Genomic DNA, 72,089 nt, shown 5'->3' with positions numbered 1-72,089 from the left:
TTGACTTTTTCAAATTGGTTTTAAGTTTTTTTTAAAAGTCATAACTCTTCTAAATGGTTCTCTTGACCAGACATGAAGAGTCTATAAAAGCAAGACTTTGTTTTGCATTTAGAAAAGAATCTTTCTATCAATCCAATCAATCTATTACAATCCTTTACAAGCCTTGAATCTCTTTGAACTTCTTCTTCTTCTTTGTGCCAAAAGCTTTCCAAAGTATTCTGGTTTTCTAAACCTTGAAAACTTGTGCTATTCATTCTTTTCATCTCTTCTCCCTTTGCCAAAAAGAATTCGCCAAGGACTAACCGTCTGAATTCTTTTTGTGTCTCTCTTCTCCCTTTTCCAAATGAACAAAGGACTAACCGCCTGAATTCTTTTGTGTCTCCCTTCTCCCTTGTCAAAGAATTCAAAATGACACAGTTTGAGAATTCTTTTGATTCTTCACTTTCCCTTATACAAAAGTTTTCAAAGGACTAACTGCCTGAGAATTCTTTTGTATCCTTATTCACAAAGTATCAAAGGTTTAACCACCTGAGATCTTTGTCTTAACACATTGGAGGGTACATCCTTGGTGGTACAAGTAGATGGTACATCTACTTGGGTTGTTGACTGAGAACAAGAGAGGGTACATCTCTTGTGGATCAGTTCTAGTGGAGGGTACATCCACTAGGTTCAAAGAGAACAAGGGAGGGTACATCCCTTGTGGATCTTTGCTTGTAAAAGGATTTTTACAAGGTTGAAAGAAATCTCAAGGACCGCAGGTCGCTTGGGGACTGGATGTAGGCACGGGTTGTTGCTGAACCAGTATAAAAACTCTTGTGTGTTTGTCTTCTTCTTCCCTACTCTTTTACTTTTCGCTGTGCATTTTAATTTCCGCTTTTACTTTTGGTTAAATTTCTCTTCTACTCCTTATTCTCTTAACAACATAGTTAAAGCCTTAGAAGAATAAATTTTTAATTAGTAAAGGTTTAGGAATAATTAATTCAACCCCCCCTTCTTAATTATTCTGAGGCCACTCGATCCAACAGTTGTTGGACAAGTGGTCTCCGAAATTTTAAGAAGGGGGGGTTGAATTAAGATTTCATTGACTATTCCTAATTGAAAATTTTCCCTTACTTAGATATTCCCTAGATTCAATTATTTCTTTAATTGTAAGTTACTCGAATAACAAATAAGGAGAAGTAACCTTAAAGAAATATAAACACAACAGAAAGTAAAAGAGATTAAGGAAAGAGAGAATGCAAAATTGGATTTATACTGGTTCGGCCACAACCCGTGCTTACGTCCAGTCCTCAAGCAAATTCCACTTGAGCGTTTCCACTAACCTTGTAATATCCCTTTACAAGCAATGAACAACAAAAAACTTCCCTCCTTTGTGTTCAGTGTTTAGACCAAGAGACAATCCCACCTCTTGCAATGAATCCTAAAGGACCTTCCTCCTTTGTGTTCAGTGATTACACCAAGAGACAATCCCACCTCTTGCAATGAACCCCAAAGGACGTTACTCCTTTGTGTCCAGTGATTACACCAAGAAGCAAATTCCATTTCTTGCAATGAACCCCAAAGGACGTTACTCCTATGTGTCCAGTGATTCAACCAAGTAGACCGTCTCTTGAAAACTTTTACAACCAAGAGTCGGTCTCTTGAAAAGCTTTTTGTAAGAATGGAGGAGAGGAAGAAAATAGAATAACACAAGTTTTTGCCCAATTAATTTTTCTTGACAAAGCAAATGTTGAACAAAAACTCGTTGAAAGATGTTGAGAAATTGGTTCTTTGAAATTCGTGCCATGATCACATATTTATAGCCATTTGATAGCTTTTGAAGAAATCATGTTAAAAGTTGTGACTCTTGGCAATTTCTTCAAAACCAATCACTTTAAAAATTGTGACTCTTGACAATTTCTTCAAAACCAGTCACTGGTAATCGATTATCATAATGGTGTAATCGATTACACAATTTATTTTATCAAAATTTGTAACTCTTCATGTTGAGGTTTGAAATCCAACGTTCAAAAACCATTGGTAATCGATTACAAATATTGTGTAATCAATTACACTATTTTGAAAATATTTTTGAACTTTACAAGACAATGGTAATCGATTACATGCCCATGGTAATCGATTACTACTTTGTAAATCAGTTATAACATGTTTTGGGCTTCTGGTAATCGATTAATACCTTATGGTAATCGATTACCAGAGAGTAAAAACTATGGTAAAAGATATTTCTTGAAAATTCTCTTGGACAATTTTGTATTGTTCAATCTTTTTTTTGAAAAATTCTTTTTAACTTACCTTGATGTTTTTCTTGAGGTTTTGGATATCTTGAGTCTTCTCTTGATTCTTCACTTGAATCTTCTTGATTCTTTAATCTTGTTTGAATGGATCTTTAATAATCTTTGGCATCATCAAAATACTCTTGGAAGCTTTGCTTCTACAGAGGCTCCTCCGGTGCAACCGCATTTATCTGGTGCCTACTTGATGGTGGCCCAAGTTATGTTGAGGGATGGGTATGAGCCTGGATTGGGTTTAGGCTGGAATGGTAATGACACGACAAGCTTGATGAGGTTCGTTGAAAACCATGGAAGGTTCGATCTGGGTTATGAGCCTACACATGCCGACAAGAGAAGGATCACCTTAGAAAGGAAAGAAAGAAGCCTAGCCCATTTACAAGGGTGGGGACCACAGATGGAAAGAGTCCCTATCTACCACATTAGCAAAAGCTTTGTCAGCGAGGGATGGATGCATGAGAATCAGGTTGCTGTGCTAGACAAAGAAACCAACCAAGAGCAGCCAAGTTGGGTGCAGCCATGCTCCCCGGGTTTCGATTTGAAGAATTGGCGGATCATGGAGCGACCCGAGATTTTGGTGTCAAATCCAATGTAATCCATTAGTTTGAACCCTATTGTTGGGCCTAGGCTTTATGGTCTACTTCTTTTGTTGGGCATATCTCTTTCTTTAATGTTCCCGCAATTATAAATATACAACCTTTTGTTGTTTGATACGTTCCCACTCGCACTTTCGTCCATTTTCATTTTTTTGCATATTTATTTTCGTTGCGATTAAATGATTTGACATAGATCCAACGATGAGTCCTGTGGAAGTAGTGATACCGAGGACCCGAATGTTGACTTTGAGAAACTAGTAAATCAATCCAAGGAGGAAGAAAATGAGGATTGGGGACTTCCCCCGGATTTGAGAAGAATGTTGGAGCAAGAAGAAAAGGAGGTGAAGTTGCACCAAGAAGAGACATAGGTTGTGAACTTAGGCATTGGCGGAGAGAAAAAATAGGTCAAGGTCGACACTTGTATGTCCATGAAGGTCCGAGATGAGTTGGTGACTTTGTTACGAGACTACCAAGACATCTTCAATTGGTCTTACCAAGATATGCTTAATTTGAGTTCATAAATCATGCAACACAAGCTACCTCTGAATCCCGAGTGCTCCCCGGTAAAGCAAAAATTGAGAAGAATGAAACCTGAGATGTCCCTAAAGATAAAGGAAGAGGTGAAGAAGCAATTTGATGTCGGTTTCTTGGCCATTACTCGGTACGCATAATGGGTTGCCAATATCGTGCTAGTCCCTAAAAAAGATGGGAAGGTGCGAATGTGCATGGACTATTGGGATCTAAACTGAGCCAGTCCAAAGGATAACTTTCCTTTACCGCACATCGATGTTCTCATAGACAACACAACCAATTTTGCCCTGTTCTCTTTTATGGATGGTTTTTTGGGTTACAATTAGATAAAAATGGCACCAGAGGATATGGAAAAGACGACCTTCATCACTCTATGGGGAACCTTCTGCAGCAAGGTGATGTCATTTGGGCTGAAGAATGTTGGGGCAACATACCAGCGGGCCATGGTGGCGTTATTCCACGACATGATGCATAAAGAGATCGAGGTTTACGTGGATGACATGATCGCCAAATCAAGGACAGAGGAGGAACACCTAGTCAATTTGCGGAAGTTGTTCGGGCGACTGCGTAAATACAGGTTAAGGCTGAATCCTGCAAAGTGTAAGTTCGGGGTAAAATTGGAAAAATTGCTCGGCTTTTTCGTTAGCCAGAAAGGAATAGAGGTGGATTTAGACAAGGTAAAAACAATTCTCGAAATGCCCGAGCCACGTACTGAGAAGCAGGTCCGAGGTTTCTTGGGAAGGTTAAACTACATAGCGAAATTCATATCACTGTTAACCACCACTTGCAAGCCTCTTTTCAAATTATTACATAAAAATTAGTTTGTCCAATGGGACGATGATTTTCAAGTGGAATTTGAAAGGATTAAATGGTGTTTGATGAATCCTCATGTGCTTGTGCCACCAATGCCTGAAAGACCTCTTATCCTATACATGACAGTATTAGATGAGTCAATGGGGTGTGTGCTGTGATAGCACGTCGAATCCAAAAAAAGGGAACGAGCCATCTATTACTTGAGCAAGAAGTTCACAGCGTGCATGATGAACTACTCTTTGCTAGAGAGGATGTGTTGTGCCTTGGTGTGGGTAGCTCACCGTTTGAGGCAGTATATGCTGAGTTACACTACTTGGTTGGTGTCCAAAATAGATCTCGTCAAGTACATCTTCGAAAAGCTCACTCTCACTGGAAGGATAGCTTGGTGGCAGGTTCTATTGTCAGAATTCGATATTGTCTATGTCACTTAGAAGACAATAAAGGGAAGCACCTTGGCGGATTATCTAGCTCAACAACCCATCAATGATTATCAGCCTATGCATCCAAAATTCGCTGATGAGGATATCATGACCTTGTTTGAGGAGGAGGTCAAAGATGAGGACAAAGATAAGTGGATTGTGTGGTTTGATGGTGCGTATAATACACTAGGCCATGGGATTGGGGCAGCATTGGTTTCCTCGAATAAACAATATATACTTTTCACTGCTAGGTTGTGTTTCGACTGCACAAACAACATAGCGGAGTACGAGGCATGTGCCCTTGGGATCTGAGCAGCGATCGACTTTAGGGTCAAGTTACTCAAGGTATACGGGGACTCCGCATTGGTGATTCATCAGTTGAAAGGTGAATGAGAGACCAGGGACCACAAATTGGTGCATTACCAGGCTTACATTAGGAAATTGATGGAACTCTTTGATGACATATCATTTCATCACATTCCTAGAGAGGAAAACCAGATGGCCGACGCCCTTGCCACTTTATCGTCCATGTTCAAGGGAAGCCCTTGCCACTTTGTCATCCATGTTCAACAACAATGGGTATTTTATGCACCTCAGAGAAAATGAAACCATCCCAAATTTGCAAATTATTATAAAAGACTCGAACTAATTCAAGATAGAACGACAATTTTAGAGACATAAACTCAATTGACTCAGAATTTTGAAAAACTTGATAACAATCAAAGGTTTCCCCATCAAAGAATTCTATGTCTAGATATTTAGGATCGAGAATGACACGATTTGAGAATAGGGAATAGTACCTTTGACATTGTTCATCTGAAGAAAATAGAGTCAATGACCGTGGAGAAGAAAAAGAAGGATTAGGTGGTATTGGTGGGTCACCGGATGTGTCGTGGCGACGTTGTCCTGCAGCAGTGGTTGTGGAGGATGAGTCCTTTCTCTGCTTTGATGGTTCTGCCTTGTATTTGGCTTTGGATATTTTAGCACTTGGTTCCTTTGTGCTTGCTTTAGATACTTAGCACTTGGTTATTTCGTGTTTGCTTTGGATATTTTGCACTTGGTTATTTTATGTTGCTATGGATGATTAGCTTTTTGTTATTTTGTGATGATTGCTTTGGATTTTGTGGCTTCTTTATTTTGTCCGATATTTTTGACCTTTTGATGTTGCCAAAGGGGGAGAGAAACTCAAGAAACGGGTAGACTATCAAAGAAGAGAAAGGGCTCATCCTCCACAACTATTGTTTTTTTCTACGAAACCCTCAATGCACAAAAAATTATTGATTTTTTATATTGGAAAATATTACTTCAGTTTTAAATTGAAACTTTATAAGATTGAAGGCAGTAAGGTTCAATCTTCAAACCAAAGTCACTGTAGCTCTAGTACCATGCTGGAAAATAAACCTATCCTAAAATTGTTAGCTGGAAAGGAAAATAGTTGTTTAACTTTTAACCAAGATGTTGATGCCTTATCATTAGTTATATAACCAAATTCTTCTCATTCATATATTAGAACCATGTAGTAATTTTCTTAAAAAATATGGAGCCCTCCCCAATTACCAACTAAAGAAACTAACATGAAAAGAAAACTTTTGGCAATTTTACCGTCATGTCTCCTTGTTTTTGTATTTGGTAATGACTATTTTTTTTTTGTAGACCTTCTGAATTTGATTATTCTAGTGTGTTATATTTCTTAGGAAGGCTTAACTAGCATACACTTGTTTAATTTAGGAATGTTAGCCTGCTATACCTTTTGTGTATTTTAAGGAAACAAAAATTATAGCTTCTGTATGTCTTTTCATGTAAATAAATGTTTGCCCCTTTTTGACTGTGATTAAGTTATGGGTTTCTTGTATGTGGTTTCATGTTATTTTATTGAGACGACCACATATTCATTTACTTCTAATGTAGCACCTATTGCCCTTAGTGTGCATCACTTTTTGCTTTTTTGACGAGCCTTCGTAGCTGAAATTTGCTCTCAATGAATGGTTCAGGATCTTCCTAATTATGCTTGTAACATCTCATTTTTTGTAAACTAATTTAATAATGATTATTATTTGTAAATAAATATATTTTTAGAAAAATAATAAGTTTTTTCTATAATAAAAAATAAGAAGAAATAACTTTATTAATTAAAATAATGGTTTGAAGAAAAAAAATATTTGATTTATTCATTTGATAGAAAATAAAATAAAGTTCCTTTTTATAAAATAGTAAAAATAAATAAATAGAGTAAATAATAAGTTGTAAGTACCCTAGCTATAAATAGAGACATGTTAGGTCAGTTTTCATACTGACGATGCTTCCTCTTTCTTTCAATTTCGTTTTCCCTTCTCCTCCTCTCAAATCAAAACCCTCTCTTTTCCCGTATACCACCAAACCTATCTTAGAAAAACGACAATCTCGCACTTGGGGTTAGAATGAACATGTGTAGGAATCCTTAGAGGATTAAATTGGAGTTTATTTTGAGATGTTTATTGAATTATAATTTTTCCTTTAAGATTATAAATACAATATTGTTATATTTTACGTATCAATTGATGTTCTTATGAGAATTGATTGATAAATTTGAGTGTTCTTGATGTTTTTATGTTTTGACCTATGATTTTGATATAATTGTGTGAAATTATTTGAGGGGTTTTACTCCCCATGTTGTGATAAACCTTTTTTATGAATTGTTATATTGAGATTATGAAATTGTGATTCAAATTGTGAGTATGTGATAAATTGAACCTGTGATTAAAGGTAAAATACATGTGTATTGAGTTGTGAGCTATGAACTGTGCAATCACACAATTGTAAAACCTTTTAAGGGAGACGAGTATTGTGATAGGATCCACTGTGGGAACCCGACGAGTTAAAATGATTTTGAAAACAATTGAGTAGTTGTGTGTATTGCATAGTTCATAGGTAAAGTGTATATGATTCATGAGGTATGATAACGTGTTAAATTGAGATTATACCATTGCGATTGAGATCGAGTGTATGTGATAAATTGAGTATGTATGTGATTGAGATGTTGTGTGCATTTAGTTATTAACTATGAATTGTATAATCGCACGACTATAAGACCCTTTAAGGGCAACGAGTTAATGCTAAGACCCTTTAGGGGCGATGAGTTAATGCTAAAACCCTTTAAGGGCAACGAGTTAATGCTACGACCCTTAAAGGGCGACGAGTTAAAACTATTTTGAGAACAATTGAGGAGTTGTGTGTTTTGTACAATTCATAGATAGAGTCTATATGCAAAAATGTTTTTTAGGTTGGACCTGAATCAGGAGGGAGAGACCCTAACTGACTCTTCGGAGTATAGGCCTTGGGGGTAAATACACCCGATTTGAGTGCTCCTTTAAGCCTATGTTGATCCCATATGGTTGGAGCATTCTCGCAAAATAGCATGACCTTGACTGGTCTCCCTATGATTTTACCTAGTGAGAGTGATCTGACTTGCTAGTGTATGTTTTGTCTTGTCATGTACTCCTAGGCGCTCGACGAGGTTTTTCACTGATATGGTACCACATTGCATATAAGATTGAGTCTTAGTGTAGATGTTGCATAACGCTTGTGTATTGATCGATGTTGATTGACTTGGTGATATTGTGTTTTGACCCTTGAGTACGTGAATGTTGTGAAAATGAATGAGATGTGATGTTGGGCGACAAAATGGTGAAACGACGTGAACTATATTTAAGTAAGTTTTATTTTGTTTATATGATATTTATACCTACATGCTATCTTGTTTCTCTCCATTAGTTAAGAATGTGATAACTCATTCCCTGTGTGTTGTTTGTGTTTGGATCCTGTGATTATCTTGAACTTTGTGTTAGAGGGAGCAAATGACTAGGTGAATTGTTTTAAGGAACCTTGTGTTGAAGGACGTCAGGACACAATGCTCTGATAGGATGTGACATTGGGGTATAGGTTTCTATATTAATTGTATGAAGTCTTAGGCGGTTTTGTTTGAGCCGAGATGACTTTATTATTTATTTGGACAAGTTTGAATATGATGTAAAAGAAAGTGAATGTGAGTCTTTTACCCTGTTGAAAAGATTTTATTTAAATGTGTTTTAAAAACTTTTAATTAATTATGATTTCTTTTCCTTTTATTAGTACATATATGTATGGGATAGAGGGTGTCACAATGCTCAGCATATTGTGCCCATTTTCTCTCTGCCACAAGAATGGCTTTGGTGTGAGTCATGGTGTGGTAATGCTACAAAATCAAAGGCGAAAACAATTGATCTGTGAAACAATCCCATGACAAAAGAACCCAAACTTCAGGTGAAAAGTCTCAGTACTTGTAAACTCACATCATATTACCGCTGGCATGTTTTGCAGCTACTTGACTTCACACATATTTTTAACTTGCCTCCACTTTAATCTTTAGGGTGCAAGACGAATAGTATCCGAGTGGCCAGACCTTGATTTGGAGGCGAGTAAATTCACTGCATGAATCTTAGGTGATGATCTAGAACCTTTGTAACCCCCTAACCAATCAAAGGATTTGAGTAGTGATGAAGCATTGAAAGAGGACTTGGAATCCAAGGCAGAGTTGTGAACATGATAGACAGATGTTTTGTGCAAGCCAAAGTTGTTCCTGAAAAAAAAATGCGTTCCTTGGTGCACTTTGGCACCATATAGCATCATGATATCTTTCTGATCAAGGACTGTCTGGCTGATATATTTGCATTCCCACCAAACACAATTAACAACAGTGGAGTGCAATGAAGATTTGCTTTCTCTGTTGTTCAGTTCAAGGATCATAAAGAAAATTTTGATTAGATAGAAATGTTAGTGAATTTTAATCTTGACGTAAATGCAATTAACACCGACATGGTTGGCTATCCATGCCACCTAATCTCATTAAGCCTATATACGAGTAACCAATGCCTCCAACCCCCTGCCCCATTCCCTTTGTTTTATGTTCTTTTCAAGAATAAATCTTTTCTATACAGTAGGGAAAAGCTGGGTTTTAGCAATGACAAATATAAGACTATTATAATGTAACATTATTCTCTTTATTTGTTGTTTATTAATCTCTCTCTAACTCTCTTGCAATGGGTGCATTGCAACAACATCCACCTATCGCCCCTATTTTTCCGCTTTATAAATTATTGTAATTGTCCTTATAATAAATTTCGAGAACTAAATCTTGTCTGAATGATTTATTGTATGTTTGGATTAACTTCATGATGAGAAATAATTAATTATTTTTTTATGGTGAAGATAAAGTAACAAAGTTACTTCTACTTTTTCATGGTATCACCATGATTTTGTAGTGGTAGAATTATTTCTTGCCTGTTATCCAAACATACTATTAGATTAAGTATTAAGATTGAAGTGAAATTATTTATTCATATTTAAAAAAAAATATTTTTCACTTTTGTAAAACCTTGAGAGGAGATAATTTGGTGTTTTGTTTTGAATCAGTCATTCACTTATAAAGATTGCTATGTTAGTTGTTGAATTGCAAAAGATCTACGTTTTTGGTTCAGGTTTCATGATTTTTTCCAGATGGCAAAAAGAGATTGTCGTTCACTTGAATTCAGTGACGTCAAACTATACGTAGATGAAGTATTAAAATCCATGTTATCCTGGACAATGTCTTGAGTTAGTGTTGTAATGCGAACCAAATGAACAACAACATTTAACCAAATTACAAAGGATTTTCTTTGGCAGTTGCATATTTCATCATGAATGAGGGTTATTGCAAAATGTTTTACTGAATACTATCGGTATTATAGACATTAGTCTTGAGGGAAGATGATAACAAAAGCATAATATTACTAGTATTAATTATTACTCCCACTGGTTCTTGTGGTTGTTGTTATAAGACACTTTGGACACAAATCATGCAAACTAATAAAAGAGTTAATGTAGTTAATTTTATTTTTATTTTTTTAAAAATGTTATTAGTGTACCAATTTTATCTTTATTAACGGGTTAAGATATGTTTTTTCTTAAAAATCTAAAGTTAATTTTTAGTTCCTTGTAAAAAAATTTATCCTCACAAATTTAAGATGTATGACTTTTTGACCTAAAGTTAGGTTTGGATAAGTCCAAATCTATTGATATTTGTTTGCCCATAGAAAACTTGACACGTGTAATATTGCTTCTCCAACGACCAAGATTCACAATACTCCCAAGCAACGATGCTCGTGTGTTTCTGATTTCTACTATTCACGTCACAACAAGTAGCTGGAGGGAGGGGTATGGATGATATAAGGGTGATGCTAGGTGCACCGGCATTATTGCTTGTGCACCCAACAATTTTTTATAATTCCGTAAATGCCCCTACACCTTCTTCTTCGTTTTTAAGTTTATGTTTAAGCCTTTTTTCATTTATGGTTCGCTTGGTTCTTTCTTCTTTACTTTCTCCTTTTGGTGTTGGTTTTTCATTGTTGAGAGAGGTGCCGCTTTGGTGGAGGTGAAAGTGTTACGGGTCGATGGTGATTGTTGCGGTGGTTGATTCGTCGTCCGAGGTACACCTAGTATGCGTTGTTGCTGGGTGAATGAGTTGATCCGTATAAACCATACGGATCCACTTGGTCCGTATGTTTTACAGATTTTGAATTTTGTAAAAATTGTTTAAAGTTTATTTTTTTAATTATTAATATGTTTGTATGTAAATTTGTAAAAAGAAGTTATTTGTTTATATGTGTATTTGAAATAATTCGTATGTAAATTGATATAGCGTTTTTGGTTTTTAATATATATGATTATGAATTGTAGTGTTTATAAAATGGTGTGCAATAAAAGATTATGTAGAGTTTTGTATGATATTATATGTATAGTGCGGTTAGGTGTTGTATGTTTGTCATTTGGAAATTTTTGATTTGTTGTTAAGATGGACGAATATCAATGGATGTATGACAGTATAATGTCTGAAGAAGTTGATATGGATGATCAAAATGAACAAGAATGTGGTGTGAATGAGAAACATGTTGATTGTTCGGATGCATTAAATACTTCTCAGGTAATAATGTTCATTATTGTTATTAAATTGATAAAATGAATGTTCCTTTGAAGACTAAAATTTTCTGGTTTGCGTTGTAGGTGTTTGCTACCTGAGATGATGTTTTGCAGTGAGCTCGATCAATTGCTCATGAAAACGGATTTGTTGCGGTGATTATGAGGTCTGCACAAACACTGGTATTAGAGGAAGGACTTCATTTGTGTTAATTGGTTGTGAAAGGAGTGGTCAGTATAGGTCTAGGAAGAAAGATTTTGTTAGAAGAGATATTGGGAGTAGGAAATGTGGGTGTCCCTTCAAGTTTCGTGGGAAACCAGTGGTTGGAGGGCAAGGTTGGATGGTGAAGTTGATGTATGGGAGTCATAATCATGAATTGGCCAAGTCATTAGTTGGACATCCATACGTTGGGCGATTCACTAAGGATGAAAAGATAATTATTGCTGATATGACAAAGTCAATGGTCAAACCAAGAAACATTCTGCTAATGTTGAAGGAGCACAATGTCAATATTTGTACAACAATCAAACAAATATATAATGCAAGAAGTGCATACCATTCTTCCATTAGAGGAAGTGATACTAAAATGCAACATCTAATGAAGCTTCTTGAATATGATTAATATATTCATTGGCATAGATTAAAGGATGAAGATGTGGTACGTGATATCTTTTGTTGTCACCCTGATGCGGTGAAGTTATGCAATGCATGTAATTTGGTGTTTTTGATAGATAGTACCTACAAAACAAACATGTACAGACTCCTACTACTTGACTTTGTTGGTGTGACACCAACGGGGATGACATTCTCTGCTGGTTTTGCATATCTGGAGGGTGAACATGTTAATAATGTGGTATGGGCTTTAGAATGGTTTCAAGGTTTATTTCTATGAGGTGATGCCCTCCCTGGAGTTATTGTGATTGACAGAGACCTAGCATTGATGAATGTAGTGAAAACTGTATTCCCTGAATGTACAAACTTATTATGCAGGTTTCACATCAACAAGAATGTCAATGCAAAATGTAAATCCATAATTGGTCAAAAAAATATTTGGGAGTATGCCATGGATGCCTGAGGAAGTTTAGGTGATTGTCCTTCGAAACATCAGTTCGATGATTGCCTTAAGAAGTTTGAAATTGTTTGTTTACCTTGGCCAATGTTTGTTGACTATGTTAACGAAACATGGATAATTCCCACAAGGAAAAATTTGTTACACTTGGACGAATAAGGTGATACACTTAGGAAACACAACAACAAATAGGTATGAAAATGTTCAAGTTTTTGTATTAGGGTTGATGAATTGATGGATTTTAATTATTGTATTTGTTTATTGTTTTTTACGTATTTCAAATGTAGGGTTGAATCTACTCATTGAACTTTAAAAAGAGTATTACAGAATAGTCTTGGAGACTTATGTAGTGTTTGGGATGCCATGAACAACATGATCACGCTGCAACACACTGGAATTGAAGCATCCTTTGAAACAAGTACACGTGTGGTTAGACATGTTTTTAAAGTTACCTTATACAAGAGGCTTCTTGACATGGTTTCAAGGTATGCTTTAAATCAGATTGTTGTTGAGTTTGAGCGTGTACATTATGCTGGCAAGAGTCCTTCTTGTTATGGTTGTGTCATGAGAATTACACACGGTCTTCCTTGTGCATGTGAGTTATCTAAATATGTTCTTGGTAGCATCCTACTAGATTCAATCCATATGTTTTTGGAGGAGACTGGGTTTTTCAGACTGATGTGCCATCATTTTCTTCTATTTTCTAAACCCTTTTTGCACCATTTTAATTTTTGATTGGTCTTAATTGTCAATTAATTAGGCAGTTTTATTATTTGGGCTCATTTAGCTAATTTGATGTTTTTAATCTAATTTTAGGAATTAATGAAACATTGGGCTTAATCCGGATTTTGGTTGTGGACTTGAAGAGGGTAAATAAAGCAGCGCTTACCTTAGTTAATTTTTAATTAGGAAATTTCGCAATTTTATTTTATGTTGTTTAGTGTTTATTTCGTTTTGGGCCAGAGTATTGTAATAGGGCCCAGTGACTTTGAGTGACTCTTTTTAAATAGCTGCCTTAGGATTCGTGCAGGGCATTCTATTCTGCTAGGCTATTTTCATTATTCAGAGCTTTGGTTTTAGGTTTTCACGTTTTTCTGTTCCCTTGTTACAGTTTTTGTTCTTAATGCAAATTTCCATTTTCTGCTTCTAATTACGAGTTCATTCTTACTTCTTCTTCTACGTTCATTTACGTTTCTGCTTCATGTTTCATTTGCGTTTTCTGTTTGAATCCATGGAAGGCTAGATTTTCTGGTGTTGTTTCCTTTTGAGGACGAAGCCCAACTCTCTTTGAGGTTTCGTTTGTAATGTGGTTTCCTGGCAGTTTTCCCTTCACCAGTTATCCCAATTTCGTGAATATTAATCAGTGCACGCTTCGTGTTCGATTAATTGCCTCTGAGCCTAACTTGCATTCATGCTTAATGGACGAAGGGCTAACTGGTGTATGTGGTGCCTAATCACTTATTGAAAACCCTAAGTTGATTTTCGCTTAGTAAATTGAAATAGGGTTGGATTAAGTGGTTGACTGTTAGGGACGAATTCTCCATAACTCAGGATAAGAGAGTGGCTTCTGAATCAGAGGAAACAACCCGTTTTTAATATTAGTAGTTTCGTATTCCATTTTATTTGTCTGCTCTTTAATTACCAAACAACCAAACCCCCCCCCCATCGTTACTGTTACTGCAAGTATATTATGAACATTTGGCTTGTCACTGCTCGTTGGGAAACGACCTAGGATCACTTCCTAGTTACTGCATTTTCATGTTTATTTGATTCGGGTATGGCCTCGATCAAATTTGGCGCCGTTTCCGGGGAGCAGTGTCCAAAGGTTCATAATAGCTAGCTAGTGTTGTGTGTTTAATCCTTTCGTGTTTTATGTTTAATTGTTAGTATTGTGTTAGTATGTGTGTTAGTGTTGTTTAGTGTCCTGGTATTTTGTTTAATGTGTGTTCTGTTTCAGTTTTCCCATTAAGCGTTTCCCCTGTTTCAGTCTTGGGTGTTTTGCTATGAAGATTGTGCTTGAAAACAGAGTAGTAGTAGAAATCAGCTTGCGGAAAAACAGAGTAGTAGTAGAAATCAATTAGAGACGGATTTTAGCGACCACCCATGCTGAATTATTTGGGATTTTTTGTTTTAGTAGCTAGGGTTGTTATTTTTGGCTGAATTTTTTTGTGGTAACTTCTTTTAATCCATATTTTGTGGGAAAAATAGCTAGAGCCTTTAGTTTGGTCAGATTTGAAAGTTCCAAAAAACTAGCAAATTTTGTGTTTGTCAAAACTTCAAACGGCCATAACTTTTGCTCCGGTTATCAGAATCGCAATTAGTATATATGCATTTGGGGTAGAAAAAAATTTCCTACGCCATGGCAGCCCGCCATAGGCCAGCTGAGGTCTCCATCGTCCAAAAAAAGCGATTCTGTCAAAAGTTTTTTATTTTTCAAGTTTTATTCACTTATTTTTCTTAACCTACCAATTTTAGCTTTCATAGTTAGACTTTGAATTTTTGTCTGAAATATTTTTTGCTATCTTTTCATCATTTTATAAGGTTTCTCACAAAATTTCAAGTCATTTGGATATCATTTGAGGGTAGCTGTAGTTCAAACCTACACCTTTATTTACATGACAAGACAACTAGTTGTGTGCATACTGAATGTAGTGTATGACTAGAGGCAATCCATCTGACTTACAACCCTTTGATCCTGAGATAGATAGGACATTTCATAGATTAGTTAGACATCATTTTATACCTTTTGATCATTCTGAGCATTCCATAACTGGTGAATCTGTGCATTCTGTTATTGGTGATTTTGAACATCCTGATCTTTAGCATTATAATTTTGAGCATTCTGATTCTGAGCATTCTGATTTTGCACATTCTGAGAACATGGCACAACCTCCACCTCGTGAGAGGACTCTAAGGGAAATGGCTGCACCTGATTTCACCTATGAAAGCTTGTGCATCCAATACCCTGATGAGGATGTCCCATATGTTCTTAAAACTGGACTGATTCATTTGCTTCCAAAGTTTCATGGCCTTACAGGTGAAGACCCACACAAACATTTGAAAGAATTTCACATTGTCTGCTCCACCATGAAACCCCCAGATGTCCAAGAGGATCACATATTTCTGAAGGCTTTTCCTCATTCATTAGAGGGAGTGGCAAAGGACTGGCTGTATTACCTTGCTCCAAGGTCCATCACGAGCTGGGATGACCTTAAGAGAGTATTCTTAGAAAAAATTTTCCCTGCTTCCAGGACCACAACCATCAGGAAGGATATCTCAGGTATTAGACAACTCAGTGGAGAGAGCCTATATGAGTACTGGGAGAGATTTAAGAAACTATGTGCCAGTTGCCCCCACCATCAGATTTCAGAACAGCTTCTTCTCCAATATTTTTATGAAGGACTCAGTAATATGGAGAGAAGTATGATAGATGCTGCCAGTGGTGGAGCCCTTGGAGACATGACCCCTGCTGAAGCCAAAAATTTAATTGAGAAGATGGCCTCCAACTCCCAGCAGTTTAGCGCCAGAAATGATGCCATAGTCATTAGAGGAGTGCATGAGGTAGCTACAAACCCATCTGCATCATCTGAAACTAAGAAGCTTGAAGGCAAACTGGATGCGTTGGTCAACTTGGTAACCCAGCTGGCCTTGAATCAGAAATCTGTACCTGTCGCAAGGGTTTGTGGTTTGTGCTCCTCTGCTGACCACCATTCAGACCTTTGCCCTTCCATGCAGCAACCTGGAGCAATTGAGCAACCTGAAGCTTATGCTGCAAATATTTACAATAGACCTCCTCAACCTCAGCAGCAAAATCAACCACAGCAGAGCAATTATGACCTTTCCAGCAACAGATACAACCCTGGATGGAGGAATCACCCTAACCTCAGATGGTCTAGCCCTCAGCAACAACAACAGCAGCCTGCTCCTTCCTTCCAAAATGCTGCTGGCCCAAGCAGACCATACATTCCTCCACCAATCCAACAACAGCAACAACCCCATAAACAACCAACAGTTGAGGCCCCTCCACAACCTTCCCTCGAAGAACTTGTGAGGCAAATGACTATGCAGAACATGCAGTTTCAGCAAGAGACCAGAGCCTCCATTCAGAGCTTAACCAATCAGATGAGACAATTAGCTACCCAATTGAATCAACAACAGTCCCAGAATTCTGACAAGCTGCCTTCTCAAGCTGTCCAAAATCCCAAAAATGTCAGTGCCATTTCATTGAGGTCGGGAAAGCAGTGTCAAGGACCTCAACCCGTAACACCTTCCTCATCTACAAATGAACCTGCCAAACTTCACTCTATTCCAGAAAAAGGTGATGACAAAAATCTACCTAACAATTTATGTGCAGGTGAATCTTCTTCCACAGGTAATTTTGATTTGCAGAAGCAGCACATTCCCCCTCTTCCATTCCCTCCAAGAGCAGTTTCCAACAAAAAAATGGAAGAGGCAGAGAAAGAGATCTTGGAAACGTTTAGAAAAGTAGAGGTAAACATACCTCTGTTGGATGCAATAAAGCAAATTCAGCATACCTTGTATTATAGGGAATAGTAAGTTTGACAATGCCATGCTAGATTTAGGAGCCTCTGTTAGTGTTATGCCTCTGTCAATTTTTAATTAATTTAGCTAATAGAAGTGTTGCCTATCCTGTTGGTTTCATAGAAGATGTCTTAGTTAGAGTTGGTGAACTGATTTTCCCTGTTGATTTTTATATCTTGAATATGGAAGATGGATTTTCTCAAGGATCAGTTCCCATCATTCTAGGCAGACCCTTTATGAAAACTGCTAGAACTAAGATAGATGTTTATGCAGGCACACTGTCCATGGAGTTTGGTGATATAACTGTTCATTTTAATATTCTGGATGCTATGAAATACCCATCTGAAGATCTTTCTGTATTTCGTGCTGAAATAATTGACCATGTTGTTGATTAATACATGACTGATCTTTATTCTAATCTGCATGCCTCTCACTCTTCATGCATTGAGTCTGAAATTGTATTTGATCATATGTCTGAATTTGATGCTGAGAGTGAATCTGAAAGTGATATTGATTGCATGCCTGGTGGTGGTGTTTTACCTCTTGAGATTGATTTTATAGAGTCAGATAGGACTAACCATGTTTCAGGAAGTACACATACCTCTGACTTTCTTTATGAGGTAAAGGCTGAGAAACCATCTCCTTCTACCACTGTCCAGCCGACCACACCAGAATTGAAGCCTTTGCCATCAAATTTAAAATACGCTTACTTGGATGATAGCAAGAGTTTTCCAATGATTATATCTGCCTCCCTTGCTGATGAGCAAGAGGAGAAGTTGTTGTCAGTTCTCAAGAAGCATAAGAAGGCTATAGGCTGGACCCTGGCGGACATTCCTGGTATTAGCCCATCCACATGTATGCATCGAATAAATTTAGAGGATGGAGCTAAACCAGTAAGATAGCCACAGAGAAGACTCAACCCGGTGATTCTTGATGTAGTGAAGAAGGAGATAACCAAGCTTTTGCAAGCTGGGATCATTTATCCTATCTCCGACAGCCAATGGGTGAGTCCCATCCAGGTAGTCCCGAAAAAGACTGGCCTCACAGTGATCAGAAATGAGAAGGAGGAGCTGATTCCTACTCGGGTGCAGAACAGTTGGAGAGTCTGCATTGACTATAGGAGGCTGAACCAGGTTACCAAAAAGGACCATTTTCCCCTACCATTCATTGACCAGATGCTTGAACGCCTGGCAGGTAAATCCCACTACTGTTTCCTTGATGGTTTTTCTGGTTATATGCAAATTACTATTGCTCCTGAGGATCAGGAAAAGACCACATTCACTTGCCCCTTCGACACTTTTGCTTATAGGAGGATGCCTTTTGGCCTGTGCAATGCCCCTGGTACCTTCCAGCGGTGCATGATTAGTATTTTCAGTGATTTTTTAGAAAATTGCATAGAGGTGTTTATGGATGATTTCACTGTATATGGATCCTCTATTGATGGTTGTTTGAATAGTTTGGAAAAAGTTTTGAATAGATGCATTGAAACTAACCTTGTTCTAAATTTTGAAAAATGTCATTTTATGGTTGAGCAAGGTATAGTTTTAGGCCACATTATTTCCAATAAGGGTATTGAAGTAGATCCTGCAAAAATTTCTGTTATTTCACAATTGCCTTACCCCTCTTGTGTGCGAGAGGTGCGATCTTTTCTTGGTCATGCAGGATTCTACAGGCGCTTTATAAGGGATTTTAGCAAAGTAGCCCTTCCACTGTCCAACTTGTTGCAAAAGGAGGTGGAGTTTGACTTTAATGACAGATGCAATGAGGCTTTTGATTGCCTCAAAAGAGCGTTGACTACCACCCCCATCATCCAGGCACCCGATTGGACAGCCCCTTTTGAGCTTATGTGTGATGCATCAAATTATGCATTGGGGGCTGTCCTTGCTCAGAAAATTGATAAATTGCCCAGGGTGATATATTATGCTTCTAGGACTTTAGATGCTGCCCAAGCAAATTATACTACTACTGAGAAAGAGCTTCTAGCCATAGTTTTTGCTCTTGAAAAATTTCGATCTTATTTGCTTGGTACTCGCATTATTGTTTATATTGACCATGCAGCTCTAAAGTACTTGTTGAAGAAGGCTGATTCTAAGCCTAGGTTGATCCGATGGATGCTCTGGCTCCAAGAGTTTGACTTGGAGATCCGTGATAGGAGCGGAGCACAAAATCTAGTTGCTGATCATTTGAGTCGGATCGAACGTGTCTCTGATGCAGATTCACCTATTCGGGAGGATTTCCCGGATGATCATTTGTATATATTGTATAGTATTTCTGACTCTCTTTCTACTCCCTGGTTTGCTAACATTGTCAATTATTTAGTTGCCTCTGTTTTTCCTCCCTTAGCATCTAAGGCCCAAAAAGATAAGATTAAAAGTGATGCTAAGCATTTTATTTGGGATGACCCCTACTTGTGGAAATTGTGCAGTGATCAGGTCATTAGACGGTGCATTCCAGATCATGAGACTGACTCAGTCCTGCAGTTCTGTCATTCTTCCGCACCGGGAGGTCATCTGGGTGTTCAAAGGACGGCTCGCAAAGTGCTTGATTGTGGTTTTTATTGGCCCACCATCTTTAAAGATGCGTGGAAGATCTGCAGCACTTGTGAGCAGTGTCAGAGAGCAGGAAATACACTGACATGGCGACAACAAATGCCTCAGCAACCTATGCTATTCTGTGAGGTGTTTGATGTCTGGGGTATAGATTTCATGGGTCCTTTTCCTGTCTCTTTTGGTTATGTTTATATTCTCCTTGCAGTTGATTATGTTTCAAAATGGGTGGAAGCCAAGCCCACTAGAACTAATGATGCTAAAGTTGTCGCAGACTTTGTCAGGTCTAATCTGTTTTGCAGGTTTGGAGTACCTAAAGCAATTGTTAGTGATCAAGGAACCCATTTTTGCAACAGGACAATGCATGCCCTGCTTAAAAAAGTACGGGGTGGTACACAGGGTATCCACACCATACCACCCCCAGACTAATGGACAGGCAGAAATTTCTAACAGGGAAATCAAGAGAATTCTAGAGAAGATTGTGCAGTCAAGCAGGAAAGATTGGAGTACCAGGCTTGATGATGCTCTCTGGGCACATCGGACTGCCTACAAAGCACCCATAGGAATGTCTCCTTATCGGGTTGTCTTTGGAAAGGCATGTCATCTTCCAGTGGAAATTGAGCACAAAGCATACTGGGCAGTGAAGACTTGCAACTTCTCTATGGATCAAGCTGGCGAGGAAAGGAAGTTGCAATTGAGTGAGTTAGATGAAATCCGCCTAGAAGCCTACGAGAATGCCAAGTTCTACAAAGAAAAGATCAAGAAGTTCCATGATAGCATGATAGTTAAAAAAGACTTCGTGGTTGGGCAAAAAGTGTTATTGTATAATTCTAGGCTTGGACTCATGAGTGGTAAGTTGAGGTCTAAGTGGATTGGTCCTTTTGTTGTTACTAATGTTTTTCCTTATGGTACAGTTGAGATCAAAAGCGACTCCACAAACAAGAGCTTCAAGGTCAACGGACATCGACTTAAGCCATTCCTCACGAACCCTTCTTTAGTGGACGTAGTGGTGGAAGAGACTTCCTTACTCCACCCTACTCTTCCTCCACCATGACTTAGGGAGTTTTTCTTTTCCTATCTCCTTCTTTGCTTTTATTACACTTGTCCGATTCTCTTTGATGATTTAATTGTTTTTAATCTTTTAATTGTGCTACATTGAGGACAATGTGTTGTTTAAGTATGGGGGGGAGTGTTCTTTGGTTTTGCTAGTTTTGTTGGTTTTGTTAATTTGTTAGTTGTGTTAATTTGTTAATGTTGTTAGTTTCGTCGGATTTTCAGTTTAATATTTTGGGTCAATTTCGTGTGCACGTACGACTTTGCATGTTTTTCTTTGAATTATAGGATATGTTCAAGAAATGGGTAATTGTTTTGAAAATAAAAGTTCTTGACATTTTGTGACTTGAAATCCTTGATTCTTCTCTACATGTCATGATAGTTTTGAAAGCTCAATTTGAAAGTGATGATTTTACCTTTGTGAGAATTTGAGCCATCCATCATTATAATCATTTGGTGTGTTTTGCCCCATTGATTGCTTGCACAATAGCCTTGGCTTGATTCTTGTTGATGCGTCCTAATTCACATGCATATTTGGAAATGATTAAGGCAATTTTGTTCTTATAAGCTTCTAGCCAAATGGACTTACCTTGAATTAATTCCTTTGATAGCCCTTTTGAGCCTTGTTTCCCTTTCCTTGTTTTGAAGCTCACTACAAGCCTTAAGTGAAAAACCATGATATTACCATATCCTTAAGGAATTTTGGAGCTTTGGAATTGTTTTGGGAATAAGTGTGGGGGGTTTTTGTTTCATTGGACAACTTGTTTTGTTGGCTATGCTTCATGATGTATTTTGGGCCATACTTGATGTACATTGTATATTGGTTAAATGTTGGACATGCTGAATGAAATGTTGTTTCTCAAAGGCTAAAGAGTAAAAAAAAAAAAAAAAAAAATCTAAAAAAAAAAAAATTCGAAAAAAGAAAAAGAAAAGCAATAAAGTTGAGTGAATAAGATCTTAAATGGCACAAGAATGATGAAACTCTTGGTTCTACTCTTCATGTTTAATTTTTATCTTTACTTCTTTTTATTTTCTTATTTTTTTTTTAATATGCACTTATTCCCCTTTGCTCCTCTATTCCTTTGGGATTTAGCCACTTATTCCATATTTCTCCATACCTTGTCCTTGGCCCCATTACAACCTTAAAAGACCTTTTGATCCTCATGTGCTTGTGTTTATGGGTTGATTGTCAATTTTAGAATCTTGCCAAGTTTATGTGGTGTTTGCTTTCATGGGTGCTTTGAGGGTAAATAGTAGCCTAGACACTTGAGAGATAGAGTGTATATCTTGTGAGACTTTATCACTTTTCATTCTTGAGCTGATTAACTATTTTGCCATGATTGGGTTGCTTGGATGATTTTCATGAATGTCTTGACTTTTTGGATCTCCTTATGTTAGATGTTACCCATTCCTTTCATTCCTTGATGTTCATTGAGAAATATGTGAATGTTTTTGTTTGTCTCCCTTTGATATCCTTGGATTTTGTTCTTTGTTTCATTTTGCCCAGGAGTGCAAAAGGCTAAGTATGGGGGGTTTTGATGTGCCATCATTTTCTTCTATTTTCTAAACCCTTTTTGCACCATTTTAATTTTTGATTGGTCTTAATTGTCAATTAATTAGGCAGTTTTATTATTTGGGCTCATTTAGCTAATTTGATGTTTTTAATCTAATTTCAGGAATTAATGAAACATTGGGCTTAATCCGGATTTTGGTTGTGGACTTGAAGAGGGCAAATAAAGCAGCGCTTACCTTAGTTAATTTCTAATTAGGAAATTTCGCAATTTTATTTTATGTTGTTCAGTGTTTATTTCGTTTTGGGCCTGAGTATTGTAATAGGGCCCAGTGACTTTGAGTGACTCTTTTTAAATAGTTGCCTTGGGATTCGTGCAGGACATTCTATTCTGCTAGGCTATTTTCATTATTCAGAGCTTTGGTTTTAGGTTTTCACGTTTTTCTGTTCCCTTGTTACAGTTTTCGTTCTTAATGCAAATTTCCGTTTTCTGCTTCTAATTACGAGTTCATTCTTGCTTCTTCTTCTACGTTCATTTACGTTTCTTTTCATTTACGTTCTTGTTCATTTACGTTTCTGCTTCATGTTTCATTTGCGTTTTCTGTTTGAATCCATGGAAGGCTAGATTTTCTGGTGTTGTTTCCTTTTGAGGACGAAGCCCAACTCTCTTTGAGGTTTCGTTTGTAATGTGGTTTCCTGGCAGTTTTCCCTTCACCAGTTATCCCAATTTCGTGAATATTAATCAGTGCACGCTTCGTGTTCGATTAATTGCCTCTGAGCCTAACTTGCGTTCATGCTTAATGGACGAAGGGCTAACTGGTGTATGTGGTGCCTAATCACGTATTGAAAACCCTAAGTTGATTTTCGCTTAGTAAATTGAAATAGGGTTGGATTAAGTGGTTGACTGTTAGGGACGAATTCTCCATAACCCAGGATAAGAGAGTGACTTCTGAATAAGAGGAAACAACCCGTTTTTAATATTAGTAGTTTCGTATTCCATTTTATTTGTTCTGCTCTTTAATTACCAAACCACCAAACCCCCCCCCCCCCCCCATCGTTACTGTTACTGCAAGTATATTATGAACATTTGGCTTGTCACTGCTCGTTGGGAAACGACCTAGGATCACTTCCTAGTTATTGCATTTTCATGTTTATTTGATTCGGGTACGACCTCGATCACAGACCAAGGGTTATCTGAGCCCCAAGTGACCATAAAGGAAGAAATGGAAACCATATCTAAGTGATTTGAGGAACTTGATGTTTGTGGTAAAGTAACTTTAAAGAGTAAACTTCAGAAAATTGCATACCTTGATCAAAACTCTATGTGTCCTCCTCCAGAAAAGGTTAACACTAAAGGTGCATAGAAAAAACTGATGAACAGAAACCAAAGATCAACAAAGCGTGATCTGTCTTATTGGGAGTATGTTGATGCTTTACATTCTGTGCAAAATAGTAATTCTTCAGTGAAGCGTAGTGCATCATCTTTTTACCAGCCAATTCCAAGAAGGATGTTAGTCGCTATTCAAGAGTTAATTTTATGTTGAATATTTGCAAGGAAATGGCGCCTTACCTCCAATTTATGGTTCTTTTTGTAGGAATTGTACATATTTTTATGTTTAGTGTGATTTTATAGAGTAGATACTCCCATTTTGTGAATTAATGTTGAAACCACTTCAGTTTCAGGCCAAAAGAAGAAAAGGTTCAAGTAGCTGATGACTCGCTCAGTGAGGCAGATCCGCTCAGCGAGTGGCATCCACGAAGTAAGGCATACAGCTCGCTTAGTGGGTTGGGAAACCCTAGATGAGGATCAATCAGAGATGTGCTCGCTCAACGCGCAACCAGCCCGCCCAGCGAGGTCATTGTCTCTTCTCACACTTAGCACGCCCAGTCTCGCTGAGCAAGCCTTCGAAAGTTGAAAGGTCTAAGAGCCTTTAAAACACTGAAGTTGGCGGAAATAAAACATAGTTTTAGATAGAGAGTCGAAAAGAGAGCACTAGAGGAAGCTGAGAAGACAGAAGGAAAGCAACAAAGAGAGCTTAGGTTGTAGGAGACATCCTCAACCAGCCTTTGCCATTTTCTTTCACTCAAAACTCATCATTTCTTGTATTGAGAGTATATTGCTTGTAATGGAAGGCTAAGCCTCTTTCTTGGGAAGTTCTGCTGAAACCTTGATGTAACACTCTTTCACTATCTATTTAATTTTATTTTTGTGTTCATTGCTTCTATCTATGCTTATTTTACATGTTTGTGGCTTAATCACCCATTTGTATGTATACTTAGGATTTTTAGCATTGGAAAATGATTTAAAGCCTTAGAACTTGGTAGAGAAAGCTAGAAATTTTTATGTCTAGGAATGGAGTGCAGTGATCTAGTTCATATTATGTTGTAGGCTTAATGCAACTCTTTTAGACTAAGTTTGTTGAGGGGTCAAGGATGAAGTTTAAAGAGGGTTAGGCTCATTCACTAGAGGGATCCTGGTTTGAGTAATTTCACGACATAAGAACACTAGGATAGAAAAATACATTTTAACATCAAGAAAAATTCAGTAGAACAACCCAATGCTTTTTACTTGACTGTTTTCAATTCCAAAATTCTAGATATTTAGTTTATATTCCAATAGACTTTAGTACATAATTCAACTTGATATTTACTTTACTTTTAATCCATACAAATGTTTGCATACTGGATGTACTGTGTCTAAGTGAAACAAATTCCCTGAGGATACGATACTCGGTCTTACCGTTTTATATTACTTGTGCGACTCAATACACTTGCTGAAGAGCAAGAACAAAGGACCATGCCAATATTGGATCAATTTCAGCCGTTTATACACGAGTTCATTGACAACATTGTGGATGTCAAAGCTGACGATAACTGTGGATATCGTGCGATTGCCACTTTATTAGGTATAGGTGAAGATTCTTGGTCCTTGGTGTGCAACTATTTGCTTAAAGAACTTGGCAAACGGTCATATGACTATATCAAGCTCTTTGGTGGCACAGACAAATTCGAGGAATTAAGGAGGTCCCTACTTGTTGATGGGTTATCCATGGTATGTAATTTGTGTTTTGCTTTTGAAGAATTAACTTTAAATAAATGTGATGTGTATATTTGTTTGATTCATGTTACTACGGATAATTGGATGGATATAAGCGAGATGGGATATGTCATTGCATCAAGGTATAATGTAATCCTTGTATCGTTGTCATTACAACAAAGCATGACGTTCTTTCCTCTTAGAAGTCAACCACCAACAGATTCTTCTGTGCATCGCATAATATGTATCGGTCATGTCTATGACAATCATTTTGTTCAGGTAGATTCAAGATAGTCCTATTTTTAAATTTATGCAATCATTTGTGTTCTTTTGACGTAAAATTGTTTGTGCATGTACAACAGGTTTATTTAAAAGACCGTTGTTCTTTACCGCCTCTGGCATTGTTATGGTGTAGGAATTGTCATCCTTAGGCAAAGCAGTGGCTAACTCCATATATTAGTAGAATGCAACAATACAGAAATTTGATGATGTTGAAAAGAGACTATGTTAACATAACTAAAGACTGAACATGTAGGGACCTATGGCCAACTCCATAAGTCCTACATTAATATATAATTGTTAGGCTGCAAATTCACATAATTGTCAGTAGTTTTGTCACGTTAAATTTAATTAGCAAAGGTGTAGAACTTATGGATATACTGTTACCTCATTACTAGGATTACCTAGTACGTTTAACGGTTACATAATTTAAAATAATTTGTTAACGTTAACCCTAATATTTAGAGAGATAAACACAGACTAAAAATTATAAACCAAAATAAGTTAACATTTACAAAATGTTTGGAAAAACCAAAATATTATCAAATACATGAAAATTATAAACATAGTCGAAATATTAAAATATAAAATGGATGATGCCTATGGCTGATCCGTGCGTCGCCTTTGTCGCGACCTGACATAAACATTGCCATCTGGTGTGACACCCCTAGCGATCCTTATGTTGTCTTCCATGACCTCGTGTATTTTTGTGCCTGCAGTGACTATCCTTAGGTTAACCAAACGTTCCAACCTTTCTGCAATTGTTTGGCAAGCCTCTTATGACATTGAAAATAACCCATAAAGTATTACAATAAGTGAACTAAATGACATTTGATAAAACATTAAAGCAACATTATTTACCACTACATGTCTGGGCTGCTCCACATCAGAAGGGGCATATGCCGGTGCTGCTGCTGGTGCCACTAGGACCTCAGGGATATGTGGCTCCACATATGTGTCATCCTACGTCATGGGTGGATGTCTGGTCGGATCAGCAGGTTGTGCTGGTGTCATGAACAGATGTGAAATCATGAAGAACCACTGTATGTAATCTGATGCACACTGTCCTGGCACAATACAAATCTGCCCCATTGCTGCAAGATAGTTAGAGTAATGCATCCACCTGTCGTTAATATCTTCAAATGATAACATGGAACCCGTAGTTAATGGAGGAAGGTCTGAACATATCCAAATTGCCGCACCACCCTCTCTGGTCGGTGTCTGACGACAATGGGACCCCATCGTAGATGACCTGAAAAGCATGAAATCAAATCAAATTCCTGCACTGCATGGTGCTCACCGTAAGGCATCCAACAATCATATTAATAACATAGTCCAAATTAACATATTAAAAACATATTAATTACCTGTAATAGGGTGATGTAACCAGAAAGCTATCGGCCGCCACTCTTACAAGCATCATTCAAATGATCATACATATGCACTAGGGCGAAAGCTCTCTATGCATAGCTCCACTCTGACTAAAGTCTCGAAAAACGTCTAAAAAAACAACATGAACATGTGTTGCACTCTTGTTAGCAAAAAGAGTGCAACCTAACAAATGCAGCAAATAGGCATGAGCTGCAACAGTCCAATGTCTGGCCTCACATCTACTCTGATAAATATCTCATAGCCACGATAGGCATACGTATGCCCCATGACATTATGTTGTCTCAGCTCTAGCTTCCTCTCTAGAGACTTCAAGTAACTCCACCAACATCAAGACCGCTTCGTCGACATGCAGGGGCTCAAAACTGTGGAATGCGCCAATAATTGGAAGATGAAGCAGAGACACCACATCATCTAGGGTGATGGTCAGCTCTCCAACAGGAAGATGAAAACTGCTAGTTTCCTTATGCCACCTCTCGACAAAAGTGGATATAAGTCCTCGATCGCCAGTGTCTACTGAACATGCGATCAAAGGACTTAATCCTGTGATAGCGACTAGCCCTTCAATTTCTGGAGCAGGCCTCCCAAATTTCAGAACCTTCCTTCCATGGGAGGATAACTTCAATTCAGGACGTTCCTACAAAAAAAAAAATTCGACAACTTATAAAAATAATAATTAAAATTATGACAAATTTAAATAATAACAAATACTTAACAAATAAGTTTAATTTAAAATTTTAAATACCTCATCATTCCATACGATGACTGCAACATGGTCACCATAGTCAGTCAACACTGATAGGTCACGCGGCCCACCTGGAAATCCCTCAGCATCATCAATAGCTTCTTCAGCATGTGCATGTACATCTTTAGTAAGCACAAGATCATCCTCAGCAACAGGGGCAACTTCCTGTTGCCTATGTGTGGATGTTGTAGGCATTCAGCGCTGGGGAACATCATCTGAATCATGATGATCCTCTCTCCCTAGGGCTCTACCTATAACCCTACCTAAGGCACGACCTAACCCTCTAGTTTTAACCATAATCTGCACATTTTGACATACATGCATTTTTTGGTCAAATTCAATATTTACTATTAAAATAAACATAAACAACTACAAAATTTATAGCTACAAATAATATATGACTATTTTTCATTGAAATAAAATAAAACCATTTATAACTATTTCATAACAACATATATGACTACATAATTAAAACACCAAATTCGTAAATAAAATAACAACTACATAATTAAATAATATATGACTATTTTTCATTGAAATAAAATAACACCATTTAAAACTATTTCATAACACCATATATGCCTACATAATTAAAAACACAAAATTCATAAACAAAATAACAACTACATAATTAAATAATATATGACTATTTTCATTGAAATAAAATAAACATAAACAACTACAAAATTCATATATTTACTATTACAATTTAAAACTATTTCATAACACCATGCAATCATACATATTATTATTTAAAACACAAACAATACCTATTTTTAAAACAAAACTAACAAATAAAATACCTATTTAAAAACATTTTTCAAAACATAAATACCTATTTTTTATTTTTAATTAAAAAGGGTCATACGGATCAAGTTGATCTGTATGCGTTATACGGATCATATAACACTTACGGATCATGTTGATCCGTACGAACACAGAAAATGAAATACGAAAATGCAGCCATTAACGGAGATGAGAAGCTTACCTCGACGGTGGAAGAGCAAAACAGAGCTGCAGGTCCTTAATGCCGACAACAAACCACCTAATGTGTGGCAAACGAACCTCCAACGAAAGCAAACAACGTCGGGAGGAGAAGAAGCTCGAACGTCACCGCGAAAACAAGCAAACGGCGCAGCAAAGAAGAACGTACGGATAACATGAACAGTGGAGTGTTGGGTGTACAACTTTTATATTTTAAATGAAGGGCATTTTTGCCCATTCACTTAAAATTCTGGGTGCTCCAGCAATAATGCTAGGTGCAACTAGCAACACCCATGATATAATATTTCATTGGCTTGGCTTCAAAGGTGAAAATGGATGACCCACTGCACATTTGTATTGTTTTGTGTGTTGGGCTCCTGTGCTATGTTTATTGCAATTGTTTCAACATTTTGTAACCTTGGTTTTGATCCGTCTTTGGCGCATCTTGTGCTCAAAACTGGTTTTAATAAATTTAATCTTTTTGTCTTTCAATGTGCCTTGATGGCATTTTTGTAAATAAAGCGAAAGTAACTACGTCGATCGTGGACACCCGTCTTTGTAGTTACGGCGCGATGGGTGTTTTCATAATTTACACCCTTCCTTCTACTACAGTGTCATTAGTAAACCGCCTTTGTATGTTATCGATAAACATACAAAGGTGGTCTTGTCCCAATAATTGTCGTTGTACAACAAGAGTGCCTGCACGAGCCACACACGTGAGTGTTCCTTTTGCATTCGCGCCTGTAGGCTGATTCGATCATCACTTCGAAATCTCCCATTGACACAGTGCTAGCGCTTGCCCTAGCAGTAGCTTCTCTCCTGTGTCACACCTTCTTCCCTTTGTCGTGCTTCGCGCTCCTCATCCCGAGAGGTTTGTGCATTGTGTCGTCTTCTGCCTGAGCTCTCATCCATGTCGCTGATGTAACTTGCGTTACCACTAACAAAGGTCTTTTCGAGGTTAGCTTCTAGTAAAATACCCCTTTTACAATTTTAACCAACAAAAATACTTTTCAAACTTTGGAAATTAGGCAGATAACGTGGTTGGCCAATTTCGTAGAGTTCGTAAACCTTCACCTCACACTCAACAATCTGACTCCACTTCAGGTAGTTTTTCGTTTTTTAAAAAAATGATTTCAATTTTTAAAAGTATAATCATAAATTATGTTGATTGATTTGATTTGCACGCTGCTGCAGCAGGGGTTAAGAGCATTTGTTAACCGCAACTGGGTATCCATAGTAGAAAACAAGTTAGAAAGCTTGGAAGGATTTGAAGGACTGAGTAAGCTCACTGTAAGTACCTCTGGGTATTATTTTGTTACTTTTTAGTTCTAGTTTAACTGTTAATCCAAACCTATTTAAGTGTACTTTATGTTTGACTGGCTTAGTAAAATATTATTAGTATATTCAGTATCAACTTTAATGGTTTATGTGTAAAAATTAGATTTTAGCTTCTTTGGTGCTCTTACTGGCGTGTTAGTTGTAAGAACAATTGCACATATGGTTTCCTTTTAGCAGTTTGTGTCCCACTTGGTGAAATGTCATCAAGCTTACCTTTCTTGTGTTTTGTTTTACTAATATGCTTGTTCCCTTTATTATATGATTTATCATCATGTACAAGTTTTGAATCAGCAGTATTCATTATAAGTTTAAGCCGTTTTGATTAAAATATCATGGAAGGAACTTTCACCTGGTATTCAATTCGTATTCCTGGATTTGACCTTGGGGCTCCAAGTATGTTGCTTTTAGCAGGAGAACTTGGAGGAATTAGCTGCCTATTAGATTCGTGCTCCATAATATTGTCATAATCCTTGCCAATTGATTTCATCAGCCAAGCAGCATATGCAGGTTAACTTGTGGCTAAAACTCAATCAACATTTAAAATAATAGAAAGAAAATGTAGATTTAGAAAACAAGTTCAAGAACATGCTTCACAAATGAGTTACAACATGTATAGGGAGTTCCATTAATCACACATATTTCTGAATGAGACATGATCTTCATAGTAGTCAAAGAAGTTCACTTAGTTGCTTGTTTTATTGTGTTTATAGTGTCGTGCTTTTTGTCTTATCTATTGTTGTAATTGCAGAGGGATCACATCATCAACTTCGTTTGCTTAAGATTATTCGTAGTGCTTTTGTTAAGGTATGACTCATTTCACAATCTCAACAATTTTTTGGTTTTTTGTAATTAAATTATTAGCAAGTGTGTGTGGTCCTTGGTTGGGGTTACATTCTTAGCATTTAGGAAATTATTAGACTGAACTTTTTTTCCCCAAATTTTGTGTTTAACATAACATTTTATAATATATGAAACAGAAATCATGTTTCTCTGTTAATGGTATCAAAGGATAGAGTACATGCATGGTAGTCATTGAAATCTATGCTATTTTGCAACAGAAAAATTATTCCAAACCCTTAAGCCTCTAGCCTCAACATCATGGTCATCATTTCTAGAAGCATATGATGTTCTGTATCTTCCACCAAATTCTTCTTTGTTCCAGTATCTAATTCTTCCAAATTGTTTTTTTTTCTTTTGCCTCTTCAACTTCATATTCTTTATCTGCTGCATCCTCTATCTCAACAATGAATCGATCTAGCTCTTCGTGATCACTATCAGCTACTGTTCTTGCCTTAGCAAGGTGTGCTTGTGGAAACTGTGAGAGCACCAAATTCACAGTGTTAAGATCAGGCCTTGTTGGGATGTCATGGTTGGTGCCAACCTTAATTAGAGAGTGATAAATGCCTAAGGGATTTGAGAAGAGGTAATGACTAAGGAGAGAAAAGAAAGAAAAAACTTGTTTCAACTTGTGACTTGTTCTAGGACCTTTAATTTTGGTTAGTACGGTCGATGATTTGTAGAGGAGTAGGAGAATCTTACATTAAGATATAGCTAGAAGAAGAAATAAAAAAGATTGTAAGTCAAGTAGATAGAAAGTTATATAGTACTACAAATAAACCAATCAACAATTTCCTTGTATTGTATTCTACTGTATTGCACATACGTTTGATGTATTTTAAAAATATAAAACCTAAAACTTCCACACACAATATCCCTCATAATTTGCACATGCAAGATCTCTTCTATTATAGTTTGGAACACAAAATATAAAACAGAACAGAGTGATTTAGGTTTTTCCCTAATGACAAGATCGGAGACAACTATTAGGCCAAATAGGGCAAGCTGATTGGACAATGTAGCTACTATATATAAGTTTTTGTAATTTAGCACTGGTGTACTGTATCAGTCATATCATAAAGGTATTCATTTAGTGCATATTTGGATACCAAGTAAAATCGATTTTACTCTAAAAAATTATGGTGAATAACTGAAAATGGAGAAGCAAGAAATGGAGAAGCAACGTTACATATGAGTGAGATAAATGAAGGAAAGAGAGAGAAGAATGCCATGGAAGTTGTGTATTAGATGTATACTATAAAGTCAACAAAAAGTACTAATAAAATTGTGGATGCTGAAAATTCTAAGAAAATTCTCACACAGTGGAAATATCACTTTACAAAAAATGTTAACAACAATGTAAAGAAGGTGGAATACCTAATGATCTTAACATTTTCTGAGAGTGCAGGGTTCATTCATGAGGTGTACTACATGGATAACACAGTTACAAATTAGTAACCACTTCATCAGTTATAGTCATGAATGAAGTCAATTTTTTGTTCAAGTTCCTACTTGATTACCGTGTAGTGAGACAACTGCTACTTGCTAGCTAGATGGAAGTGGTTCTACATTGTTAACTAAATTAATCATATAGGGTGTGTTTGTTTTAACGTTTGTCCATTTTCCAATGCAGTTCAATGTGACTAATAATTGGGAAAAAGGTTGGATTGGCGTTGAACGGAGTTTTAGACGGAAAAACAAACATAGCTATAGTGATATGGTTCAACCAGAAAGAAAAAAACTTGAAAAATCTTGTTATTTAGTGACTGGTAATGCTAGGCTGAGTGGTTTTTGTTCTCTTCAAATTAGAGAAATTATTAGGTGGTCCTACACCATATAATTTAGATTAATCTATACATGACATGAAATGAAACATTGTTACTTTTTTCTTGTAAATTGAAAATTATTAGGTGGTCCTACACCATATAATTTAGATTAATCTATACATGACATGTTCATTGTCTATTTTTTTAAAAATTGTGGTAAGGGGTTAATTATGTTTTTATTTGAAACTAGGGATTGGGAGGGGGTATACACCAACAACCTTGATGACAAAGATACTACACACTAATGTAGGCCATTTACAAACATCTATTTTAATTACTAAGTTAACTCACGAATTTACACTAGTTAATTGAACTAGCAAAATTTATAGAAAACCTTTTTTAGATTAGGATGTTCTTTATTTTAGACCTGGTGAGAATCTTTCTAGCCTAAATAGCATTTCAAAGCCCCACTTGAATTAGTGGAGTGGTGGTCCCCCAAGGCTGAGCTTGTGTTCTCTGTTCACGGTCTGGAGGAGTATGAAACACGATATACACCATAACAGCCTTATTTAAGTGGGAACCAAAATGATGTTACTTACAATCCTCATCAAATTCTTACTTGTTTCCATCATAAGAGGGAAGTAAAGATATTTATTATGAAAAAGTTAATTATAGTTTCAAAATACTCATTTATATACTATTCGACAGTGGTAAAAGATAAACTATAATTTTAGTCTCAAAAAAAGATACATGTGTTACTTAAAAAAAATAGTTTTGATAGGATAAAACATGGATTTTGCATTGAAGTGGGGGCTAAAACCAAAAACGTGGGTGTTTAAGTCCCCTAGTTTGATGGATCGATCCTTGTTAGCAATTTGAGATGGAGGCAGTGGAGCATAGCAGAGCAGGGCTATTACTGTCCCCACAATCCACCCAAATAGACCTCATTGCGCTAGATATTAACTCCTTCATCTGGGCCACAATGAGGTCCACCAGTGGGGGAGGAGGTGCAGCTTCTGGGAGTTGGACCCTGCTGTGGCTCCCACTGCACAAGCTACCCATCAAGTAATTCTTCTCTGATACATAACCAGTAATTTCTATTAGGGCAATATTGACAGAATCAAATACAAGCTTTTGATTAGACCTCTTCTGCCTTCGCTTGGCCTGGTGGAGCTGTTGAGGCTCCGTGTCGTCGAGATTGGCATATTTGTCCCTCAATGATGGATCCAATGGGCTTTTAAGGGAATGTCATCTTGCGTAAAATGAGTCAGTTTGCACTTGATCATCAACTCCAGCAATTGATAGTAGTTTGTCAACAAAGACGAACCAGTCTTGATCCTCTACCTTAGGGTCTAAGGATGCCAATGAGGGCTTCAAAGGGTATGGACTTGCCACATTTGCACAAGAATCGTCCCATGAGAGGGTCCGAGCTATTGATTCTATAGGTGGTCATTTATCAATTAAATTAGACTTTAGAGACAGTCGTGATCCTACAAAAAAAATTCACAATCAGGTAATAAAACAGTAAAGAACACAAGAAATATCAAAAAGGAACTTACTGAAATAGCAATGATAAGGTGAGAGAAATTGGACTGGGCTGACCTTGGTTTTCACTTGAAATCCCAGGCACCATGGGCTTTCACAGAGTCAATCTAGGCTGTAAAAACAAAACACAACTCTCAGAAACCTCCAGTCTATTTATTTACCAATTTTCTGTAAAGATATAACATTTTACTTATATGATCCTAGGACATTTCGTAATCTGCAATAACAACAAATCAAATAGGTTGTACTGTGTTGTACTACTAATGATGACTGAGAAAAGCTATTTCTATTATTTATCAAGTAGCAATTAGAATCCTGCCTAGGGTAGCTTTGTTATTCTTAGCCGGTCCCAAGCCCGGATAAAAGGAGAGGGTTGTGTTAGGCTTTCGACAACCAACGTTAAACTTTGTCGAATCTCTATGACATGGATCAATTACGTAATAATGTGAATGCTAGGTCGTTGCCCGGAAGCAACGCGCTGTATGGCTCGAGTACAGTGTCAAAAGAGCAAGAGCCGCTGCATCGCCGCCCGGATGTAGTGAAAAGTAAGCAAGGGTTCCCACATTTTCGTGAACGGGTGTGGGTAAAGAAGCTAGTTCATGACAGGAGGATTCGCTTTGGTACATGGAATATAGGCACACTTACTGGAAAATCTATGGAAATAGTGGATGTTATGGTGAGGAGGAAGATCAATTTTATGTGCCTACAAGAAACTAAGTGGACAGGTGAAAAAGCGAAAGAATTAGACAACTCGGGATTTAAGCTGTGGTATACGGGAAAAATCCGATCAAGAAATGGGGTAGGGATTATTGTGGACAAGGAGTGGAAGAAGGATGTCGTGGATGTAAGAAGAGTAGGAGATCGTATCATAGTCTTAAAATTGGTAGTGGGACAGGACACCTTTAATGTTATTAGTGGGTACGCACCTCAGGTTGGGTTAGCAGAACACTTTAAGGTAAAATTTTGGGAGGATCTAGAAGGAGTACTTCAGGATATACCCCAAGGAGAGAAAGTTTTCCTAGGAGGGGATCTCAATGGACATGTAGGTAGCATGGCTAGAGGTTTTGAGGGGGTGCATGGGGGTTTTGGCCTAGGGGAGATGAATGGGGAGGGTAAATCCATCTTGGAGTTTTCGGAGGCTTTGGATCTTTCTATAGCCAATACATGGTTTAAGAAAAGAGAGGAACATCTTATCACTTACAAAAGTGGAGGGACATGTTCTCAGATAGATTTTTTCCTTATCAGGAAGTCTGATAGGAAGTATTGCTTGAACTGTAAAGTTATCCCGGGAGAGAGCTTGACTACCCAACATAGAGTTTTGGTTATGGATGTAAGAATTAGAGATAGGGCAAAGAGAAGAAGTCCTATGGTAGCACCAAGGATCAAATGGTGGCACTTGAAGGGTGAGAAACAGGGAATCTTCCAACAAAAGATATGGGAGGGTTGGTGTGGACAATCACAAGGAAGTGCAAATGATATGTGGAACAAGATGTCCCAAGAGATTATTAAAGTGGCTAAAGAGACGTTGGGTGAATCTAGAGGTTTTGGACCTAGGGGTAAAGAATCGTGGTGGTGGAATGAAAATGTTCAGAGCAAAGTTAGAGTAAAAAAGGAGTGTTTCAAGGAGTGGTCTAGGTGTAGAAATTCTGAAACTTGGGATAAGTATAAGATAGCTAGAAATGAAACCAAAAAGGCGGTGAGTGAGGCAAGAGCCCAAGCTTTTGACGGACTATACCAAGCTCTAGGAACCAGGGACGGAGAAAGATCTATATATAGGCTTGCTAAGGGTAGAGAGAGGAAGACTAGAGATTTGGATCAAGTAAAGTGTGTTAAGGATGAAGAAGGCAAAGTCTTAGTGCATGAAAAAGATATCAAGGAAAGGTGGAAGGTGTATTTCCACAATTTATTTAATGATGGATATGGATATGACTCTAGCAGTCTAGACACAAGAGAAGAGGACCGGAACTATAAGTACTACCGTCGGATTCAGAAACAGGAAGTAAAGGAAGCGTTGAAAAGAATGAGTAATGGTAAGGCGGTGGGGCCAGACAACATACCTATTGAAGTGTGGAAAACTCTTGGAGATAGAGGTCTTGAGTGGCTCACCGAACTCTTTAACGAAATTATGAGGTCAAAACGCATGCCGGAGGAATGGAGGAGAAGCACGTTAGTGCCAATCTATAAGAACAAGGGGGATATACAAAATTGTGCAAATTATAGGGGAATCAAGCTCATGAGTCATACCATGAAATTATGGGAAAGAGTGATCGAACGGAGATTAAGAAAGGAGACTCAAGTTACTGAGAATCAATTTGGTTTCATGCCGGGAAGGTCGGCCATGGAAGCGATTTATTTATTACGGCAGGTGATGGAGCAATATCGCATGGCCCAACAAGACTTGCACTTGATTTTTATTGACTTGGAGAAAGCGTATGATAGAGTGCCTAGAGAGATTTTGTGGAAAGCTCTAGAGAAGAAAGGGGTTAGGGTTGCATATATTCGAGCTATCCAAGATATGTATGATAGGGTATCGACTAGTGTTAGGACACAGGGTGGAGAGTCAGACGATTTTCCCATCACAATTGGTTTACATCAAGGGTCAACCCTTAGCCCCTACCTTTTTACCTTAATTCTGGATGTCCTCACGGAACAAATCCAAGAGATAGCGCCGAGATGCATGCTTTTTGCAGATGACATAGTCCTCCTTGGAGAGTCGAGGGAGGAGTTGAATGAGAGGTTGGAAACTTGGAGACGAGCTCTAGAAACACATGGCTTTCGCCTAAGCAGAAGCAAATCGGAGTATATGGAATGTAAGTTCAACAAAAGAAGGAGGGTTTCTAACTCAGAGGTGAAAATAGGAGACCATATTATCCCTCAAGTCACACGGTTTAAATATCTTGGGTCTGTAATACAGGATGATGGGGAAATTGAAGGGGATGTGAATCATCGCATTCAAGCAGGATGGATGAAATGGAGAAAAGCATCGGGGGTGTTATGTGATGCAAAGGTACCGATCAAGCTAAAGGGAAAGTTTTATCGGACTGCGGTAAGATCGGCGATTTTGTACGGAACAGAATGTTGGGCGGTCAAGAGCCAACATGAGAATAAAGTAGGTGTAGCGGAGATGAGGATGTTGCGGTGGATGTGTGGTAAGACTCGATAGGATAAAATCATAAACGAAGCTATTAGAGAGAGGGTTGGAGTAGCGCCTATTGTAGAGAAGATGGTGGAAAATAGACTTAGGTGGTTTGGGCATGTAGAGAGAAGACCGGTAGACTCTGTAGTGAGGAGAGTAGACCAGATGGAGAGAAGACAAACTATTCGAGGCAGAGGAAGACCCAAAAAGACTATAAGAGAGGTTATCAAAAAGGATCTCGAACTTAATGATTTGGATAGAAGTATGGTACTTGATAGAACATTATGGCGGAAGTTGATCCATGTAGCCGACCCCACCTAGTGGGATAAGGCGTTGTTGTTGTTGTTGTTGTTGTATCAAGTAGCAATTAGAATCCAATGACCTTCATAACCAGGTAAAGTTTTCATTTGTTTCACCATTCCAGCAGTAGCAAAAAATCCAAAACAATTGCTCAACTAAATAGATTTTGCTTAAATAGAATCTACTACGACATGATCCAATGACACGTAACAGTAAACCATGCATCCTCCAACTCATGCAAGCATATCTATAGTACCATAAGTTTCAAGGGACTAATTTTATTAGTTAGGTAGAGAAGGCACAGACTAAGTTACATGGAAAAATATTGGTACAGATAAAAAATAGGAAAGAGAAACAACAATTTCCATTCTTTCCCTTCCTTTGCAAGGGGAGAGAGACACAAGGGACTGAGAGGTGGTGGGAAATTTAGAGGGCGTTAATGAGTGACCTTAAGCCACTACGTTAATCTCATGTGTCTTCCCAGGGCTAGGCTTCAATACCACTATTCGAGTAGGTTGAACTGGAAACTTGTCAATTTTTTGACTAGCTGGGAGTACGCAGGACTGTATTTCTCCCATCCAGCACCAACATTTGCTGGTTTCTTAATCCGTTTGTCATTTTTCTTCCCCTTTCCACCAAAATTTTCATTGTCAACCATCTTCGAAGTTCATAAAGATTTTGAGAATCCAATAACCTGACTAACAGATCATTATTGGAACTTAATCTGTTGTATTGCCCTTTTAAAGTTGGAAACAATGAACCTGAGCCAATATTGCAGGTCTTCTTCAATTTCAATTGAACTTTTTTGTTCTTTGTTGCATGGTTTTCTGAATAAGCTTGATATGATGATGAAAAATGAGGCACTTCCATGCCCTGCGAACATAAGATCATGGAGGGATAAAAAATTATGCTGACCAGCAATGTTCCATATTGAAATCCTTGTATCCTCATCCTTGAAAGATTTTATCTTCATTCCTGCTGTCTTGACAGCCTGCTCCATTGTGGTTAACTTTGTTCTGACTTGATCGAAGTAGGAAAGTGATGAAGCGGAGAAATTTTGTGATATTGAATGGCAAACTGTGGTTTTTCCTTAAAAATATGAAATTAAACTATTAACTATGGTTCAATCCTACTCAGGTATTACAATTATAACCCAAACTTGTAACCTTCTTCATTAATCCATGCAACATTTAACAATTTTCAACATTCCTTATGTGACATAAATCTCCTGCCATAAAAGTATGAACTGCTTGACAAGAAACTTAAGGAGGAGAATAGCAAGCGTCAATATGAGGAAGATTAATTTACTGAAAAACCAACACTAAACGTCGACCCACCATCCCCAGTGGTAAGACACTTGAAGTGGAAGATCGCCCGCACAAAGCGGTATAGCGAAATGACGTCTGAAGTGGTACACCAAATTGAAGACAAAATTGTGAGTTCATGTATTCTTTGTTTATTGTCATTGCGAAATAATAGTTAGCTAACCTAGTCAACTTTATTTTATTCAAATTTGACAATCGTATATCCATGCAGGATTCATTACAGGAACAAGCAACATAGGGGAGTTTTGTTCTGCATGGGCGATAGGACATACTGAACATGGCCCTTGGCCGACCTGAGCATCCAGGTCGTGTTCGCGTCGCAGGGACAAGTGTCACAATAAGCCAATACTTTGGCCAAGCCTCACGTGCTTCTAGAACATCCTCACCATCGATCAGCCAACAACAGTTGGCTGAAATCATCGGTGGAATTAAGGATGAGATAAGAAAGGAGGTACAAGAAGAACACAAGCAGCAGCAAGAGGCTTGGATGAGGGCAGTTGAAGAAAAATAGTGGCAAAATATGGAGATAATGAAGCAAGAGTTAAAGCAAGCACTGAAAATAGAGTTATCTCATATTGCATCACACCGGTCAGCCCCCATTGAGGTGCCAGAAATACAAGCTCTACTTGCGCGTGTCAGCACAAAGGGTAGCTGTGCTGGACTTGATGGAAGTGGATTACTTAAAGAGGTTTTGAATGTTGATGACGATTTGATGGGCTTGTTCGTAGTTATTAGGGAAAATACTGTGCTTGCGAGCTTGGGAAAAGTGTTTGAGAATTCATCCACCATACACAATGTTCGTTATGCAAATGACATTGTTAAGGTGAATGTTCGTCACACTGAGGTCCCTTTTCCTACATCAGAGGTTCGGATTCTTCAGCAGGCCATTGGCACATTCGTCGCATGGCCAACACATCTTGTGAGAAAAGTAACTAATGAGGTTAGTTTTTTTCTCCTATGAATTTGTTCTATTTGTTGACATGCATAATTACATGTACACTAATTTATATTATCATAGGTGGTCGTGGGACCCGATAAGCCTCCATTGAACTTTGTTGGAGAGCCGAACAGGTTCACATCTGTGGCCACAGATGACCCGCTGGGAGAATTGGTTAAGAAGTCGTATGTGGTTTACACAAAGCCAATGGAGTTGGCATGGGACGAGGCAAAATTTGGGTTACCTAATTCCACAAATGGTTTTTTCATCACACATGCAGATGTGATTGAAATAATTTTAGGTGACAAATGTTTAAACATATCTATACTGCAATTGTGGATGATGTAAGTAAATCATATTTTGTGATGGTTGTCATATGGTATTGTCCACTCCATATTTGTCTAAGAATATTGTTGATTGTGTTTAAAACAAGTTTATGAATGATTGGAGTACAAGCATTGGTTTTGCTCTAGTGTATGGTTTCCTTGAGCCCCAGTCTATACGCTGCACAAAGGACACGCGTGAAGAATGTCAACTGTATATAGAAACGTGGGTCAAGGAATCACATCGACAAGTCTACATAGGACCTTACTTCAATCAATAAGTCTATTCATATGGTTGTTATCAATGTGTTTGCATTAGTTTGATGGTGAATTTCATGTTGTTGACTTCAGGGCACATTGGCAACTTCTTGTGTTATGTCCATGAGAGAACATTGTAGTATGGTTCTGTTCTGTATGGAGAAAGCCTGATGTTCACATTAAGTTTGCAGTGAACAAGTACTTTGCAACCTTATTCAATTTAGCATTGGTCATTAGTTATAGTTTACTAGTCAAAACATTACATGTTAACTACGTCTTTTGTTATTTTCAAACTTAGTGCAATGAAGATAATATGCAGTAATTTCCAAGGCAAGGACAATGCACCTCCACCTCCACCTCAATGGATTGAGGCTAAGGTATGTCGTAATCCCTATATTTTTGAAAATTTGAAAAAAGAATGATGTTTCAATTGGAATGACCCAGCATTTATTGAGCGCTTATATTGCATGTAGAGCCATGTACAACCCGGAGCATATGAGTGTGGATATTATGTGATGCATTGGATGTGGTGCATCGTCAGCGGCGGTTTGAAAAATGAACTCCACAACGTATGTCCTCTATTAGACTAACAAATGAATTTTTGTAGTATGAAATCGTACCTAAATGGTTGATGTACTAACTAAATTTAATTTTCTTCCCCTTTGTAGTTTTTTTTCTGATGGAACACCATTAGACACTGACACCATCATAATACTACGCAAGAAATGGGCAGCCTATTTTCTACAAGTTGGAAAATGGATGTAAATTAGAAAAATTTAGATGACATAGGAACATTAAGCACCTTTGTAACGTAAAATTTTCATTCATTAAGACACATCATTATGTCTGGTCATGACTTTTAATTCGGCATCGTTACATGATTATGTGACTTGTTTACGTTATTACTATGCACTGATTTTGGGTTGCGTTTTGTATTGGTCCCAATATAGGATTAGTGTTTTTGTTGTGCAACTCTAATTGTATGCAGGTCAGCGTTCAACATCTTCCTTCTTGGGTCCTTCACTCCGCCGCAACCTTCTTGTTAGCTCTTTGGCAAGTGTACCAAATCGCTCGTAGTAATAATTTATCGGTAAGCCAAATGTCGTACCACAGAGATTTTGTTGCACTTATGTGAAGTACTTTTCAGTTTGTAAATTGTAAATTTAGTAAATATAATCTAAATCTAGCAAGGGATAAGAAATTTAAAATTTAAAATAAAAGATAAAGATAATAGATAAGATAAGATAAAAGATTTAAAGATAAGATTAAAAGATAAAAATAGAAGATAAAATATTTAAATTGCGATAAAGATAACTACTTCTACAAAATTCAAATAAATAAAATCTAAATCTACTAAATCTAAATACTTACTCCTAAAACCCAACAGTAAAATAAGGAATAACTACTTCTAAGAAAAACCAACAATAAAAATAGGGAATAAAATCTATATATTAAAATCGCTAAAACCTGACAAGTCTAATTAGCCTAGATATATGGATTCTGGATTTGTCTGTTATCAATACCAGTGAACTAATTCTGCCCCACATCTATCCATCTACTTGCCCCTGATGCCTCATGATGACAAGCCTACCCTAATTACCTATCTTCCAAATGCCCTTTGCGAAGACTCAATAACTAAGATGCTTTAAGATTACATTCTAGATGTTTGCTAAAGCATGGGCATTGAGGCATTAAGTCATGCTAACCCAATGATTTCTTTCTTTTATTGTTCTATTAAGCGTTACCCTCTCCCGAGTGGCCTAACCCTTAAAACCGATTCACGCATTCATTCCTTATCCCTAATTAGGCTTTACCCTCTCCCGAGTGGCCTAAAGACTAACAGAAAACAAAGTCCGAGATGCAGAATAAGCAAGAAAGAAAAGCAGATAAAAGAAACTGGAAGAAAAACCCTCTAAAAGATAACCTGATAATTTCTTCCTTTTAGTGTTCTCTTAAGCGTTACCCTCTCCCGAGTGGCCTAACCCTTAAAACAGATTCAAGTATTCATTCCTTACCCCTAATTAGGCTTTACCCTCTCCCAAGTGGACTAAACCCTAACAGAAAGCAAGTTCAGAGATACAGGATGTAAAAAGAAAGAACGGTAAATAAATAAAGAACCTGGAGGGAATTCCTCTTTTTATTGATAACTCTTGAAATGCTCCATACATCATTGGCTTTTTAGACCTGCCAGGCCCTAGCTAGGGGGTTTAGCCACTCATAGTCATGAGGGCTTTACAATGAGAAGGGGGTGAAAGAAAGATAATAAGAATATAAGAAAAGGGAAGGAAAAGGAGAGAACTGAGTGCCAGAGGTCTGAAAACTGAGCTCTCAGGAAGTGTGTTTGTTTTCCTAGGCTGACCCTCTTATTTATAGGTGCAAACTTGGGCTTGGGCTTTTTCTGATTTTCTTCTTTTTTCCTTTATTTCTGCTCCTTTTTGCTTGTTATACCTCCCTTTTTCACATCTGCAATCAAAATTTGAAATTAATTAAATCTTTCCAAATTAAAGCATAAATAACTGCTAAATAATTAATTCTAAGTTAATTTTAGACCGATTTTCCACTATTAATTCACTATTATTTAGCAGTTATCACTTGTCATACCTTGGTCCTTCACTCTGCCGCAACTCTACTTATATGAAACTGAATCTGAACCATCAAAGAAGCCTCTCCTTTTCTGGCTCAATGGAGGTATGTGATTGTTTGCTATCAAGCTTGTCACACGTCAACCACCATTATGATATTATTACATAGTTTTCCACTTTACAAGTAAGGTTATAGCTAGATTAGAGATCCTATTATCTTGATATCATTTCATTTGATTAATTTGTTTGCTTGGAAGGACCCAGATGCTCCTATATTGGGTACGGTGCAGTTGTTGAGATTGGACCTCTTATAGTCAACAAAAATGGGGAAGGACTACATTTCAACACACAACTCTAATTATCTTCAACTAAACTTCGATGGGGTTGTCAATATTAAAATATCTAGCCGGTGCATGATCAAACTACCTTGTCCAATTTTATACATTTCTTCATCCACAACATGCAGAACATTCAGAAAATTCTCAGATATCTACAAGTCTAATTAATATGTAGCCAGCATTATAACTATTAAGAATGGGATTTTTCTTTTGTAGCCAAAGAAAAATTAAATATTGAAGTTAATGATCACTAAAACAAGAAAAGTATGGGAGTTAGTAGTAGGAACTTACCTTCTTGGAATTATAAGTTTGCATTCTATCTCTAGCTTGTTGCAACAGTTCTGTACCTAATTGATCGACAAAAGTTGCTTTAATATATTAAATTTTAATACCTGAATGGAAACAGTTTCCCATTTCTAAACTGTACATACAAGGACATCATATTTGTTTAAATTTGATAAAAGAAACATAAGTTTATTTGCAACTAAACAATTTATTAGAATCCTTCTTTATTAATGAAGTCCAAAAATGATTGAAAAATATTTCTGGACAGGATCATATGGGAAGAATAATAAGTCATTCATATATTTCTCAGTATAATTCCATATTAAATATAGATTGACAAACATGTCTTTTTCCTGTACTTAAAAGGGTATATATCTCAAACAAAGAACTTGGGAGCAGTTGGCCTGCCAACTTATCGAAGTTTCTCATTGGAAGAGATTGAATCAGCTACAACTATTTTGACACAACTTCTTTAATGGGTGAAGATTCTTATGGGAAGGTATGCTACAATGTCTCAAATTATCTTGCATATAGAGGAATATTGCTTTAGAACTAAGTTCATACAAAATCAGTGGTTTTATTTCCTCTCATTGACTGGTACAATAGACTGCATCACAAAACTAATTTGATCATGCAGTCACAATACAAAACTAATTTATTATATATGGACATATTATCACCAAAGAGATTAATTAACTAATTAAATGTCAAAAAACTTTTCCACACACTCCAAGCAGGAAAATATAAGATAGAATTACAGGAAATACAAATGGATAAGGATATTGGATTAAGCAATCTTCGTATCCATATTTGCATCCTCGTGGTATCGAAGTAAATGCCTAAATGATCAAGAAATTATTTGATAGTCTGAGACCATATCTTAGAATTTTGATTTGGGCTTAACACTACAAAAAAAAGTTGCCCTCAACTTTCATACTTTAATTTGACATTATCATAAGTCGATGTAGGATCTCCAACATCATAAATTAATGTTCGTATTGCAAGATAATGTTAGTTTTCATTATCCATATTTAATATAAACCATGTAAAATTGTATGACCTTGCTTCTGTTAATTGCATAATGAGGCAATTGCAAGCAAGCTTAGGAGCTGATGAAGAGGGTAGGAGGAGCGCTGTTGATCCAGCATTTCGCAAGGCATGGTTGGATCAATCATTGAAGACAATGATGGAGATTTATGTGAGGTGTCTGATTAAAGAGCCAGCAGATAGGCCATCTATAGAATATGTTTTGTGGAACTTGCAGTTTGCATCTCAACTACAACATGCATGGAGAGGGCATTCTCAAAGTAGTGAAGGGTCACCAAGCTCAGAATCTCGAGGGCTACCCTTCCATTAGTGTCAAACCACAAGTTTTCACTTTTTCTATTTTGTATATTTCACTATAAGCCTAAAAGGTTAAATGGTTGCAGATACAACAACATCAGAATAGTACATGTTCTTTATGTTGTAACTCCTTTGCTAAAAAAATCTGTTGAGCTTCTAATGAAAAACTATGTTGTCCAACCTAGTGTAGATTTAACCTTCTGTTTTAAATGTTTTAGCCAATTTTGAACCTGTCATATATTTGATGTCATTTAATGTTTTGGATCTCCAAAAGTTGAAGAAGCAAGTAGGCTTTTTCTATTGATAATATAGAAGAGGTTTAGGGCTGACCTTCAAGGTAAGGTACTCCTAGAAGACAATATGGTATGTTCACTAAGTGACAATTTCTTGAGATGTTTTCTCATCCTTACTATTTTTGTTCATTTGTTTTGTGTTTCTGTTTGATATTATGTTATGTAAAAAATGAAGAGTGCTTGATGGTCAGAGAATTCTAAAAAATAATGCATTGATTCTTTAAATGCCATGACACATTAAAAATCATTATATAGCAGGTGGCACAAAGTATGCATTTAAATTTGTATGTTTGCTTGTTAACTGTTGACACACAAATGCATGTACATTATGATGCTTTACTTGTTTCAAGCATTCTAGCACTATTACTTTTCTTTTGTTTCTCAAATCAATTATTTAGTTTATAGATGGACGCTTTAACCAGTTGAGACATGAGAATTAAGTGGCACTAATAGGATTGCTTTATAATGAACAAAATAACTTCCACATATATTTCTTCACATTTCAATGCTAGTTAGCTGATCCATATTTCTTTCCCTAATTATTCTACCAGATCCGATTTAGGTTGTCCGTGATCACAACATGAAAGAAAAACTAGTGGAACAAGGCATATAAGTCCAAAGCTACAATGGAGATCTGTTGTATGAGCCATGGGAAGTATACAACGAGAGTGGATGTACTATATGAGCCATTATTAAATCCTTTTAATGTTTAATGACACATACTGTATTTTCTAGATGGAAGGGAGTGAAATTGTGGCTGAAGGTCCACGGTGTAGTCTTCGTAGTAGAAAGGTATGTGTTAGTATGTTCATTCTTATGCTATTATCAAGTTGACAGTAAATCAAGTTTTACAGGTTTACTCTTCACTTTGGCAGTAAGTCACCGAGATTATGTATTGTACTTTGTTATTGCTTTCTAATTGACATCCTTTTTATAGGTATACAGTGCCCTGTCTGTGACTATTTAAAGATGTTCTTGCTGAATGTCCCAGAGACTGTGGTTGCACTAGGATTGTAAGTAACTTTGTTTTCTGTGTATGCATGCATGACTTCAAGTAATGTGCAAGGTACTGTTTGCATATATTAAATCTCGATTTATTTTGCCTTTTCCATTTCCCCCCTATAATTTGTTAGGTTCTTCTTCCTTGATGATGTGACTGGATTTGAGATCTCATATCTGATAAAGGTATGCTCCCTCGTTTTTCCTTGTTTTGGCATTTTTAACTGTCTATTTAGATTTAGTTTGATTTGAATGGCATAGTATCAGACAGACAATAGTTTCATTCTTACATTTCCCTCTAATGTCCCTTTCCCCTCTTCATATATCAGTATATCTTCTAGTCAGAAAAAAGAACCTCTAGAGTGCAAAGTTCACTTTAGAGTTTAGAGAGTAAAATGCAAGTGGATTACCATTTGATAACAAAATCATAAGCACAATATAACGTGTTGTCTAGATGTTGTTGTAGTACATGATGACCAATTGACCATATTCCTCTTCTTTAAGAACCTTGAGGCTAGCTAGGTTGTAAATCCAAAAGAAGTAAGCAACCTTAGTATAGAATTTCTGCTATTTATCAGACAAGATTTTTCTATGAGATGTCCGGTCTGAGGGTGAGCAGAAACCTTATCTAGGAAAATCAGATTGATTTATCTCCTAGACTAGAAATCATTTCTTTGAAATTTGAAAATAGTACATTACGCCTTTAATTTTTCTAACTAATGTCGTGAATTTGTTAAATGCATATTCCAGAGCCTTTTAGTTTCATTTTAACTTGGTCTGCCGCTATTCCCTTTAATTTGTGGCTGGCTCAATCAATCACAAGGGCAACTGTACAAGATTTTTTTATTTTAAAGGTAAAATTTTTGTTACACTGTTTATATATCGAACCAATACATATACTAACATAGTTTTATCTTTAAAGGGCCCTTGTCCAAACTATGGTACTGAAAATACCTCTTTCTTTAAGACTATACTGTCGGTTTCAAGTGGCGATTCCACCAACAAAGTCAAATGTGAAAAGTAAGTATAAAACTAGTTAGCCTTGCACGGCGATTCCACCAACAAAGTCAAATGTGAAAAGTAAGTATAAAACTAGTTAGCCTTGCACTATCCGCACCCTGTCTCTCCATACTATTCATTTTCATATCATTAAACTAATATGATTTATTAATTATGATTCCTCATTAGTTTAACCATCCAAAGTTATATTTTGCCTCAGCTGTGAAACTAAAATGGTGTATGATTCAAAAACAAGATTGATTACATTACCAGAAGGAAGTAATGCTTAAATGGAGGTACATTCATTTTATACCCTGGAATATCATTGCTAAGTAGCTTACTAGCATATATTTTTGGCATATGATCACCTTCAAGTTTGTTTTGTGTCCAGTTAAGAATTTGCAGCTGAATTTTTTTCATAGTTTGTTTTATTTTGGGCATTTTCTACAAAGACATCCTAATCTACATATTATATATACCTACAGGCACGCTTGATACTATTGTTTCTTGCAATTAATGAGATGAGATCTTTATAGGTACAAGCTTATGAAATCATTGTTCTCTATGGGCCATGAAATCATTGTTCTCCATGGGTCGTGAAATCATTGTTCTCAATGTCGCACACCATATATGCTAGTGACATGGAGCATAGTTCAAGCAAAGATTGTAAGTATATTTTAGCTGATCTAAGAAAATTTCAGAACTTCATTCATTATATTTGTATTGTATTACATATAAGCAACGTAGTTTCGTGTACTTATTCAGTAACTAATTTGATAGCTGAAATTTGACCTGGGTTTATAAATTTCGCAAAAAAAATATAAAAAAAGCCCCATTCTACATCGGTTGAAAGATAACTGATGTAGAAACAATCATCATTCTATATCGGTTTACTGATAACCGATGTAGAAACACTCCCAATTCTACACCGGTTTCACCCTCATAACCGATGTAGAACTCTCCCCATTGTACATTGGTTCTCCCTTCACAACCGATGTAGAACACTTCCATTTTACATCGATTTTCCCTTCACAACCGATGTAGAACAATCTCTATTCTAAGACGGGTCTGGCACCATGCCCGTCTTCGAACCCATGCCCTTTAAAGAAGGTCGTTCAACCGATGTTGAATGGCCTAGGTTTTTCAACGACACCCACTACCACCACAGGTCATAACTGATGTAGAAAGGTCCTCAGAACCGATGTAGAAGGCCTTTTTTTTAGTAGTGGTGACAATTAGAAAAAGTGCTACAATATTAACATAATTTGGAAGATTCTAACATATTCTTAAGAGGGTTTTTAGGTGCATAAGTGATATGATATGATAAGAATACTTTTATTTTCGTCTTTAAAAAAATATTAATTTAGTCCCTAAAAATTTGATTTTTTATTTTATTTTTATACCTCCATCTATATAAGTTAAATTTCATTTTATATAAGTTGAAAAAAAGATGACATTTTATTGAGTTTACAATTGGGGCTTGTATGCAAACATGGTATTCAATTGGTTTCATTAAGCTTTTATTTTTTAAAAATGTGATGCTTTTTTAAATTAGTATCCATTTGAATTTTATTTACACTTTCAGTCCTTTAAAATTACAAAGACCATGGTATTTGTAGTCCTTTTAATTCAAAAACCAAAAGTAAATAAAATTTAAATAGAGCAAGAAAGTCATATTTCGAAGAACTCAAAATATACTTGAGTGTATTTTCATTTTAGAGTATTTATATACATTTTTAGATGTATATTTTGGCAAATGAAATCATTTTGGTTTACTTGACTTGCACAAGACATGTCATCTTTTAATGATATTTATTGACTTGGTGTCGGTTTAGTTTAGTTAATTTTGAAAAAAAAAAGAGAGAGAAATTACATTGGAACATTTTTTACTGGAAAGTGAGAATTGATTTTCTAACAAAAAAACAAGTAGAGCCTTAAACTCACTGGTAGAAAGTCATTTAGATACTGGGTCTTTTTGTTTAATCCCATTTTTTAATAAAATAAGCAATTTTATACCTTTTAATGTGTTTGTTCAATTTTTTAAAAAAGACTAGATTTTTTTTCTTATTTTAAGAAGCAATTCTGGGCCCATTTGTTTAAACTTATTATTTTTATAAAATTAATAAAATAAACAGTTTTACTTTTTATTTTTTGATGTGTTTATTTAAACTATTTTTTTCCTATTAAAAAATTATTTTTTAATAACCTTTTTTTTAAGAAGAATGTTTTTTTAGTTTAAACAAACTAATCCCCTATCTTCTTTTTTGGTACATATCCCCTGTCTTCCTCTTAAAAAAGTGTTTTTTAAAAAGAATGTTTTTTTTTTTTATAAAAAAAATATGTTTTAGTTCAAACAAACTATCCCCTAACTAATTAAGTTGAACTAGGTGAACCTTTTTAAGGGAACAAAGCTTTCTTGACATCCATTTTTCATTGGTAATAAAAGGAATCAAAGCCTTAGTTATTTGAACGAAATGATATTTTTTAATGATATAAATTAGCCTTAAAAAATAACTTTATTAAACTCAAATAGATGGAGGGGGACTAAAAATTTACAAATTTGAAGTTTTAGAAGCCAAATTAATGAAACTTATTTATAAAAAAACAAAATTGATGAAAAAGATGTATCTTGCAAGAATTAGTAGCAAGTTTATTCTTTAATTAATCTAAATATATAAAACTTAATTGTATAACTTCTTACAGGAAATTAAACGGTTCGACAAAAGTAATTAGTTTGTGGTAAACTATACGTCTATACGTTAATAAATATTTTTTTATATTTGGCAATATAGATAAATTACTTTTTATCATTGAGTGTTCCAATCATCAGTTCAAGTTTGACCAATAATTTTTTATTTGGAAAAGCAATGGTGTCCAATTTGGTTTTTAGGAAAATAGGGCAGCAACTGTATGTGAGTCCAATTTGGCCTTTCAAACCGTATGTAAAAGTTGGTGACTTGGTGGTTGGTGCCACATATCTAATTATCTTTTTTTTTCTGATTAAACACCCCTAATATTGAAGTGCAAAAGAATGATGATGCACTGATAAGCAATGGACGTCTGCTCAGAAGGCACAATTGACATTATTCTTAGTGAAAAATGTCAATTAAGTACAACATTGGTTCTTTCTTCTACTGTGATAGAGCCACCAGTGCAGCAAACACCGTGAATGAAGGAGCACCTGCAGAAAGGCCAAAGAGGAACCTCCCGAGACCCAAACATTTAGATGACTACGTGTGAATAAGCTTAGCATGGCCGTTAGTTAGTTAAAGGGTCGTTAGTTTGTTGTAACCGCTTGTAAGTAGTTACGTATGAGGTGCATGCATGGAAAACGCTGTATATAAGACCTTGCACGAAATGAATAAAACCAGAGAATATTTTCGAGAAAAAGCTTTAACCAATAGGAGGGACCTTGACCTCGAAACAAGGCACTCAATCTTCTTCTCCTTTACTCACAACAACTGGTCCGACCTGCCCTCGTCCATGGCAGAGCATGGAACCCGCCGCACCACCACGGACTGCCTCGAGGAGGCCATAGCCGCCCTCACCGAGAAACACTCCGATTTGGCTAATAAGTTTGAGGCCATGTGTGAGCGTCTCTCTCACATGTCTTCTTCTGCTCCGCCACGTCCCCAAGTTCCGCGACCACCAGTCAAGCTAGACGTCCCGCGATTTGACGGCCACGATCCGCTTGGATGGATCTTCAAAATCTCACAGTTTTTCGACTACCAGGGAACTCCAGAAGAGGATCGTATCATGGTAGCTTCCTTTTACTTGGACGGCCCCATACTCAGTTGGTTCCAATGGATGTTCATAAACGGGTTCATCACCTCGTGGTCGGCCCTTCTCCAAGCAATTGAATCCCGTTTTGCTCCTTCAATTTACGATGACCCCCGCGAAGCTTTATTCAAGCTAACTCAACGAGGCACAGTCACAAAGTACTTAACGGAATTTGAGAAGCTCGCAAATTGCATCACCGGCCTGTCCCCATCGGTTCTTCTCAGTTGCTTCATCTCCGGCCTAAGCCCGGAGATACGCCGTGAGGTACAAGCTTTCCAACCCCTCTCTCTACCTAAAGTTATAGCTCTTGCTCATCTTCAGGAAGATAAAATCAATGATCGTCGGAAACACGCCCGCACTCCATGTAACCACCCATCACCAAACACTACCTCCTCTAACTCTCATTCAACGCAGACACCTCGACCAAAGCCCCCATTCGTCCAGAGAACTCAAGAAGACATGGCGTATAGACGCGAAAAGGGGCTGTATTATAATTGTGATGAAAAATGGAGCTCCTCCCACCGTTGTAAAGGGCGATTTCTCTTCTTCATTGCGAACTCCGATGAGTCATCACCATCAGAATTGAGTCTCACGGAACCCTTGTCTCCTTTTGGAAGTGAACCTGACCCATCAGTGGACGAACCTACCCAGCCCTTCGACCCAGCCTCATTGCAACCACATATAAGCCTCCATGCCATGGCTGGCATGCCAGCCACGGATACTTTCAGATTATACGGCCTTATCAACAACATTTGTGTCACCATCTTAGTAGATAGCGGCAGTACTCATAACTTCGTTCAACCTCGTGTTGCGAAGTTCCTCAACTTACCCATGCAAGATACGATACCTCTCAGAGTGATGGTGGGAAATGGTTCTGTGTTGGATTGCCAGCTAATGATCCCTGAGACCAAGATACTCATTCAGGATCACAGCTTCGTGGTCACGCTGCGTGTTTTGCCATTAAGTGGAGCCGACGTCATTTTAGGAGTTGAGTGGTTAAGAACATTGGGCCCGGTTGTTACTTACTACACCACTTTTACTATGAAGTTCACCCTTTTTGGAAAGCCCATTCATCTTCGCGCAGATGTTCAGGTAGACACCAACTTGGTTTCGGCCCATCAGGTAAAGCGCCTCATATCCACTAACTCTACTTCGGGCCTATTCCACTTATCTCTACAACCCATTCCTTCACCTGAATTACTAAACACCGCACTCCACCCCGTCCCCGCCATTGATGAGCTTCTACTCAAATACGAGTCCCTGTTCAACCAACCCACAAGCCTCCTTCCTCTTCGCCAACATGACCACCAAATCAACCTCATCCCATCAGCTAACCCCATCAGCTAACCCCATCAACGTTAGACCCTATAGGTACCCGTACTTCCAAAAGACTGAAATCGAAAAACAAGTGACGGCGCTCCTTGACTTCGGTCTGATCCAACCCAGCCGTAGCCCCTTCTCTTCTCCGGTACTACTAGTGAAGAAGAAATACGGCACTTGGCGTATGTGTGTGGATTACAGGGCATTAAACTTCATCACGGTTCGTGATCGCTTTCCATTACCAACCATCGAAGAACTTTTAGACGAATTGGGCCATGCTTTGTGGTTTTCAAAGTTAGATTTAAGACAGGGCTTCCATCAAATTTTAATGGTGAAAAGAGATATCCCGAAAACAGCTTTTTGGACCCATCAGGGGCATTATGAATATAGAGTCATGCCCTTCAGTTTGTGCAATGCGCCATCAACATTTCAGGCAGCAATGAATGCCTTGCTCATTCCATTCTTGAGGAAATTCACGGCGGTGTTCTTCGACGATATACTCGTCTACAGTGCAACCCTGCAAGACCACTTACACCACTTGGAATGCGTCTTCAACTCCCTGTCTCAAGCTCAGTATTTTCTCAAGCGTTCCAAATGCTTGTTTGGACAGCGTCAGCTTGATTATCTAGGGCATGTCGTCTTCGGCGAAGGTGTACAACCAAATCCTTCCAAGGTACAAGCCATTCTCGACTGGCCCAAACCCAGTTCCCCGAGGGACCTTCGTGCTTTCCTCAGTCTCACTGGATTCTATCGAAACTTTGTGAAAGGATACGCAGCCATTGCGGCACCATTAACACAACTTTTTTGCAAAGACGCGTTCAGATGGGGAGAAGAGCCTTAGGCAGCCTTTGATAATCTGAAGAAGGCCGTGATAGCTGCACCGGTGCTGGCCCTTCCTGATTTTACCCTACCTTTTGCACTAGAAACGAATGCGTCAAACTATGCTATGGGTGTTGTCCTTCATCAACGAGGCCACCCCATAGCATTCTTCAGCAAACCACTGTGCCAACGCCTTCAACATGCATCTGCGTAAGTCCGCGAGCTACACACCATCGTTGCCGCCGTTCGCAAATGGAGGCAGTATCTACTGGGTCACAGGTTCACCATTTTTACGAACCATCGTAGCCTCCGTGAGCTCGTATCTCAGACCATCCAGACCCCGGAGCAGCAGTTCTACTTAGCCAAGCTGCTCGGGTTCGACTACGATATCCAGTACAAGGCAGGTACCTCAAATGTGGTTGTTGACTCCCTCTCACATGTGAGTGATTCAACTCAAGGACAGTGCCTCGTCCTCTCAGTCCCTCACCATGAGTTCATGCTTCAGCTGAAGCAATCCTTATCAAGCAGCCCAGAGTTCCAAAAGCAACGTGAAGCGATCCAAGTTGCCCCTGCAGATCACCCTGACTTCTCCATCTTAGGTGATTTCGTTCTATTCAAAGGTGCAATTTGGATTGATGCACAGAACCCATTCATTCCGGCATTATTGCATGAGTATCATGCTGCTCCACTCGCAGGCCACTTCGGCGTAAAGAAGACGTTCCACCACCTTCGTTCCAACTTTCAGTGGACCAACATGCTCAGAGACGTTAAGACTTTCGTCCGCAACTACAACACCTGTCAGCAAGTGAAACCCATCATGCGCAAAAGTGCTGGCCTCTTACAACCCATTTTGATACCTTCGGGTATCTGGGAAGACCTCTCCATGGATTTCGTAACTCATCTCCCAAGCTCTCAGAGATTCACAGCTATCCTCGTCGTTGTCGACAAGTTCTCCAAGGGAGTCCACCTTGGAGCTCTACCTTCCCACTATACAGCATTCAAGGTGGCCAATCTCTTCCTCAATATCGTATGCAAGCTACACGGGTTCCCTCGTAGCATCATCTCCGACAGAGACCCCATTTTGGTCAGCTCCTTCTGGCGGGAGCTTTTCCGGTTAAGTGGCACAACTTTACGCATGAGCACGACTTACCATCCACAAACGGATGGCCAAACCGAAGTGATGAACCGCATGATTGAACAATATCTTCATTCTTTCGTTCATCGAAACCCAGCTGAGTGGTACAAGTTTCTGGCCTTAGTTGAATGGTCATACAACACATCGCAGCATTCCGGCACGGGGTTCACCCCCTACGAGGTCGTCTACGGCAAGCCTCCTCCTTCGGTCTTAGACTACCTCAAGGGCTCTTCCCGCAACGATGCAGTTGATACAATGTTAGTCACACGGGGAGTCGTTCACGCTGCACTCAGAAGGAAACTTCTAAAGGCTCAAGAAGATATGAAACTTCTCGCGGACAAGAGACGTCGAGATGTTCAGTACGAAGAAGGGCAGATGGTTTACGTCCGCCTTCGTCCTCATCGCCAGCTTTCCCTGCAGGACCAGTCACCTAACAAGCTTGCCAAACGTTACTTAGGACCATTCCCCATCATCGAACGCATTGGTAAGGTAGCATATCGATTACAACTTCCAAAAGCGTCTAAGATCCATTCGGTTTTCCATTGTTTCATGTTACGACCCCACCATGGCCCCTTGGAACTACCAGTCTCCGCCCTTCCACCAGACACAATTCAAAACCAGCCCATATTGAAGCCCTTGACCATCCTTAATTCACGTATGGATCCTTCTACTGACCCCTCAACTCAGTTAGTTTTAGTACAATGGATTGGCTTAGCACCTGAGGAATCTACCTGGGAAAAGTGGGATGACATTTGCAGATCCCACCACCTTGAGGACAAGGTGATTTTTCCAAGGGGGGGGGGGGATGATGATAGAGCCACTAGTGCAGCAAACACCGTGAATGAAGGAGCACGTGCAGAAAGGCCAAAGAGGAACGTCTCGAGACCCAAACATTTAGATGACTACGTGTGAATAAGCTTAGCATGGCCGTTAGTTAGTTAAAGGGCCGTTAGTTTGTTGTAACCGCTTGTAAGTAGTTATGTATAAGGTGCATGCATGGAAAACGCTGTATATAAGACCTTGCACGAAATGAATAAAACCAAAGAATATTATCAAGAAAAAGCTTTAACCCATAAAAGAGACCTTAACCTCGAAACAAGGCACTCAATCTTCTTCTCCTTTACTCACAATATACTGGCTCAATCCTAATTAAGAAGATAGACACACACAATTTACTAGTACTATGATGTGAACAAAGAATACAGAATAAACTTAAACTTGAGTGCAAAAGAGATATTTAGTACCGTATTATCAAGGTTGAATTAAGTTCACTTGGGGAACAAAAATAACATGGTTCAAATCAACCTAGTGATAGTGGTGATCATTATTCCCCTTAGTCCACGGTCTTCTCTCTACACAAGTAATGGGTTTCGAATAGGCAATGCATAGTGAAAACGATGTTGCTTTCTCCAATAAATTAATAAAGAGAGAAATTAATCACCAACTTACTAATTTGTTTTCATTGAAAAGTTAAAACACTAGTACAGTAGTGGGTGTCGGCAGAGCCAGGCATGACGCGCCTTTCAATCGGTCACTGAGATACCCATTTCACATCAATAAATAACAGTTGACAGGATATATTGAATTTTGAAATTTGTATCATTAATCTATAATAAAGATTTAAACATGTTAAAAATCCAATAATTTAACAGTTGTTAAAAAAGTTATTTGTAAGCTACAATATTTTAATTAAAATAAATTGCATGAAATTTGATCAACATTACAGCAATACAACATGTTAAGCCGTATCATTTTTAAAATTTAAAAGCACTAAGCCGTATCATTTTGGTAAATAATTTCAAACATGTATTCTTTGTGTATTTTTTTTGTTTTTATTGTATTTTCTGGATAAAGAATTCAACTCTGATAATGGTATATATTTTTCATTTATTCCCATTGTTATCGTGGAAGAGTAGGATCAAGTGCTAAATTCATATTATTTATCTTTTATTAAAAGCGTTAGGTACATGTTTAATATAGAAGCCATACTTCATCATATATTTTTTATGAGACATAGTTATGTAAAAAAAAAAAGATAAAATTAGTTGTGAATTTGTGATGAGATAATAAGGTACAGTTTTTTTTAAGTTGTAAAATAAAATAACGTGTTTTAAAAGGCGTGTAACGTTATTATATATTTTTCTTCTAAATCATCATAATCAGTTCATCACAAAGCTATGTATGGTTTTTCGTGATATTATGTCGGTTAGTTTACGAATTCTGATTGGTGAGTTTATGACATGTCCCTACCAAGATAAGCCAATGCGATTCCGATTGTACTTTCTACCTTAATTTATATATCACAGCATATACTAATAATTAATAATAATAAAAAAGCATCCGTAAAATTTTCATACAAGAATTTAATTTCTTATAATTTTAACAACAACTATCACAAAAGTCAATTGGCTTACCACATATAAAACTCTTAATTAATAGTATAAAATTATTTACACATATTTTAATTAAACTCTTCATCAACTTATATAATCAAGAATTTAATCAGAAAAGTACTTATATTTTTATATTATTGTTTAATTACAATTTATCATTAATATAATTATTATAAAAATCACCAACCTTATCATAATAAAGTGTGATTGGATTTACGTGGTCGGTATATAATTTTTTTTCTCAATAATCAATATATTCTATTTTAAGAAAGTTTTAAAAAAGTTAATATTTTTTAATTAATCGTTTACCTTTTTTTAATTTATTTCTTAGACAAAAACCTGAAGACGTGGCCCTGAAAAAAATCCGAGTTCGCGCATGCACACACCATTTTCATGGTTTGTGAAGTTGGAAGAAGGTTCCAAAGAAAGTGGAGAATGAATTTCATTTTTCAATTGTCATTGTTGATGGATTCGATCGCCATATCTTATCAAAATAACTGGAACAATACTTACGTGACTAACTTGTCTTCATGCAATCCATTTCTTTGAGGAAAAAAAGAACAAAGAAATATTAATAGAGAACCATGCGAGTGGTTGTGGTGAAATTTATCCTCAAAAATCATTGTAACCACGGAAGAAGATCATGCTTCCTCGGTCCCTAATTAATTCATAACTTTTTTTTTTTTACTTTATTTGTTCTATGCTTGAAACATATAGTAGAAATTATGCAAAAGGTAGTAGATGCAACACAACATCAAAGAACTCTTCACAGTTGTTGGGAAATCAACGCTCTTACAAATAAAATTACTTACCCCTACAAAGGATCGTGAGAACACAACAAAGATTACACCGTAATAATAACAAACGCAAAAATTTAATATGGTTCGACACCTCTTATCTACGTTCATGGAACCAACTCAAAAAATATTTCACTATTACAAAAATGATTATAAAATTTTAACACACCCCAAATAGTGTATCACTCTACAAATCCAAGTATCTCACTCAATGGTTACAAGAAATTATAACACTCTAACACAAAGACACTTTTCTTTCAACAAAGTGATTTGTTTCACAATCTCTCTTCACACATACTCCCTCTTCATGTGTTGTTTTTTACCACTAATTTTCTTCTCTATTTATAATGAAGATTGTTATCAACTATAATAAATAAGTTCTTTTGGAAGTAGAAACAAAAACAACTTTCAATGCATCTATTCAACTAAGGCTTATCTAGTAAAATACAATCTTCCACTTTGCATTTAAGTCACCTAAACCTTAGTGATAAAAATTTAATTCCCAATGTGCATGCACCTTATCTTTTGGCTTGAAACTCCATAATTCTCTCCCTCAAGCCAAAAGAGAAATATCCTTCAATTAATTTGAAAGTGAACAAACTCTCCCTCCAACGAAAGTATCTCCCAACACTTTCACAACATTAGAAAACTTCACTTTTTTCTTCACTTTGCTATCATGGTTCCTCTTCAAGACTTGACCATCCAAATAACAAATGTTACCTTTATTTTTCTGTCCTTGCAACACCAAGTGTCTCCCCTTGTACACTTTGCATCCCCACTTTGAATCAACATATTTGTACCCCTAAGATGTCATTTCCCCCATAGAAATCATATTAATAACAACAAAAGGTACAAACCTCACATTTGAGAAAGTTCGAATAGTACCATCATGGAGCTTCATCCTCACACTTCCTATGCCTTCAACCTTCATTTTTCCACCATTCCTTAACTTAAAATGGCTGAATTCTCCATCAGTTTTTAAAGTATCAAACATCTCTCGATCTTTGCAAATATGCTTTGAGGCAGTAGAATCCATCACCCATTTTGTTTTAGCGATCTCGTCATTTGTTGCCAAAAACACATCATCTTGCATATGACCATTCTCACCGCAATAGTAACATTGTATGTTACTCATATCTCGTTGCGGACGCAATTACAATTTTGATATTCCTCTTGGCCCATCATGTCTCCTTGAATGATTTCTCCCCCGCTTAAACTCCACCACAACTATTGCATTGTGTTCATCATCAACATTTTCAGTTCTCATCATTCTCTCATTTTCTCTAAGAGCTGTAGTCACCTCATCCAAATTCAAAGTTGATCTTCCCACAAGCAATGTTTGGACCAAAACTTTGAAGGACCTTGGTAGTGAGGCCAACAACAACAACGCTTGCTCTTCATCAGAGAGTTTATCATTTGTATTCAACAATTGACTTATTAATTGATTGAACTTGTTGATGTGGTCATGGAGATCTCCTCCCATCTCCATTTTGAGTCGATATAACTCCATCTTCAAATAGAGGCAATTGGTTAGCGACTTTGATGCATAAATATTCTTGAGCTTCTCCCACAAGGCCTTCGGTGTTGTCTCCTTAAACACGTTATGTTTTATCTCGGGAGCAAGGGCTAAGTGAATCGTGCTCATAGCCTTCCTTTGGATCTTAGTCTACTCGATTTCATTTATAGAAGCCTGTCTTTCATCTTCTAATGCCCGATCAAGACCTTGCTGCACCAACAGGTCTTGAATAATACTCTGTCAAATCATAAAATTTATTTTTCCATCAAACAACGGTATCTCAAACCTTTGTGTGCTCCCGGCCATAGCTCTGATACCACTGTTGGGAAATCAACGCTCTCACAAATAAAATTACTCACTCCCACAAAAGATCGTGAGAATACAACAAAGATTACACTGTAAGAAAAATAATAACAAACACAAGAATTTAACGTAGTTCGACACCTCTTGCCTACGTCCACGGAATCAACTCAAAAAGTATTTCACTATCACAAAATGATTACAAGATTGTAACTTACCCAAAATAGTGTATCACTCTACAAACCCGAGTAGCCCACTTAATGGTTACAAGAAATGATAACACTCTCACACAAAGACACTTTTCTCTCAACAAAGTGACTTTGTTTCACAATCTCTCTTCACACACACACACTCTCTTCATGTGTTATTTGTCTTCACTAATTTTCTTCTCTATTTGTAGTGAAGATTGTCACCAACTATAATAAATAAGCTATCTTGAAAGTTGAAACAAAAATAACTTTCAATGCATCCATTTAACTAAGGTTTATTTAGTAAAATGTAATCTTCCACTTTGCATTTAAGTCACCTAAACCTTAGTAATAAAAATTTAATTCAAATGTATATGCACCTTATCTTTTGGCTTGAAACTCAACGAGAATAAAGTTGTGTTTTTTTTTTTCTTTCTACCATATTCATGGTCATGATGGTGAGTATATTACGGTTGACTCTTGTTATTTGACTCGAGAACAAGCGTCCTAGGTTTTTTTTTTTTGGAGGTGTAAAAAATTTAGATTAATTTTCATACACCAATTAGAAATCACCCTAAAATATAATTTTTATTATAAAAGCTCCCAATCTTATTATACATAACAGTTTAACATTAATTGCATAACATTATTAAAAACCTTGAATCAAATCTGCAGAAAATTATATATATATATATATATATATATATATATATATATATATATATATATATATATATATATATATGTTACCTGTGTTCTTATTCTTGCATGCGAACTCCCGCGAGTCAAATTAATCACTAACACATGTTAAACACTACATATACACGGATTTCTAATTGGAAGATGAGGTGACTAATTAGTTAAACATGGTTGTGATACCGTGCACAAATTCAACAAACGTTACCAATATTTTCTTTCTTTCTTATTTTTTGGTGATTAACATCTCTTTTATCTCTAAGAAATGTGCCAAAACGATTTCGCAGATCTTATTAATTAACCCATTCATCACTAATGATGCACCAAGTCACCAATTACCATTAATTAGCATATCAAACGACCCAACCAATTTACATGTGTTGGAGTCGTACAATTAAATGCAGAGGCAGTACGTACGTAGCTTAGTTCCAGCGGGCCAATTAATGAGACTAAATTTATTGATCATTACATACAATTCAATTAAGATATTGTATAGAAGTATGATTTCTTCACATTTTTAATTTCAGAATAAAAAATATTCAAGTTTAAAGCTAACTCAATCCAAAAGTTTTTTATTTAATTTTTAATTGCAGTCAAAATTTGAGTGTACAAAACCCCAAAGTTTCAAAAGTTATAGTAATAATAACAACAAAGAGAAATTACCTTTTTAATTTTTTTTACTTACATCATGCCAAGATACAAACCACAGAAATTCAAAATTCTAGCAATGCACGTGGATGTCATGATTCTTTACCTTTCTAACCACAATAATTTGTAGCTGGTCAAAAACTTTCTACGTGTTTTTCCTAAAAGTTTATAATATTATTGGAACCTGTCAACCAAATATGTAACATCAGAAAATGATGTTACAATATTATACAAGAGGGGGGAAGGAAGAAGGAAAGAGAGAGGAATGCGCACGAAGTACGTGGATCTTGCACCACACAGTCCTGATAATACCCCACGTTTTTACTTCAAAGTGGTTTTATCTCATATAATCTGAGAATTTGAGGTTAAAACTTGACTCAATCCTAGAAACTCGATTTGTACGGTAAAAAAGATTATACTATGATGATATTTCACTTAGTCTTTCTGATTAGATAATTAATCTTTTGAGAAACATTGGCAACTAAACATGTCACAATTAAGGCCAGTCAAAAATGACCAAAATTAAGGCAGCTTTCTAACATATAAACACATAAAACATAACGAACTGTAAGTAGCTATACCATTAGAATTTGGAATTATTCGCTATCATCAAGACCTCATTTTCTTGGGTCACCATTCCTCATTACTGCTATACTGCCAACTCTCCTACATACATCCACAATAATATCATCATCATAAAAGCTCTTGCTCCTTATATGTTGAGCTTGCCCTTTCTGACTATTCTCCTTTAACAAGCATTTTTCTTAATTAGAATCTACTCTTACCTCTTTCTCTATATCCCTCCCTCCTTAGTCTTTCTGAAAATCCACCAACCAACAATTTTGTCTTAACTGTAGAAGTAGAATGGAGGGGATGAACTTCAGTTCTTTATACAATCCTCAACTTGCCTCTAGCTCTAAGAAAAGTTACAGTAAGCAAGAGTATAATCATTCAGGGGAGCATCATCATCTCAATGAAGAAGGTTATATGTCTCCCTCTTTCAATCTGCGGAATATTTCAAAGCTCATTCTTCCCCCACTGGGTGTTTCAAGCCAGAATCCAGTTAACTCAAAAGGATGGATCATATCACCAATGGATTCCAGATACAGGTACACTTATTACCTTACCACTAATTAATTAAGACCCCGATTTGGAAAAACCGTACGTGTGTGTTTCTCTAGGTGAATTCCTAACACTGCTATATATAGGTGCCTTCTGATTAATGTTTATTGCCCAATTAATATGATATGAACTTGTTAGAGAATTTTTTTTATTTTTTTTATTTTGAAGTTCTTTACTTAAAATTTTAAGCTTTTAACTTGATTAATTCTTTATAGTACTTCCTTAATTTGAAGCAAATATATATTTAATTACAAATTTGAGGGGCTTAAAATTTTCATTTTGGTTGGATATATGTGCAGGTGTTGGGAGAGTTTTATGGTTCTTCTGGTAGCTTATTCTGCATGGGTGTATCCCTTTGAAGTTGCTTTCATGCACAAGTCTTCTAATATGAAAATCTACATTGCGGACAGTGTTGTTGATCTTTTCTTCGGTATTGATATTGTTTTGACATTCTTCGTGGCTTACATTGATCGAACCACTCATCTACTAGTTCGAGACAAGAAGAAGATTGTAGTGAGGTTAGTTATAATCTGTTGCAAAAACCAAACTTTGGCAACTAATAACTGCTAATTAATTATTTATTTGCCTCTTAATTGGATCATATTTATAGTGGTGGTTCCCTCGGTCTAGATCAGGACAAACAAAAAGAAACTACTAATTTATTTATACATGTCTTCAGCTATCTATCTTTAAACAATTTTACTATTTTATAATTCTAAAGAATTTGAGTGCAACAATATAAAGTAAAAGTGTTATTATTCCAATATAATAATAATAATAATAATAATAATAATAATAATAAAGTTCATTCACCACACTATTTAATATTATCTTAACACGGGAAGAACTTGATTTGGCACAACATATTATTCTCTCTCCCGAAGCAAGCATGAGGGATTAATTCTGATCTGATTTCGTTTCCAAACGCGGGGCCTAATTTCCACCTAAGTTTGATAACTTTGATTTGTGTTAGACCAAACTTTTCAGGGGTCGGTTTTGAATAATCAATCAAATTCAACCCAATAAAAGTTTTTGTTATAATAATATTGAGTGATTATTGCTTTCTAGATAACGGACATCTGGTTCAGTTTTATCACCAAAATATTGGCCAGGTCCAAGTACCATAAAATAAATGAGTAGATACTGGAAAGTCAAAAACGGGACAGCCCAATTTAGTTGTTGGGTCCAGTATTTAAAGCAATCAGAATTGGTGATTGATTGCTTTTTGTATCATTTTCTGTTCCTATTCACACTTTTAAATTATTTTTGGTAAAATTGTATTTTGACTATACTCTTATATATCAGTTTTTTCTGGTACATACTCTTATATATGAGTTTGATTTTATTATTCTGGAGTTGAAATTTCAAAAGCATGAAAATAGGAATGATTTTCGGAATTGTTTGAAACATGAAAAAAATAAAATTAGAAATTTGTTTTTGAAACTGAGATTTACATTTCAGAGTTTTGTTTCCCAAGTCCTGTTTGACTCACAGACCAGTTGTAGAAAAACAAATAATCTATGTAAAATGAGAAGAAGAAAAGTATTAAAGGAGACAAAACGACCTCAAGCCACAAAGAAAAAGAGAAATAAAATGAGGAGGGATGACAAATCCAAAGGGACAGGAGTGAGGTAGGGACTAGGGCAGAAACTAAGAATCAGAGGGTTTCCGGAAGTAAAGAGACAACGAGTGTTACATGATATTTATAGAAGGAGAAATGCTAACAAAACATCTTTTAATCCACTCTTTAAATACATCCTCTGATGTTGGTTAAAATTTATTAAAAATCAAAAAGTTATGTAGAGTTTCATATTTTATTTAGTAAATTTCTCTAATGATGGTATAATTTTTAATAAATTTTAATCAATATAAAAATATGTTATAGCACTCCTCTTACATAAGAGATAATAATTCTGGAAGATGATGAATTAAAAAAAAGGAGGTGTGAATAGTATGAAGCTATGAGATATCATAATTTTGCATGAAAAATATTTATTATATTTTTTCTTTCATCTCATTTTCTTTCTACTCTAATTCATCCCAAATGGGATAATTGCCAAACCCATATGACAAGGAAATTAAGAATGCAATAATATTTACGTAAACTTAGTCATACTCTTGCATGTTATCACGTAAGCTATTGAATAACATCACTACTAGTTTCACAATACAAAAAATTTCTTTTTAAATATGAAAATTGATAAATGGTACGAAATTATGCATATCTTTTTCACTCTCCTTTGAATCATGCATTGCCTGTTGTTTGATTTGAAAATTGAAATTACTGTGTTTTCATACAATTTTTTTCGTGTCATATGGCATTTAATAATTCATATTGAACACATTTCTTGCGTAATTTGAATAGTATCTTTTTTTCCATATTCAAAGAGAAGCTAAGAGTTGGAAGAGTAAATAATCACCTGGAACAAAGGAATAAGAAACAGGGTATATACCTAGCACTCCTCTTATAAGCAAGTGCCATCTAATTGTATTTTTACAAATTTAGACTATGTGACTAAGGTGGTCTTGTTTTGCTAAGTTTGTCCAAATTATATACATATGCAGTAAAGTAAAACTAATTAAGATAGTGTTAGTAACGTGGTAGATACTTGTCTACATGGTTCGTGATGGATTTGGCATCAACTATACCATACGAGGCAATTGGATATTTGTTCACTGGCAAACGGAAATTGGGTCTCCCATACTTCCTCTTGGGTCTGTTTAGATTTTGGAGAATCAGACGGGTCAAGCAATACTTCACAAGGTTTTCCATCTTTCTTTTTCTAATAATAATCAATCCACTTTAGTACCATTATTACGATGTTAAAATTGATCTAGCTGCATTCATTTGCCAGGCTTGAGAAAGACATCAGGTTCAGCTATTTCTGGGTCCGATGTGCTAGGCTTCTTTCTGTATGTCATATTTCATTTCACTCCTATTTCAAAAATATTTTCACTATATGCTTTAGTCAATAAACATCTGCTATATTCTTTCATTAAAACTCCTCATTTTTCAGGATTTTGCCAATGCTTACAAAATACTATTTGCTGCCAAAATGACTTTATTTTTATTTCTTTGAAATGTTGCACTTAAGAAAATGGAAGACACACTCACCCACATACAAAAACATTTAGCTTCGACTAGACAAATCACATATTATTTTTGAAATACAAAATATTGAAACATTTATATGAAATCTGGTGCAGGTAACACTTTTTTCAATTCATTGTGCTGGTTGTCTCTATTACATGCTAGCTGATCGTTACCCCCACCAAGGAAAGACATGGATTGGAGCTGTGAACCCAAACTTCCGAGAGACAAGCCTTCGGATCAGATACATTTCGGCCATGTACTGGTCCATCACTACCATGACCACTGTAGGTTATGGTGACCTCCACGCCGTCAACACCCTAGAAATGATCTTCATTATTTTCTACATGCTCTTTAACCTTGGCCTAACAGCTTACTTGATTGGTAACATGACAAATCTTGTTGTTGAAGGAACTCGCCGTACCATGGAGTTTGTAAGTATTGCTTCACATTTATGTCACTTTTCTTTGGTTCACCTAGGAGATATAAATAAACTTTAGGTCATGTACATGTACTATATAAAATAATTTATATAGGTTATGATTAGCTAGTGTTGGAGATTATATTTATGTCATCCTTTTTCTTATTGATAACTTTGTTAAGTCGTGATCAGGCAGTTAGTTATTTCTGTTAAGAGTTAGTTTCAGATTTTATTAGTTAGTATTTGTCAGTTGTTTCTGTCTTCCCCCTAAAGTTATAAATACTGGTGTATATGTGAATCTTGCTTAATAATGAGATTGGATAGTCTTCTCTGCCAAAGTTCTCTTTCTCTTTACTCCATGTTCTCTACTTTCTTTAGTTCAGATTCTTGACAACTTGGAATCCATCTAGGTTTCTTGGAATGCTGCCAGAGTTATATGTTATTGTGACTAATGTCCCATGTAACTTCATGTCATTATCTGTGCAGAGAAATAGCATTGAAGCAGCATCAAATTTCGTGAGCCGAAATCGGTTGCCTCCAAGGTTAAAAGAGCAGATCTTGGCTTATATGTGCTTAAGATTTAAGGCAGAGAACTTGAATCAGCATCAGCTTATTGAACAGCTTCCGAAATCGATTTGCAAAAGCATCTGCCAGCATTTGTTTTTTGCAACTGTAGAGAAAGTCTATCTTTTCAAAGACGTCTCAAAAGAAATTCTTTTGTCCCTGGTATGAAAAACTAAACTTGATTCTAACAATTGTATGGAACCATTGTGCAATTAAATTGATGGGGATGAATTGTTGATGTGCAGGTTGCAAAAATGAAGGCAGAATACATACCACCAAGAGAGGATGTTATCATGCAAAATGAAGCACCAGATGATATTTACATTATAGTCTCTGGCGAAGTGGAGATCATCCATACTGAAATGGAGAGAGAAAGAATTTTGGGGACTCTACATACTGGGGACATGTTTGGAGAGGTTGGTGCACTTATTAGTAGACCTCAGAGCTTTACCTACAGAACCAAGACTCTAACACAGCTCCTGAGACTCAAAACCAATACTCTTATGGAAGCAATGCAGATTAAAAGAGAAGACAGACAAATACTCAAAAATTTTCTTCAGGTGGGGTACTATCTTGGCTTGTGGGTCATAGGTCTTAATGCTTATGGTCGGTTTCAATTCTGAAATATAATAGCTGTGATGCAAATGCAGCATATCAAGCAGCTTAAGGATCTGAGTATCAAAGATTTGATGGTGGAGAATGTGGAAGAAGAGGACCCTAACATGGCTGTGAACTTGTTAACTGTGGCTAGCACTGGCAATGCTGCTTTTCTTGAGGAGCTTCTAAGAGCAGGTTTGGATCCTGACATTGGAGACTCCAAAGGGAAAACTCCATTGGTATGTTCATATCTAATATTCATGTTCTTATTCATTCCTTTTTATATTTCTTTCAATCAAATAAAAAATATGCACATTCTAAAATTGTTCTTGAATATCTGGTCCAGATCTCATAAGTATTTTTTTTTATAAAAAAAAATGGACCTCGTTACCAAATAATTTAACCTTTTACATGATTAGTTCCTTCCTTTACTATAGTTCTTATCACAGCTTTAAAACTAGCAAGAGATTTATTCGTCAACTAATTGTTACTTGTTGTGCAGCACATAGCAGCATCAAAAGGGCATGAAGAGTGTGTTAAAGTCTTACTCAAGCATGCATGCAACATGCATATAAAAGGTATAACATACTTATTCCCTTTCTTAAACTTAAATTTCCCTCTGAATTTTTCTTGATTATATATAGTTCACTTTCATGAAATGATTTATATTCTAATTATTGGCAGACATGAATGGTAACACTGCAATATGGGATGCTATAGCATCAAAACATTACTCCATATTCCGGATCCTCTTCCAGCTTTCTGCTGTCTCTGATCCTAACACAGCGGGCGATCTCCTGTGTACAGCAGCAAAAAGAAATGAACTAACAGTGTTGACCGATCTTCTAAAGCAAGGACTAAACGTTGACTCCAAAGATCACCATGATACAACTGCAATCCAAATTGCCATGGCAGAAAATCATGTGGACATGGTTCATTTGCTTGTCATGAATGGTGCAGATGTCTCTGATGTGCATAACCATGAATTTTGTTCATCCACCTTAGATGAAATGCTGCAGAAGCGTGAAATTGGGCATCTAATTAATGTAACTGAGGTCATGCGCAGTGGAGTTGTATTAAAGGGGAAACATCAAGAACAGGAGCTCAATGGAGGAAGATCTAATGGACTAAAGTTTCCAAGGGTAAGCATATATAGAGGTCACCCTGTAGTTAGAAGAGAAAAAGGTTCGGTGGAAGCTGGGAAGCTAATAAGGTTGCCTGATTCATTAGAGGAACTCAAAACTATTGCAGGTAACATTTCAAATTTCCATCAAGTCAGCATTGAAATTATGAAAATCTCCACTAATCAAATTTCTAACCCCATCTGTTATTAAATGGTTGTCTATATAAATTCACCAAAAAAGTATAGTTTTGTTAAGTGTACATTGTTTGAGAAAGAAAATTTGCAGGTCTTAGTACACTAAAATGTTTTTGTTTGTATATTGTATCTTCTTCAACAGGTGAAAAATTTGGGTTTGATGCAAAAGATGCAATGGTGACAAATGAAGAAGGAGCAGAAATAGATTCCATTGATGTGATCAGAGATAATGACAAACTTTTTTTTGTTGAATAATCTGAGATGCGAAAATGTCAAGTGTAAATATATAATCTCGCACAACAGAATTACTTACAAGTTTCTTTTGTGTTAGTAATTTTGTCTTCTTCCTGTAGCCATAAAGAAGTGGCTTGATTGGAAACATTTTTCAGTTGACTTTTGGTTTATAATTCATAGTTTTTTACTTCCAATAACTGAAAAATCACTTCCTATTACACAAAATACAGTTGACATTTTTCTTTTTCTTTTGGTGTTGGATTAATTAAAGAATTAATAGAGAACAGTTTTGAGTTGCAGGAGGAACAAGATCAAAAGGAATTCCATTGTCTTGCTAGTAGGAATCAAATTGTGGTACTCAAATCGTTATTGTCGAGGTTATGAATCCTTAAAGAATTGCAAATGTTAATTTCATTTATTATTTTAGCATAACATAATTGAACCGTAATGGGAAAGACCTGCCAAGTGTGCTCTGCTAGGCAGCATCCCGACCAAGTCACCAAACTACCTGTCTAAGTGCCTGACCCAGCCCAACAGCTTGATGACATGCTTATTATAACACCAAACACATTATCATAAGTTGAGGGGGATAACGTAATGGTTGCTAACAACTTCCTTTTTAACAAAATGTTGTAAGGTGGAGCTAAGCAGATACTATATGACACGAAAGAGACGCTAACACTCCTAAAAATGGGAGTATAAAATCGTCTTAATCAAAGCCCACAAATCAAACAACCAAAAGAAACAAAGGTTACAGCAAAATAAGAATAGGAAAATATGGTGGGTTGGATAATTAAGGAAGAAGAGAAAGGGAAAAAGTGTGGAATATAAGTGTGAGATAAAATTTCACATCATAAACTTCAGTCTTAATATTTTGGGTTAAAGTGTGATCATGACGGTTAAGATGACGGTAATACATCTTAGACTCTGACACCTGAGTTTCTATCCTCACTGCGGGGAATGATTTTTATATATGGCATTTGACCTACACTCTATATATTGTCATTCCTAATAACAAATCGTGATCTCTACTATTGAAATAATTTAAGTGTAGAATAGAAGCTCACTCTCAACATCATAAGTCTCATAAGGTTTAATCTCTCGAAATGTAATAATGTTACTATTAATTTGATTTAGGTGTCAAAATATTTTTGACAGACATTCATGCTACTACCGTGAACCACCTTTCTTGAGTGTTCAGATTTCAAACAACTTCATGCCGCTAATAAGCCACGAATTTATATGAAGAGAATAAAATAATTGAGTGCATAATTCACAAATTTGCTTTCTTGCAGAGCAACATTAAAATTGCGATGATGTTAGAAGATAATTTGTCTAAAAAATAGAATTTATATTAAAAAAACATATAAATGAATTCTTTTATGTCCTTTTATATTTTTTAACTATTTTACCAAACTAATTTTAACAAATGCTTCTAATTAAATAAAACAGCTTATTAATTTTCAGCTAACTTATTAACTTTCAACTAATATCAATATAAACGTGTGAATGACGTCTCATACCAATAACTTATTTCACAGGGAGAATAAAAAGATAACTGAGTGCGTAAATTGCAGCTTATTCTAAGCTAAATTATCACGGGTCAATCATTATTAATTTATGCATTTGTATATCGTTGAAGTTTCTTTTTATTAACTTCTCAAAACTGAGACTGTTCTATTTATGAAAAGTAACAGTTACATTACACAAAAATCTAAGCAGAGTTCAAAGTTTTATGACATTTTAAAGAAAGATAATTTTCTGGTTATGCTGTTAAGAAAAACAAAAAGAATAAATTAATAACACCTCTGATCGATAATCCTTCATTTTCTAACAATGATAAGCATAACTACATGATTTCGACATATTATTCGCTAGAAGTACTTTATTTAAACTATCTCAAACATGCAAATCATTTTCTGATTCGAATCCATGAGACCTGTTAAAGAGTCCAAGACATCAACAAATGTACATATGAAGGTTGTTAGAGATATCCTAATTAAAATAAAAATGGAACCTCTTTTATGCCAAAATTAATCAATTACTGAGAACTAACCAGACCGCAGATAATGACTAGTTGGTATCGAGACTTAATATATTTAATTTAGATGCCCTTAACAAAGACTATATTATCAACAAGTAGGGAATTTTTTATAATACAAGACCAATATTCGTAAATATTTGAATATGTGATATGGTTTCCTTTAAAGGTTGCATTTGCCCTTAAAATCGGACTAATCAAATGGAAAGAGCGATTAGAGTGTTGTCCTTTCTAGATATACTTTGATTTCGTTTGTTGTTCTTAAATTCTGCAATGATTTGGTGAGAAATAAACCACAAAAAACTACAAGAGACGATTCTTCAACTTTGTTATACCGTACGAAAGTCACCAACAATACTTTTTTTATCTATAGAAGATGAAGTTTGGTATTAATTTAATCCCATACTTCTATTACAATCTTGATTTTTTTTTTCATGTCTTAATTTTTACATTCTCTTATACTGCTTTTTATCTTATTTATTTTATTACATCATTCATCGCATTTAATACTTTTTTTTTTCATTCTAAACTTAACTCCGAATCTTTCTCTTTCCTTGTTAAACGGTGCAGTCGCCAGAGGATTTTATTCAAGTTGTTATACACCTTTTGAGATGTGAAATGATGATTTTTGTTTCCATTATGCAAATTCATTAGTGGATATAATAATACGGTGAAAAATTTAGCCTCAGTTTGACTTGATTTGCTCGCCCCAGATAAAGTGAAGATTATCAGCTTCCAGCTGGCAGATTTTGCTTGCAATTATCTCACTCAGTAACACAAACAAAACCGAATTGTCTTGTTGAAGCCTTTGTTTGTGTGTAAAAAGGATGGTCCATACAAGAAGACACATTACACATGCATTGCATATATGAATATGCTATCAAGAAATGAGAAATGTTACTATCACATTCTCTTATACATTTTTTAACACACATTTTTTTATTGATAAAATTTATTAAAAATAATCAATAAAAATAAATATATTAAAGAATATGTTGTTAGTTGTTATTATCTAGAAATAGAACCCTCCGCAACATGTTTGGCGTTGTATACTATATTTCATGCAAATGAGTGATTTAATTTAATGCCCCTTATAGAATGTTGGGTCCTAAAGGAGAAAGAAGAATCTCCATAGTAATGTGTAAAATACTCAGGGTGCACAGAACCCTATCATTCACTTCTCTTTTCAAAATAACCAAAATGAACTATGTACAACTTTCTTTTAAGAATACAAAACCAAAAAGGTGCAGTTCGCGAGAATAGAAGAGGATAAGGAAGAAGCCAAAGGGAAGCATAGCACAGCACAGCAAATAGCACTCAATCCAAAAGGGAACCAAATCAAAATGGAAAAATGAGAAGCAGAATCTTAGTCAAAGTAGTCAAACTTTAATCCCCAAGAAACATAATCCAACATATCGTATATGAAGAGCTCCAAGATTGTTAATATTCCTTTCTACCACTTAACACCAACTCCTTGAAGGAATAACAAACAAACAAGGAAAAAGAAGTTGTCAGGTAAATTGAAAAGAAACTTTACCTTATTTTATTTCATTTGTTCTGCTTTCATTCATTCCCTCTCTCTCTCTCTCTGTGTATATATTAGCATAGCAGCCCATTTCACTAAAAGAAAAAAACAGCAGATTCCCAATCATCCCTTCCACTGTTTGGGAAACAACCATAATTACACCCAACAGGACCATAGAAACCTGAGCTCCTAAGTTACCCACTTCTTTGAT

The 72,089-nt window shown here is 36.4% G+C and overlaps 4 protein-coding genes, 1 long non-coding RNA gene and 1 other non-coding gene across 8 annotated transcripts in view; 4 read left to right on the top strand and 2 right to left on the bottom strand.

Annotated features, from left to right (window-relative positions):
* Positions 1-15,941: 15,941 nt before the first annotated feature.
* Positions 15,942-16,048, bottom strand: LOC112998641 (small nucleolar RNA R71). Its single transcript, XR_003263735.1, has one exon. It is a non-coding gene; the product is annotated as a small nucleolar RNA R71 (small nucleolar RNA).
* An 11,265-nt stretch (positions 16,049-27,313) lies between these two features.
* LOC102667994 (protein MAIN-LIKE 1-like) lies at positions 27,314-27,979 on the bottom strand. Its single transcript, XM_006593186.1, has 2 exons — positions 27,785-27,979; positions 27,314-27,658 (listed from the first exon to the last, which is right to left on the bottom strand). The coding sequence occupies exons 1-2, from the start codon at positions 27,977-27,979 to the stop codon at positions 27,314-27,316; spliced, it is 540 nt and encodes a 179-aa protein (XP_006593249.1).
* Positions 27,980-29,671: 1,692 nt separating this feature from the next.
* LOC100819998 (uncharacterized) lies at positions 29,672-45,249 on the top strand. The gene is made up of 9 exons (XM_041007164.1): positions 29,672-29,725; positions 29,801-29,872; positions 29,966-30,058; positions 30,855-30,910; positions 40,832-40,910; positions 41,007-41,102; positions 41,522-41,623; positions 43,119-43,221; positions 44,105-45,249. Exons 5-9 carry the CDS (start codon positions 40,836-40,838, stop codon positions 44,212-44,214), a joined length of 486 nt encoding a protein of 161 aa, XP_040863098.1. The 5' UTR covers positions 29,672-29,725; positions 29,801-29,872; positions 29,966-30,058; positions 30,855-30,910; positions 40,832-40,835; the 3' UTR covers positions 44,215-45,249.
* Positions 45,250-46,644: 1,395 nt separating this feature from the next.
* On the top strand, positions 46,645-48,133 carry LOC106795420 (uncharacterized). Of its 2 annotated transcripts, XR_005887418.1 has the most exons (3): positions 46,645-47,228; positions 47,297-47,669; positions 47,910-48,133. It is a non-coding gene; the product is annotated as an uncharacterized lncRNA (long non-coding RNA). The 2 variants fall into 2 exon arrangements; XR_005887417.1 differs by having other exon boundaries at positions 46,645-47,669.
* A 13,406-nt stretch (positions 48,134-61,539) lies between these two features.
* Positions 61,540-68,506, top strand: LOC100811465 (potassium channel AKT2/3). Of its 2 annotated transcripts, XM_003540115.5 has the most exons (11): positions 61,540-62,074; positions 62,387-62,605; positions 64,693-64,851; positions 64,943-65,000; positions 65,295-65,612; positions 66,086-66,325; positions 66,409-66,723; positions 66,814-66,999; positions 67,263-67,338; positions 67,445-68,011; positions 68,221-68,506. In XM_003540115.5, exons 1-11 carry the CDS (start codon positions 61,830-61,832, stop codon positions 68,331-68,333), a joined length of 2,496 nt encoding a protein of 831 aa, XP_003540163.1. In that variant the 5' UTR covers positions 61,540-61,829; the 3' UTR covers positions 68,334-68,506. The 2 variants fall into 2 exon arrangements, with proteins under 2 accessions (XP_003540163.1, XP_006592673.1); XM_006592610.4 differs by lacking the exon at positions 61,540-62,074 and having other exon boundaries at positions 62,467-62,605; positions 64,682-64,851.
* Positions 68,507-71,547: 3,041 nt separating this feature from the next.
* Positions 71,548-72,089, top strand: part of LOC100818401 (uncharacterized) — a 2,702-nt gene continuing 2,160 nt past the window's right edge. The window contains exon 1 of the mRNA XM_003539355.5: positions 71,548-72,089. This exon is cut by the window's right edge and continues 409 nt beyond it. The gene's annotated coding sequence lies outside the window, so the exon portion shown is untranslated.

This window comes from Glycine max, chromosome 12 (genome assembly GCF_000004515.6).
Source record: "Glycine max cultivar Williams 82 chromosome 12, Glycine_max_v4.0, whole genome shotgun sequence".
NCBI lineage: Eukaryota > Viridiplantae > Streptophyta > Magnoliopsida > Fabales > Fabaceae > Glycine > Glycine max.
The sequence above is the reverse complement of the archived record's forward strand: the minus strand, read 5'-3'. Positions and strand labels throughout refer to the sequence as shown.

Excerpts from the sequence above, each read along its gene's own strand:
- LOC102667994 (XM_006593186.1), bottom strand. The coding sequence starts at position 27,979 with ATGCCTACAACATCCACACATAGGCAACAGGAAGTTGCCCCTGTTGCT. Across the intron at positions 27,659-27,784 it reads TCATCGTATGGAATGATGAG|TTATCCTCCCATGGAAGGAA; the intron begins GTATTTAAAATT and ends CCTGAATTGAAG.
- LOC100819998 (XM_041007164.1), top strand. The coding sequence starts at position 40,836 with ATGAAGATAATATGCAGTAATTTCCAAGGCAAGGACAATGCACCTCCA. Across the intron at positions 40,911-41,006 it reads CTCAATGGATTGAGGCTAAG|AGCCATGTACAACCCGGAGC; the intron begins GTATGTCGTAAT and ends TATTGCATGTAG. Across the intron at positions 41,624-43,118 it reads CTCGTAGTAATAATTTATCG|TTATCACTTGTCATACCTTG; the intron begins GTAAGCCAAATG and ends ATTATTTAGCAG.
- LOC100811465 (XM_003540115.5), top strand. The coding sequence starts at position 61,830 with ATGGAGGGGATGAACTTCAGTTCTTTATACAATCCTCAACTTGCCTCT. Across the intron at positions 65,613-66,085 it reads CTCGCCGTACCATGGAGTTT|AGAAATAGCATTGAAGCAGC; the intron begins GTAAGTATTGCT and ends TTATCTGTGCAG. Across the intron at positions 66,724-66,813 it reads TACTCAAAAATTTTCTTCAG|CATATCAAGCAGCTTAAGGA; the intron begins GTGGGGTACTAT and ends ATGCAAATGCAG.